This window comes from Hyalella azteca, unplaced genomic scaffold (assembly GCF_000764305.2).
Source record: "Hyalella azteca isolate HAZT.00-mixed unplaced genomic scaffold, Hazt_2.0.2 contig17332, whole genome shotgun sequence".
Taxonomy (NCBI): domain Eukaryota; kingdom Metazoa; phylum Arthropoda; class Malacostraca; order Amphipoda; family Hyalellidae; genus Hyalella; species Hyalella azteca.
In genome coordinates, this window is record NW_025947119.1 from 20,895 (window position 1) to 92,983 (window position 72,089).

Genomic DNA, 72,089 nt, shown 5'->3' on the forward strand with positions numbered 1-72,089 from the left:
CGCCTGTTCTGCGACATCTGTGACTGCTTTGACCTGCACGACACCGAGGACTGCCCCCAGCAGGAGGGCGGCGACCCTCCCGAGCCTCAGCGCCCCCACCGTGTAGCTGAGCGTAACGCTGCCCCCAGGCCGTATTGTGAAGTTTGTGAAGGTTTGTGCTGCCGTGTAACGTATTGTTAGCTGACAGTAACGCTGCTCCCAGGCCGTATTGTGAAGTTTGTGAAGGTTTGTACTGCCGTGTAACGTATTGTTGGCTGACCGCAACGCTGCGCCCAGGCCGTATTGTGAAGTTTGTGAAGGTTTGTGCTGCCGTGTAACGTATTGTTTGCTGACCGCAACGCTGTCCCCAGACCGTATTGTGAAGTTTGTGAAGGTTTGTACTGCCGTGTAGCGTATTGTTTTGCTCACCGTGTAGCTGACCATAACGCTGCGCCTAGGCCGTATTGTGAAGTTTGTGAAGGTTTGTGCTGCCGTATGACGTAGTATTGTTTTGCTCGCAAAATACCGTAAGTAGTGCATATCATATAATGAGTTTAGCTTTTCGTATGAGCAAAATTATTATGTTTATTATTATTGTTATTATTAATTATGATATATTGAAAATTATTATATAATGCCAAGCCTTGATATATATCAAGGCTTGGCTGCAAGAGAGGTACCCATAGGTACTAGTGGTAGTTTCAATTGGCAAAGAAGTTATCTACTGCCCTTAAATAACATGATAACGCTAAATGACGCGAATTCCCCGTTAGAAAATGATTTTAGTGGGAGCTGATTTTGGAAATATAATGAGTTGAATACACTGAAAATAATGGTGATTTGATGTTAGAAAATAGTTTAATACACTGCTAATTCGGTTAAGTTGATAGGGAATAAAAGCGAGTTGAATCCGTTGCAATTTGAGGAGAGTTTTTTTTTTTTTATTGGTAAGGTGAATCCACGACTCAGGATAAATAGTGTACCGATGCTGGAGTAATACTTTTTCAGTTTGAGAGTAGAGTAATGATTCTTATTACGTTTTAGTAATACGTTTTTAGTTTGAAAGTATAGTAATACTAGTTCCTATGAACTTTTAGTAATACATTTTCAGTTTTGAAGTAGAGTAATTGTTCCTAGGAATTTTTAGTAATACGTTTTCAGTTTGAAATTAGAGTAGGTAGTACGTTGATGCGGTTTGAAAAATTCTTCAAGTATGCAAATTGGCGCTGCGTGCTTCGATCTAATTTTGTTGTCCTAATTTTTTCCAGTGTTCGGCCACGACACGGACGATTGTGATGACAAGCAAACCTTCTAAAGACTCATCAACTGCATCAACTGCATCAACTTCGACATCAACTGCATCGAAGTTGGGTGTTCGGCTAACATGTGATGAATCAACTGATATTGTTTGAAAAAATTGTACATGATATTTTCATGACAATCGAGAGGGGGTATCTTAACCATTATACAGACAATCAGCTGATCATTACGTTCTGATGATCTTATTATTACCTTTTGGATTTAACCCGATACTTGAGGCTTGGTAACCGCGCAAAAAAATTAGGCGGTTTTTGACGCGTGTTTGGTTCATGGATGCATATGAATGAACCATGAAAGTTATGCTCGACTCGCGCTCAGTTCCTGTATAATGTTACAAGGCATAATTCAGAGTTACGTGTCGTTTAGTCCATTATTGCGAATTATCAACATCTGTTATGGTTCTCGATTGATTAAAGTTTGAATAGACACTTCGATTCGCGTCTTAAATATCTGATGAGAGTTTTCAGTTTTGGTGTCAAATATTGATTGATGTGTAAACTTATGTTCAACTTGAAATGAATACTCAAACGATGCAGCGCATGAGTGGCTTTATGTCTAGTGTAATATTTTTGCGCTGTTGCAGCCGTTATTTGTTATTTATGCTTAGATTGTTTTATCTTAGTTGTGAGTTTTTGTGTTCCTTTCACCGAGTGTCATGAGAGCTTCCTAAATGTGCAGTGAATTATGTATGTGGCTGCTCTCAATGCGTGTTGTTACTAAAGTTATTCTTCAATAAAAGAAAAATTTTTTTTGTTTTTTAATTTTTTTTAAGTAATATTTTAATTGAATATACTATCGAAATGTCTTCAAAAGCCTATAATTTCATTGTAGTGTGCATGATTTATTATTATTTTTTTTGAGACGTACGAAATATCGAAGACATGAAGATCTCCCACTGATGTATAATTTGATAATTCGAACTATCAAATTATTCGATGTTGTGAATGCGTATGATTTTACAGCCTAATTAAATATCCTTGCTTAACTGAAAGCCGTTCCTAAACTGAATATACATTGCTGACTATTTATATTAACTATTTATTTATGTCGCGTTCTAATACAACTTGAAATTCCATGGGTGACGCTATACTTTAGAAACTTTGAAGCATTAGCATAGTGAAGGTGTTCCTAACTACAGATGTCTTAAGTATCTAGACGCAAGCTATTCTGATGTCTTGCTTATTGTGTCAATTAAGGTTCCTCCCGTACTGTAGGGTACAATGTGCACTATTCTATAATGTGTGATGTAGGGTTCCAGTCGCTGAGTTATCACTGTTAAGTTACACTCCCTATGGGTTCGCTGTAGGGTTCCAGTCACTGGATTTGCTGTAAAGTTACAATCCCTGAGTTCGCTGTAGGGTTCCAGTCGCTGGATTTGCTGTAGGGTTCCAGTCGCTGGGTTTGCTGTAAAGTTACAGTCCCTGGGTTCGCTGTAGGGTTCCAGTCGCTGGGTTTGCTGTAAAGTTACAATCCCTGAGTTCACTGTAGGGTTCCAGTCACTGGATTTGCTGTAAAGTTACAATCCCTGGGTTCGCTGTAGGGTTCCAGTCACTGGATTTGCTGTAAAGTTACAATCCCTGGGTTCGCTGTAGGGTTCCAGTCACTGAATTTGCTGTAAAGTTACAATCCCTGAGTTCGCTGTAGGGTTCCAGTCGCTGGATTTGCTGTAGGGTTCCAGTCACTTGTTTTGATGTAAAGTTACAATCCCTGGGTTCGCTGTTGGGTTCCAGTCGCTGGGTTTGCTGTAGGGTTTCAGTCACTGCTCCGAGTCTTTTGCATGAAAGATTTTTGGCTGCGAATTCCGCGTGCGCGCCTGGAATTTTTTCTGTTTATACAGTTTCAGTTCTCGATATTATATAAATGTGTATAAATGTGTTCGTTATGCATGTCGTAATTAAAGCCCTGTTTTAGGCATCAGTTGAACGATGTTTAATTATACTTCCGTTCGTATTTATGCTCCACCGAATAATGTCTTCGTTGTTGATATTTTTGAGCCAAAATGTGTTCACGCCTTCAAGTTATATCTTGCCTTAAACTTGCTTAGTTTGTGATGCATCGGTTTGAAGACTACCTTATTGGTATGAAATTAATACAGTTCTCTCTATCTATTCATAAAGTTGAATGTGTAGTCTAACATGTGGTTCATGGAGCTCTTTTAAGTTATATATTTCTGCGCAATTTTTTCCGCAGCTGACTCTTAAATTAGAAGTATATGTGTGGGCTTGGTTATTGAATTTGATGTTTGATTGTTATCCTTACGGTTCTGAACAACGTCCCTTGTTATTACGAAATATCTGTGCCTTATCATAGTACCTTCGAACCTATATTTGATATGGCGTATAGTATATAATATATTTCGTTATTGATATGAAATAGAAACCATAGGTATCTATTGTTGTGCTCATTCTAAATTCTGGGACGGATTTATCCAGCCAACGAGAGTAGGATTAAGTACATATGTTATAAGCATGTTTAAATTACATGTAAAAAAATGTAAAAGCTAAGCAAATACCGGTACCTATTAAATTTACTAGAATTTGAATTAAAAATTGTTCAGTTTGTGATCAAATTATGGTGAAATAATATAGCATTTTCTTTACTCTAAATCATCGAGTAAAAATTTAATTTTTATTGTCATAGGCAGTGAGTATTGTTGCAGACTTGAATATGTTGCATGGTAATGTGAATTTATAGTTCTGTAGCGTGGCTATAGAAAGCGTTACAGAAATTGATGCTTAACTCAAGCATAAAAGTGATTTAAAATAAAGTTTTTTGCATAAGACACTATATTTTATTCGAATCCCTGTTTCTCAAACGCTAAGAAAATTCTTATCCGCAGAGTTAATTTAAAGGTGAGTACTGAGTACCTATAATAAAGCTCATTAATCTGAATGTTCCGGAAAAGGCAAAACTCCGAATTTACTTGCCTTTTTGCTTGTATTATTTAATTAAATATGTTGTATTAACGGTATTAATGTGAATATTGATATCAACTGGCATTATAGCAGTTTTTCTCTTTAAATACTCATCCATAAACAGTTAATCGAAATTACACCAAAGAGTTAAATTCAATATTTATAAACAAGAACAGCGTTTTTCGAACATTTTTAGTACCATTACAATTACTCAATTCAAGCAAACGAGATTTCGAAAATGCAATAAAAAATTATTATATCAGAAATTATTATATCAGAAAAATTATTATATCAGTTCGAAAAATACAATAAAAAATTATTATATCAGAAAATTAAATATATTAAAACTAGAGTATCTTCGATGCTTGCTTGCGTTTTTCAATCACGAGCGATTGAGGTTGCTTGATAAATCGAGAATCAAGGCCGTTCTGCGTGAATTTCAGGTCACCACTCACAACTTCTCTAAACAGAGACTGCTTCAATTGCGAAGAGTCAAAAAAAAAAAACTATTATATAGCTTGTAGGTTTACTGGGAGCTGTTTATTTACTCAACGATGTAGCAATATGAAAACACTGATCGTGTTCAGTTTTTGGACAAAAATTCTGTTTCTATTTGAGAGGAAAGTTTTTTTTTATGACTCCAAACTTTATTAATTTTCTGACTGTATTTGTGTTCTAGATTTATCGAATTGACGATGGAGCTGGTCTCCGAAACGTTTTCAATAGAGAAATGCTGAATTTTTGTGGAGTTTTCTTCGCTTTTAAATTGCTAGGAAAGATCTTTGATGGAAAAAGCTTCGGCTGTTTACTCCTTTTTTTCACTCGTAGAAGCCGGCTTTTGCGTTAAAATTGTCGTGTCAGAAAGCACAACAGTTGTCGAAGTGTAATTTGCCGTGTCTGTTTTCTTTGACAACTTCGAACAACCAAAGCCAAGTGTTTCAGTTTAAAATGAGCTCGTCTCTTGAGTCGTCACCGAGACCAGACACTTCAGAGGTCGAGGGAATTTTCTCCCACCGACATAGGCTCTTCATTTGAAAGCGAAAATTGCTCCTTGTCAAAATTGAGAAATTCGCAAAGAAGCTCACTTTGAGATCTTCCGCTCAGGGTTTGGTCGGACTTTGGGCAGTCTTCCGGAACATAAAAACGTTTGCAATAGTTGTGGAAAATGTCGTATAACAAAAAAAGTCTCATGTTATAAAAAACATTAAGGTTTAATTCAGGTTTCTATACTAGAGAAAGATTTTGAGGGAGTCAAGCACCGATCCCGCGACTTCTTTGAACAAAAATTGTGAAGGAAATTTTTTCATACAATGTTTAACATGAGACTTTGATATGATTTTGCCAGGGAAAGAAATTGTAGACTGTGGTTAGACGGTCTTCAATTGTCGTGTAATTATATTCGCTTCGCAGTCAACCCGAGGATAGAAATGGATATCTTGGATAATCACTGGGCTGGGTGTACCAAGTTCAGAGTACCAGGATTGACGCACTAGAGAGGCGCGGGTTCGATCCCAGCTCTGTGCGCCAGTTTCTGGTCAGAATCGGCGAGGAGGCCGGGCGGTTAAGCACAGCAGAACTGTAGCAGTGCGTTGCGAGTTCGAGACCTCAAAATGCTGTGAATGTTCTGCGATGTTAGGAATCGGCGACAGGCCTACGGCCTAATATACGCTGAAACCGCTATATATCTTCATTTGAAAGAAGCTCATGAGCGATACTAAAAAACGATCGTGCATGTTTTGAAAATCGCGAGTTATAAGTTAGTTCCAAACAGGCTTCGGTTCTTATAGACTGTTAAAGGACGTTGATCAAAGTCATGCAAAATTAGGAGGTTATCTTGAAAATTTTTGTTATTCCCCAACTTCTAAAATGTTTTTCAGCTCTGGAACCTGCTAACAGCGGAATTTTCGACTTTTAAAGACGTTAGAAAGCTTGCTTAATATGACGGAAAAATATATAGCGCCTGATTTTTTTTGGAACTGAATAGCAGCTTGTTTGAGTCGTCTACAGGCAAGTAAAAATATTACACGGGCGATGGAATTTCCTGTAGTTTTACTGCCGTAATATCTTTTTATGTGATTAAGAAATCATAAAATTTGGCGCACGCAAGACTCCTCGTGTTGACGTGGCTTGTTGACAAACATCAAACACCTTTGCTCCAGTGGCATTTTTTCATCGTATTATCTGGTCAAGGAAATTGGTAAGGCCGCGAGTTCTGAAAGGAGATGTTAACAGCAGCTTTGACGAAATAAATAAACACGACAAAAGTCATCAGAAAGAATATTGTTGTTTCAGAATATATCACTTCGTTCTATCACTTTTATGATACAAATCTGATACAAATCCTCTGAAAGAAAATAATTAAAAGACACTATGCTAATACAAACGTGATTATAATCAAGGGTTCGTAAATTTTCTCCGGTGTTGGATATTTTCGCTAAAAATAATTTGTTGTGTTAGCATTTCAGAGAATAACTTAAATTTACAATATAGTTCAATTTATTGAATTCTATCTCAGATTGAGTCATAATTCTAGTCTCTATTTTTGTACAATTCTCTATAGACACTTATGACAAAAAGAGAATTTAGTTAAAAAAACATAGGCGAAAACACTATTATAAGTGCTGTAACTCTGTGAAACAACTTTGTGCATTGGGAACCTCAACATTCTAATCTCTTCACAATCATGCCATGTTTGGCCCTTCATAATCATACTATTTGGCTTAAAACTCCCTCTAGAAAATAGCTTTCTCTGAAAAATGTTTATTTCGGAAATTGGATTCAAAATTAAATGCAACTAGTACAAAAGTAATCATGTATTTTCAAAGCCGACGTTTAAACGCCAAGCAGAGCGCCTCCCGCAATGATAGAATATTGTTTCGAACATCAATGATGTTTTTTACAACACCTTTCGTGTCATAACTTACATGACTTTATTTAATTTAATTATTGTGTCCAACCACAAAAGGCTCTGATTTATTTTTATTTCTGAATGAGACTTGTGTAGGCGAAGCGCTTGCATGTAGAAATCCTATTATAGTTCTTTCGGAACGGTGAACTCGAGTGATGTTTTTAAAGATATTGCGAAAGGTATTAAACAAACAAAATATACTTGAAAAATAATTGAAAGATCAAATATTTACCGACTGTATCATTCTTAGTTCATTTCAAGTTACAAAATCAAGATAGAATTTACTATTTCGTAAAATTAGAGAGTTATGACTAATGAATGGAAAAAAAATAATTTTTAAATATTATGACGTGATCAAAATGCCCCAATCAAGTGCACATTTATGTTTAATTTGCAACCTTTCCAGATACTATATATGAATTATAACTAAAATAATTTTGCTATCCATTTTGTATGTTAGTGTACGAGAAGTTAGTGAAAGGCCCAAAAGGTAAGCGAAGCAAAAAANGTTTAGTCGACAGTTTAGTCAGGACAGTTTAGTCAGTACAGTTTAGTCAGGACAGTTTAGTCAGGACAGTTTAGTCAGGACAGCTTAGTCAGGACAGTTTATTCATTACATTTTAGCAGGACAGTTTAGCAGGACAGTTTAATCAGGACAGTTTAGTCAAGACAGTTTAGTCGACAGTTTAGTCAGGACAGTTTATTCAGGATAATTTAGTCAGGTCAGTTTAGTCAGGGCAGTTTAGTCAGGAAAGTTTAATCAGGACAGTTTAGTCAGGACAGTTTAGTCAGTACAGTTTAGTCAGGACAGTTTAGTCAGGACAGTTTAATCAGGACAGTATAGTCAGGACAGTTCAGTCAAGACAGTTCAGTGAAGACAGTATAGTGAAGACAGTTTAGTCAATAGTTTCGTTACTACTGTTTCATCAGGCCAATTTCTTGGGCACAGCTTCATTACTACATTTTCGTGCGTCCAGTTTGGTCAGGCAAATGGTTTGAAACTCTCGCATCTACGACTGAGCATTGGAACCTCGCGGCCATTAGAGAAGGTTTAGCAGGTCGTTCGGTGGCTCTGTAATGGGATTGGAATCTGAAGGCCTAGGAGTTGTGGTGATGCTCCAAGTAAACCAGCTCACGTGATACAAACTCAACGTTTTTTAAATATATTCATGATAGATGTTAATGAATTTGTTTAAACAAACTAATCCTCGCGTTGTCGGACTTGTGTTAAAAAATTATTGGAGTTAACTAATTTTAATAAAAATATAGCAGAGATAGTTATCTGGATGAGCATGAGCGGATTATTTTTTTAGTTTTCTTACGTGGTATCGGGGCAATCGAAGTGATATTCATTAAAATTGGTGATGAAAATTGGCTTTCACTTGTATTTTTAGCGCATTTTCTCATTTATGGAAAAAATGCACTATTGTGCTCGCCATGTTCGTCTATCTGTTTGTCTGTCTGTCCGTCCGTTTGTGACTTCACGTTTTCCTCGACATGAAAATGCACTCTCTGCCACTCACTGCAGTCAGCACTGAGTTATATTTTTTTTAATTATTCTAGAAAAACCATATTGTACAAGTTATACGTTGATGCCGACTTGTGTAGTACACTTCGAGAAAAGGATGGAAACTTATCGTAGCAAATATAATTTTTTATTACAAAAGATACAAGGCATAAATGTATCTTTACATCTTTATACTAAAATCTTTATCGGGATAATACTCAACCAAATTCAAATAAAAATTTTGTTCAGTCTTGGATTTCATTCCTGTCTTTGTTGTTCACTGTATTTTTTCTTAATCGATTAATTCGCATTAAGTTATTTCTCTCTGAAATACATCCTCTGTACTCTTCTTCAACTTCATCATTTAATAAGCATTTCTAGGGCATTTCGATCTAGGTCTCTAGAACGCTTGTCGTCCACATAGAAGTTCCATGACCGCAATATCGATGGATGTAGTTCAAATATTTGCTGATGAATCTTTTATTCATGAAACTGGGGCATAAACAAGCCTTTGCTTGTGCGAACACATTTCTTAGTAGCAAAGCATTTGTCAATAAAATGTGGCAAGGTCAATATTTTTGCGACATGATATTTATGTCTATGTGTAAACCCGGCTGATGAGAAGATTGGAATGAAAGATTCGTTTTTACTTTTTTCTTGTGACCTTTATGCTTCAGTTATAACTTTTATGCTTCAGTTATTACCTTTATGCTTCAGTTATGTCCTGTTACTTTATGATCTTTATGCTTCATTTTCGACTATCTGCTTCAATTATGATCTTCATACTTCAATTATGACCTTCATACTTCAATTATGACCTTCATACTTCAATTATGACTTTTATGCTTCAATTATAACTTTTTCTTTGGCCTTTTTGCTTCAGTTATGACCTTTTTTGTGACATTAATGCGTCAGTTCTCATCTTTATGCTTCGGCTGTGACCTTTATGCTTCATTTATGACATTATGTGACTTTTATGCTTCAGTCAAATTGAAGCGTTCTAATTTTTATTTATTATAAGCATTATTGGAAAATTCCCAACTATTCAACCAACTTGTCATTTTATAATTTTGGAAAACATTAAAGTAATATACAGGTTGAAGTTTTATCACAGAAAATAATTTAATTCCATAAATAAAATTCTGCCTCGTTAACTAAAAATAATAAATCTCATTAAAAAAAATCAAAGATCGCCGCTCACAAACATGTGCGTAAAACCATTACCACATTTTGGCCTAATTAAATACTGTCTCTCATGGAAAATTGAAGTAAATTAAATAAATTATAATTGTACAGTTATTTACCATAAATGTTTACTCAGAAAATAAGAGGAGAAAATGCTGATAATGTTTTTATTNCCCTCCATGGTGTCTGCGCCTTCCACGGTGTCTGCGCCCTCCATGGTGTCTGCCTCCCTCCATGGTGTCTGCGCCCTCCATGGTGTCTGCGCTCTCCATGGAGCCTTATTCCTTGCATTATTATGCCGGAATTGTGAATTTGCTGGAATAATGATTTGGAAGAATGTTTGTCAGATACCGGGGCTACTCAAATGATCAAGTTGAATTTTTTAAAACGAATTTGGCGACGTGGAAGAAATGCATCCCAGTTGGTTGGTTCAGTGCAGCGTTATTTTTTTGAGAACTTACTTGAATTAATGATGATTTAAGAAATATTAGTTATATATCAATTATTTTTATCAGTATCAATAATTTTTATTTCTCAAAGAGGAATATAATTATTTCTTTAGTTTACATTGAGGACAGGAGAAAAACGAAAATATCAAACCATAATGTGCCAGGAGTATATTTCCTTACATGGATAAACATTTTGTTTCATTTCTACTGCAGGAACGTAACGAAATTTTGAGATTCAATCAGGGATTTTTTTTGTGTCCTTAGGCTTTGAGATTTTTTTTTGGTCAAACTGGAAACGATAAAATCGTGATTCTTTGACGATGTAGAAATTGCGCAGAACGCTGAAAATCCACGGATAGACAACAAATTCTGCGAAATTATTTTCCAGTAAATTCATTTCACAAGATAAATTCAACTTCAAGACTTTATAGAGTTGAATTTGTAATGATTTAGAACTCAAGCCAATGGTTAAATGATACTGATATAATCTTGGATACTCGCATGCATTCTTTCCACCACTGAAATGCCCTGAACACTTACCATTCTTTTTTTAGAAAGTACCTGTTTAGTCTCAGCCTTAGGCCTACTCTCATTTCCCGCGCTACGAGGCTCCGCCCCTCGAAGGTTGCCTGCATCGGCCGCTGGTGACGTCACGGCTACTGGCCTAGTGCCCCGCCCGCTCTACCTTATATCTGGCTTCCCGTGATACGGGGATTCTTTCAGAGAGTGACTTGCAACGAAGATGGTTGTGTCTTTGCTCTAGAATTATTACTTTTTAATCTTGCACTATAATCGGTGAGTAAGTATTCCAGGAAAATTAATCTTCAGTGAAATAGTGTGGATCTCAACCGGTGAATCTCAAGATTTGTCGTCGGGGAATTTGAAAAAAGAATTTCGTAACGTCGAGCAGCCGGCTACTTTGACACCCACAGGCCTCTTCAACTGATTCCCCATTTGTCATTAGGGAAATAATTTCGTGAGTCATTCTAATAATGTGAATCACAGAGTTATTTCCTTGATGACTACAATTTCGTCTGCGGAATGATGAACCTCATCGCAACTCATATTTCAACTGATGAATCTCAACGCAACTAAATTTGTCAGCAGCAACGGAAAATATTTTAACGTTTCGCCGTGGATACCACTTTGAATATCCTATTATTCGGTGAAATTAAAATAATGAAACAAAACCTAGTTATTTGCTCGGGCGGATCGGCAGCAGGATTTACCCCGTCCAAACTTCTCGCGTCTTTTGGTAAGCGAATATTTGTGTCGTCGCTGAGGATAAGAAAAGCTCGCGTTTCCGTGCATCTTCTTCAGCGAGTGCAGAATAAAATGGCATCATCGAGGAGCGAAATGTTGTTTACGCGTGATGTTTCTATTCCATGACTAGATGATATTTCGCTTCCTGGTGGTCCTTTTCACTTCTTTTCGTTCCAAGTAAAACTGTAGTCGTTTGGGACTCATTTTACCAAGCTACAGTTCCAAGTAAAACTGTAGTCGCTTGGGACTCATTTTACCAAGCTACAGTTCCAAGTAAAACTGTAGTCGTGTAGGACTCATTTTACCAAGCTACAGTTCCAAGTAAAACTGTAGTCGATTGGGACTCATTTTACCAAGCTACAGTTTCAAGTAAAACTGCAGTCGATTGGGACCCATTTTACCAAGCTACAGTTCCAAGTAAAACTGTAGTCGATTGGGACTCATTTTACCAAGCTACAGTTCCAAGTAAAACTGTAGTCGCCTGGGACTCATTTTACCAAGCTACAGTTCCAAGTAAAACTGTATTCGATTAACAGAGAATATTCGGGACTGATTTTAACGGAGTCAAATTTGTGGATTGTCTCAAAGATTATAATGAGTATAATAAAAAAATCATAACTGTAATCGATTAACAGAGAATATTTAGGACTCATTTTAACGGAGTCAAATTTGTGGATTATCTCAAAGATTCAAGTAGGGAATTCAATGTTAAGTTATATATAAATGTCCGTTTAAGTGACACCTGGCTAATAAGCTACGTGTCTACATTACTAAGAAGAGACGTGTTGCCATTACTTATAAGGTAAGATGTCAACATCACTAAGAAGATATGTGTGAACATTACTAATAAGATACGTGTCAGCACCACTACGAGGATATGCGGCGTCTATATCATTAATAAGAAAGAGAAGAGAACGTCACTGAATTTTTTTACATGCCAAAAATCTAATAAATAATTGCTCAATTAATTATTTGAATCAATCGAAACGTAATGGTATGAAAATTAAGCATATATGTTTCGAATTTACGAAACGTATTTTTCATATTTGTAGTTTCTTTACTGAATGTTCAAAACATTCAGCGCACAGAAATTTTAAAGAATACACAGAAATTTTGTTTCAGAAACCACTTTTAAAAAGTTTCACATTAGTAAATAAAAATTATTTACTTGTTCATTAGTCTGATTGACGCTTTTTTCACATATTTCAAGATGATAAATTACTATCTAAGTTCAGATGACGTTATCGATCAATTCATAAGTTTTAGGTCACTTGCAATGGGAATCCAAACTGTTTTTGTGCAATTGTGCAAAAAAATATTCCGAAATATCTCGATCTTATTATAGAAAAATAGAGCTGAACTATGTTAAAAAATTACGAAGCAGCATCATAAAATTTCGTAAAAATCAATTATAAGGTACGGGGTCCCGTATGTTTGTTTGCTTATTTTTCAATGGTATTCGCTTTGTAACTTTATTATTGCATTAAAATAAGTAACCTTCACAACAAAATAAAGAAAATGCAATTTCTATTGATTATTTTCGAATATGCTGAGTCGGCAGGCGAGATTTATTGTCGCAATTTCATTGCTATACAGTTCAGTAGGATTTAACTTGCTTAAATAATTGATGCCGTCTTGTTTCTTTATCTTATTTTATCGCTGAGATAATATGAGATGCTGCTCAATAATTTCGAAAAAATAATTATTCTGGTTATGAACATTTCCTCTGGAAAGGTGAAAATACCTTGTTGATGATCGTGCAAATTAATGTAAATTAAATTTTTCAGTAAAATGTGTGTCAATTATTTTTGGATTTCTAAGTTCATTTTATCAACCTTCATTGTGGGCAATTTTATCTGCTAAAATTCGCACTTTACTGATATTTGAGTCAAACAATTGCAATTACTTGTGATTAAAGCGTTAACTAATTGTTATTGCTTTGATCTTCAAATGCAGCGACCCATAAAATTTTGATTACATATTATATGACTGTTGATACAAAAAGTCATTTCCCGGCTTTAAAAATGTCCAGCCATAATATATTACCTATATTAAACCTTTATGTTTAGATTTGAAGGGTTTCCAAGATCTTTAAGTTCAGTCTCAAATTTCCATTTCAAATTTTTGTAGAATTTCGATGAACATATTTCCCTTTTCTGATTTTGCTGCGGATTTTGCGTTAATTTTGCAAAGACTACCGTCTTCAGTGAATATGTATTATAAAATATGTATTATAAATTTTAACAACTATAAAAAAATTTAGGTGTTCCACTGCCTCGGTTCTTCATTGAGGTTCTGTTTCATTTCTGAACAATATCGTTTACAGCGGCATATGTCAACAACGATTCAGCCCCGGCCATCAATTTTGCGTCGCAAGGTAATCTGCTAACATCGAGCACTGCAAACAAACGGAGTTACTATCACAAGAAGTATTATCAAGATGACACTCGGCCTCACAAACAGTAATTTATGGTCAAAGTTCGTTGTAAAATAATGCATTTCGGACGAGAGTACTTAATAAATTGCAGAAAAACTTTAATTCAAATTTGAATGTAAACGCTAAGTCAAATACATATCTACATATGTTATAATAACGATGCTAAAAAATATCCTTAACAAAACGTAATTTGTAACTAACTTTCTAGTAGGAATAGTTTCATCGTTGATGGGATGATAAAAAGGTGAAAAACAAAGAGGCACATAAAAAATTGTTCCAGCAGTCAACTTATGAATTCAAAAATGCACGACTTCATTATCGATAAGAACCATTCATTATTCACGATATTTGCCTTCACACCCTGTTTGAAAATGCGGAATAAACTAGTCGAAAATATAACTATAAGATTAGAATATTTAGATCTAATCTAACAAAAATTAATTGTTACTTTCTATAATAATTATCAAAACTAATGAGCGTAATTTGCACACAAGCTTGCAATACAGCATGATTATAATGAACGTTAACTTTCAGATTAGAGTATTTAGATCTAATCTAAACAAAATTTACTTTCTGTAATAATTATCAAATCTAATGAGCGTAATTTTGGCACTAGCTCCCAATACAGTATGATTATAATGAACGTTAAGCATGATATTGTTTACAATCTACAATACAAGAGATTACAGTAGAGAGTTTGGGATCAACCGCAACCGTCTCGGGACAGTTTGATGACAAATTCAGCGACATGTTACCTGAAATTTGGCTTTTATATGCCCCGGCTGAATAAGCCTGGGCAGGTTAAGGTGAATAATTCAGTTGCATTGCAGTGGGATTGTCGCATAGCCATAGTTGCACTATGAAATTGTCAAATCAAGAAGCGAGAGAAAGCTTTTCGGTATTCCTAGACAATGAAAACCCGGTTTATTTTTATAATTAGGTATGTTTGTGCAATTAAATCAATGTATTTAATGCCCAAATAAGTTTATATCTTAAATGTCATACGTATTAAAGACATGAATGACATTTGTTATTTGCTCCGCGAGGTGATCAGATGTAAGCCAATTAGAGTGAGCATTATGAGATTTATGATACTAATTATTTATAGAGTTTGATTCTAATCATTGGATTCAAAGGATTCGAATTATATTCAGAGGAGTAATCCGCAGTTTGGATCTTAATTATACATCTCCATAATTCTCATTCAGGGGGCAATGTGACCCCAGCATGAAGAACTACATACACACAAGATAACTTCTACCCAAAAGAGCTTCTTGAGAGAGCATTGAAGTTCTCCATCCACGTTATGGGTCATTTTGGCTTAATCGCGTGCAAGGCTGAGTGCGGTCACGGCATTATATACAGGATCCGAGTCTAAACTTCTCGCATGGACTCAAGAAGATTCTATATTTGATCCTTTATCAGCTGCTAACTGGTGATTTCAAAACGTAACAAGAGATCACGGCCATGTTAATGTCAATTACTTGAGATGTAAGCGTAAGCTGATAATATTTCTTTCAAAATTCAAACGAAGTTTCTTTCGCTAAAAACCGATTAATCTTTTCGGTAAATGGAGACAAAATGAATGAAAGAATGGAGACTAAATTAAATAAAAGATTTGTCACGTGTAGATAAATATAACATGGCGCCTATACATATATGTATAGGCGCCATGCTATATGTATAAATATAGCATGGCGCCACTATATATATGTATAGTGGCGGTATATAGGAGTATCAGTGAGGCGAAATTAATGAAGAAAGTATCGTTATGATGAAAATAATTTCTATGACGAATTTAAACCTAAAACTTGGTTATGATTGCATTGAAGATCCACCCGAAATTTATCAAATACGAGCGTCAGCAACACACGTGCAGAGTGAAGTATATCAAAATAATTCAAGTTACGGCAGTAATTTATATTTAAGTTTCTAACATCGCAATCTAACTAATACTTATAAAAATTCCAATTAAAACAGGAATAGATCAAGTCTTTGAAACTCCCACGAATTGATCCAACTTTACAAGAGAAAGCGAGCACTGAAGGAGCAGCGCGCAAAGTTACCTGCATTGCTAATCCAAACTTCAAAGCGTCGTCGAAACTTTAACGATGATGTGCATGATGAGATCTTGCATGATACACTGATAACGGCCTTTGGTTTATCTGTGTAGAAGATGATTTAATCTATAATATGTTTTTATTAAACTTTACACGAGTCTTTTTCTTTTTAGAATTAATTTGGTTAGCCAGCGTTGGCCAGCATTTTGTTGGCAAGCAATAAGTAACCTAATTGTTGTCTGACGTTGAAAAAATGTTTTTTTTTTAAATAAACTCGTGACCAACGTTGTTTCAACCTCGTTTGCCTGGAGGGAAGAAGCCTGTTACGATTAGCAACTTTTGGCATCTTTTTAGACTGGGAAGATTAAATGAGAAGCTATAGGGAACCATCGGCTGAAATTGGAGATAAGAGATTAAAAACAGAAAGCAAAGAGACGAGATAATCTGCTGTCAAAGGGCGCTTATGGTGAGATAAACTTCGAGTGTCGTGAGCCTTTTTTCGATGACGGGTTGTGATAGTTATCTTCATTGCCTAAAGAAAACATTGATGCTGCATAAAAACAATGATAAATAAATAACAATTAATTAAAAAAATAAGCAGTAAGCTCTGATATTTTCATTAATATTTTCTCGAAGCAGTAAATTCCGAGGGCTAAAAACAGTCCACCGTTGCATTACTTAATTTCCAATTATATAAATCTGACAACCTGCTACGAATATTTCTTATGGGAGAATGAGGTCTGGTTCAATACTGGAAATTTGTTGCACTAATAGATCGTATTTGTTATTTGCAACGGAAAATCATCGAATTATTTGTCAAATTTTCCGGAATATAAAAAAGAGATGCGCGTGATTATGCCTTTCGCACGTCATGCGCAAGACATCATCTCTGACGGTGCCATTCAACCCTAAAATCTATATGATCCTGTTTTTCTTTGTTCATATTTTGTTTTTCAACTGCTAGAACAAAGAGTTGTTTTACGATAAATTCTAGGGAATTAAGGCAACCACACAATATTCGGGAACCAACAGCCAATGGGTGAAAGCCATGCAAACACCAATAAAGGTAATTACTTTACTGCAGCTGACGACCATTGTGATGTCAGTGAGTAAACTGTGTGTGTAAATGAGTACGATGAAATCGTTTCTGTTATTAACCAGGAAAATGCATTCGTAGGATGAACGACACATCGACCCAGAAACCGCGAAGATACCGAAAAATACAGAATTTGTAGAAAAATCTACGAGTATGCGAAGAAGAAAAATATTACTATAGTTTAATGATGAATTATAGATGTTCAATACAACATTGAATTAATATGATAATGATTGTAGTGCGTTGAACTTGTATATTCATATATTTCAAACGCAATACGTGAAAAATGCTCCTGGAATCAAGTCTCACAGCCAAGAAGGAGATTGTGCCCAAAGCAGACGGGATTATCCACGGCGGTCAGTTACTGCCGGACCCAAAATGTCTGGGACCATTTCGGACGGCCACTCTGGACGCTGATTTATTGCTTAGACTTTCAATGAATACATTTCTATTGTTTCAATAGAAACTCACTGCTAAATTATTTTATCTTTGTTCAGTACATTTTTGAAAATTGTGTGTTCAATTTTAATTACATGTAACAGTTTAAAACTCATTAGGTTCAAACGAAATTGTCCAGGTTTCTCCCCCTATAACATCTCCCCCTTCATCTTACCCACCTACTTCCTCTCCTCAGTTCCTCCCAGCCGGCGAATAGCTTCGACGAGGGACCGTCGCTTCTCCTGAAATTCTAATTTGGTTAAACAAAGGCTTTAGTGACGCCCAGGATACACTGCATGGACTGTCTGGAACGAACCTTATTCCTCACCATACAGCCGTTATGTTTTTCGCTGGGTATGAGCTAATTTTGGTGTTTTTGGGTATTGTGTAACAAATATTTTGGTATTGAAATTATGTCATAATACAATTTTTTCGGTTATGAGCTAATTTTGGTTTCATGTTCCATTCATTTAATTTAATTCCATATAATTTTGGTTTCATGTTCTGGCTATGAGCTAATTTTGATATTTTTGGGTATTGTGTAAAAAATATTTGGGTATTGAAATTATGTCATAATACAATTTTTTTCGGTTATGTGCTAATTTTTGTTTCATGTTCCAGTATTGGTCTGTTTGAAATTCGTAGTCTAACACATCCAATAAAAAGTCATTACGTTATCTATTTAATACTGGCTCTTTTTTCAAAAAATTACAACTGCAAGGCCAAGAGATTGATAACAAAAAATTATGCCTATTAAATTTTTTTATTTTCAATTAGGATGAAACAATTCCAGTATTTAAAATTCCAGTATTTTAAAGACTTTTGCGTCTTTGAATCGCTTTTAAATTGGTTTTCAGATTAATAAAGTGAAATAACTGAACCTCGCATTTACCGACTTTTTTACTGTTCGATCATGCTAGGTCAGGTAAATTGGTGTCATACTGAAAAATTTAATAGTTGCAACCGAGATGCAGTGATCCGCGGAGCAATGTATGCTCGGTTCGTCATCTTGCCAAAAATACCACAAAACGTGAAGTAAAATTTAAAACATGAACAAGCATTCGATTTCCCTTAAGAATAAAGGAAAATATCTTAAAATAAGACTCAGTCAAGCATTTGCTCATCAGCATTTGCCAAATGAATCAAGCATTTGCCGTCAGCGTCAAGCATTTGCCAAATGAATCTAGAATTCATTTGGTTTTCTAGCACTTAGGGACCAGACGTATTTTGTGGCTCTTTTCAGAGACAATGCTTAATGGATAGTAAGTCTTAGGTGCCCAGAAACTTCAACTTTCGTCATGAAGCCGGCATTGGCTTTGTGGTTTAACTTTTTTTGCAGTGACCGCAACGTTTCTCACAGCGAGCGATTCTTTCTCAGTTTGCTAATGAAAGAATAATTTTTTGCTCCGAGTGTAGAGCCTCGCACTTAAAAACTCACGCTCTTTCCATTATGTTTCCTGAGAGGAAATAGAACGAGTAAGAAAGAGGGTCAAATGATTCTCTAGAGCCCTTGAAGAGAAAAACCAATCTAGAAATGCATGAGCAAAACACATTCCTGTTTTAAATAGTGACAATCGTCGGATTGTGGCCATGACTTATTCCTCAAAAAGTTCTTAAAGTCATCGTGTTTTAATGGAAATAAAAACAAGATACGCTGAAAGCCAACGCCGCTGGGGAAAGAACCCCTGAGGATTTCTGAGGTCAAAAGTTGCATTTTGGAAGCCGGGATTGTCGGAGTCGAAGTTTAAATCCAAAATCTGACGAAAACCTATCGAAAAGTTTTCTAAGAGATAAAGAAAATTTGCGTTCCCTCATTTAACATTCAACTATGTTAAATTTTGGAATAATCGCCATGGGCGCTAAAGTTAAAGATAAAATAGATAAAGATAAAATAGCTCGATATGTCGAAAACAATCATAGCGCTCCCAGTTACGACCAGCAGATTCCAATAATCGTGAATTAAATAAATCCCCGTAGACATGTACACTTTTTGTTTAAATAAAGTTTTTCAGCGAAAAGAACCTTTAAAATGAAGTGTTATTCGCCAGATGTATGACATTCTGATGAAGTATTCGCTTGTCGTAAAGTAAACGTCTTGTTGCGACCCGTTAATTCGACCCCCGCTGACGCTAATGCGAATAGTAAACATATCCAACAACTGGGCGTGATATTGCTTACCATTGATGATATATGGTATTGTTTATTGTTATTGGAGTAAATACACGACATGGTATTGTTAAACGCACGTGTTGAATTATGTTTTAATTTGTACATTTATCCATCTTTTTTGCTTATATCAGGGTCTAAGTTAAAAAGGTCTGGCTTATGATTAAAAATGATATATAAATCGCCTTTAAAAAAGGAAGCTGGCTTAATGCAGTATTTTTTCTCGAAATTAGCAGAAAGTTTTTGTGAACGATTTACAAGTTCCAATTAGTAAATTCTTCTAATCAAAGTGCGGTCGTCAAACAGATGACTTTTATTTGATCTTTCCATAGTATTTAAAATACTGAAATATTATTTATTGAAAATAATCTTAAATACTTATTGACGAGTAGTTCCGAACTTCCGAAAGAATTGACAACAATGAATTCGTTCAGTTTAAAATTAGAATACGTTCCCAAATAAAATTATAGAGTTAGTGCTCAATAATATTGTAGAAAACGTAAAAAGTCTACGGATATTGCTAAATAAAGTTACACACAAGGCATCAATTCCTTAAAAAAAAAATAATAATAATAAATAAATAAATAAAAAATCAATTCCTTCGGTCAAAAAGAATATACCATATTCATGAAGCGGTCTCGGCTGATTAATAAATAAACTTTACTTTTCAAACTGAACAGCAAGAGATTATTAGTTACACCTCAAGTCTCTATTAATGACGAGGAGTGGATTAATTTTTAAAATATATTTCGACAAGATAGCAATACAATAATATCCAAGATTGTTACTTAGCCTCGACATTTGGTTATCCTGATAGATATTTAAAAACAGAATAGCGTTCAAAATAAGGCCAAGTCAATGATTACTTGATGTACTCGGTATTTGTCGGTTAACAATCGAAGACACAAATAATAAGAAAATTTAAAGATTTATTAATGAAAATCTATTCCAGATGCAGTTACTCAACCACGCTGTCGTGAAATCTTTTAGCGGAAAATTCATAACTACACAAATATACAAAATATTCAAATACTGCGAATTACCATATTGAGCACGAATAATATTACTTATCAAAGCACTTGCTAAAGGCAGAAACTGTACATCAGCTCTCAAAATACATGAAATTTTATATTATTTGATCTTTCCATAGTATTTAAAATACTGAAATATTATTTATTGAAAATAATCTTAAATACTTATTGACGAGTAGTTCCGAACTTCCGAATTGACAACAATGAATTCGTTCAGTTTAAAATTAGAATACGTTCCAAATAAAACTATAGAGTTAGTGCTCAACAATATTGTAGAAAACGTAATAAGTCTACGGATATTGATAACTAAATTTACACACAGGTTGTCAATTTCTTCGCTCAAAAAGAATATGCCATATTTATAACGCGGTCTTAGCTGATTAATAAATAAACTTCACTTGTCAAACTGAGCAGCAAGAGATTATTAGTTACACCACAAGTCTTGATGAATGACGAGGAGTGAATTAATTATTTATAATATTTCGGCATGATGGCTAAAAAAACAGCGTTGGAACACATCCATGCGACAACATTTCTTCTCGCTTCGAGTCACCGACATGTGGAACAGCCTCCCTGATAGTATCGTTGACGCTCCGAGTATGAACATCTTCAAAAATAGACTAGACGAAGCTATGAAGGAGCATATGTTCAGTCTTAAAATGCCTTGCAAATTACGGACCTGGCAATAAGTCCAGCAGCTATCTCAATCAATCGTCAGCTATGGAAAGATCGGGTTCCAAAGGCCGGATCCCTTGTGAATCAAGTCACGAAAAGTTCAAGAATCGGCAACAGGCCTTGGGCCTATTTCTTCAACGCCGATACTTCTATTCTATAGCAATACAATAATATGCAAGATCGTTACTTAGCCTCGACATTTGGTTATTCCGCTATTATTAAAAAACAGAATAGCGTTCCAAAAAATGCCACATCAGTGAGTACTTGACGATACTCGGTATTTTCTGGTTAACAATCGATCGAATACACAAATAACAAGAAAATGTACCGATTTATAAATGAAAATCCATTTTAGGTGCAACGACTCAACCAAGTTTTCGTGAAAACTAATGGCAAAAATTTCACAACCATACAAATATACAAAACAGTCAAATACTGTGAATTACTATTTTAAACACGAATAATATTACTAATCAAAGCACTTGCTAAAAGCAGAAACTGTACATCAGCTCTCAAAATACTTGAAATTTGAGTTTATTTGATCTTTCCACTTCAAAGGCACATGCAACACACTGCCAAAGCCTGCAATTTCTTTGTGGCTTTATTCAACCGGCCATAAAAATTTGAGGCCGAGCGGAGCAATATCCCCTGCAAAGTTACACGTAATTATTGCATAACTCGTTGCGTCATATAAGTAATTTCGCGAGTTTGGAGATGCCGTGAAGCCTCGGAAATGTTGCCCGTGAATACAACAAACTTTGCGTTGAGCGAGACTGTTGCGATCGTTGGGTAGCGATGCTACTGCTGGTTTGCGCGGTGAATGCTGACTCGTGCATTCGCGTAATGAATGTAGAAAATTGTAGGTATGATATAATAATTAATGAAAATTCTGTTGTGAGCTTTAGGAGTTTGGTTTGGTACTATAGTGATAGCTTTCTTTATTGCTCGGTACTGATACGTGATGTAAATATTTAACGTTGGAGCTTGAGAAAGTGGGTTACGTGCTGTGATGAGTTAAAGTTTTATGAAGTTGAAAAAATCGACATATATGAAACATGTGTTATGTACATTGGTAAAAAGTCAAGAAACATTACAATTATTATCAGTGGTAAATATAAAAATAATTGCAGTAGGAAAATTTACCTTCTTAAATTTTCCGTATGCTGCAAAGTAGAACGAAATTGTATGTTAAATCGCATGTACTCGAGAATCTATTATACAGTATATGAAATAACCGGCAGCTTTTGTACATTCAATGTAATATTTTACAGCCTCAGAAAAATTCATTGTAACATGAAAAAGTTCAAAATATGTTGATAAATATCAATGAGACAGAAGTTGGATTCCCATTAGTCATGATGCTGCTAGCTTGTCTTTAGCGTATACGCGACTGTCTGGAAGCAATATCCTGGAGTACGATTTGATTTCGTCGACATTTAAGCTTAGGATCAAAGGTAATATAACTTCTTACCACCTCTTCACGCTGATTATTGCCAATACTGAGCCTGCTGCAGCGCAATAGTACACTGCACTGTGATCGGCAGAACCGGGGCTGATATGATTTCTCTGAAAATGAGTTGAATGCGTCAAACCTTTCTGGATTTCATTCATGACACTCAATGCATTACAGTGCCAGCTCTGAATTATTGAATGCTTTCTGCAGATAAAAAATTTAATTTGAGATTTTATGTTTCTATTCGGAAAATTATAAAAATTGATCCGTGGAATTGACGTTCTTTCAACCAGCTTGATGCTGCGTTAATTAAGGTTGCCTATATTGATAGGATGAGTTTTTTTTATTCTAAACTGAGCGGCTGAAAATTTTGATCATGCAGATAGATTAATTAAATTAGCGAGATTCAAATGATTACATCAACATTGGTGTAAATAAATCATATTGGGAAATCTGTACCCATTATCCGAAATTTCTGGAAAGCAATTTCGTCTCAAAGTCTGGACAGACAGCATTGCTCGAAATAATATGAACAAATAATTTGAAAAATATTGAAGAGAATAACGAATGAAGAGAATAAAGAATTTGAAAAATATTAAGTTAGAATAACGGAATGTATGAAAAATGTATACTCACGCAAAAAAGGCCCTTATTAATTAAAGGGATGAAACAATCGCTCATCCATTTTTTATAGGACAATATTTACTCAACAGAATTAATACTATGGTACAATGTAGCCTCAATTTTAGGCTGCTAATTAAAATAATTAATAAAGTGTTCTTAAAACTATAAGTCACATGAGTCCCAAGTTAAAGCGTGTGAGAGAAAAAATTTAAGATTTTACGACTTCGTAGCAAAACTTAATTTAATTGTTGGCAACGGTAAGATAGATAATTCAAGAAAAACTACGACCATATATGCTAAAAATGTAAAAACGTTTGCGAAATTATCTCGATAAGGCGAAAACCGAGTTCATGAATATTCCTGGGAACATTTTTGAATAAAACTGTACGTGAAGACAATTCTTTCCTATCTAGTTTTAAATGTATTTTACATAACCAACGGCATTACGAAAATTCCTTGAAAATTTCCCAATTAGATTAAAATCATTTTTGCGATAAGAAAGTCAAATTGAATATGATTTAAAAAACTGGTTTGAAATATGCCAATTGGATGTTTGAAATGACTCATAATTTGCTTCTATATGCAGATAAATCCGGTTAAAATTTAAAGTATAAGTGGAATGATGTGAAATGTTTCTAAGCAGTTCCTAAAAATTTAAGCGAATTCATCAGAAACACAAACGCTCAGAAATAATCGAGAATCTAATGTAAAATTTGAAAGATGAATTCGGGATTAGATAAAAACAACTTAATTAAGTAAATTTACACTTATAAACTAGTATCAAGTATTGAGGTCAAGAAGCTTATTTGAATATGATTTGCCAGCTCCCATGTGAATTCATTCGTACATAAATAACTTTATGCAAGTTTGATTGAAGACCAGAGCATGCTTTTCATTAACAATCTTCTTCTTCGTCTTTTCAGTGAGTCGAACCAAATTTCTAACTGGAGCCGGGAGATCGAAAAGCAGGTTTCCGAATGACATTTTAATAGATTGCGGCGTTTCGAAAGTACAATTTTTCGTTATCAAGCAGGTGAAGACGAACAAGAAGATTGTTAATAAAAAGCATTCTCTGGTCTTCAATCAAACTTGCATAAAAGAGAAACTTCTGCCGAACTACACCAAATAACTTTATATGTATAGTTGTCAGAGTTCAAGCGTGTGTTGGAAGCCTGGCACTACATTTCTATAGGGGGCGGTTCGGCCGCGTATGTGATACTTATCATGTTTTGATATTGTCTGCACCTAAAAACACAAAACACATGCCCAGGGCCTATACTTTCGAAAAAAGTTAAGTGATCATAAGTTCATCAGCCATTCATTGACGGCCTTTCAAGCAAAATCCACCAATCATAGACAAGAAAATAGAGCGTAACTACTTACTTACGTTCACTTAGCGAGTTTTGGAAGTATGGCCCCGCAGGTGAGAATAGTGATGCACCGCAAAACTTGGAAGAAAGATTAGACCAAAAAAGGAAATTTAGCTTCTAAATTGGTGTGAATACATTTCAATCAGGACACAAAATAATTTTTACATTTTGAAACGGGAGTTGAATGGAATGTATACGAGTACGCTGTATTTTAAAATTATTCATTGTATTGGTTTTTCTGTCATTAGCATTCATAAGCTTTGTTATTGTTAATTGCATTCGAAATAAAGTGATTCTATGGATTATTGATGTCATTTATTATGAGGATTATCGAGCTTTAATTCATCGCTACTATTACCTGCTATATATAGTTATTACCTACAACTACTAACTATATGTTAATCTGAATTAGAATTTCATTATAACGCGATTTTCAAATTTACAAGCTTTTGAATGTACCGTATTCAAGTTTATTTTTAATCTTCTCCCAATACGATAATTGAATGTGAAATTTTCTTCCAGTAACTTAATGCTCGCGTATAATTTGATACAAGAGATTAAAAAAATTGTGTAAGGGATATTCCGGATAAGTAGCAAATTATAGTAGGTGTTCCGCTCTAGCCAACTTAAAAATGCGACTAAAAGAGATAAAAAATTCAAAGAACCATATACTCGAAATTTTCTGTTAATATATAATGAATAATTTTGCTTCAAATTTTACGATAGGATCAGAAAATACTACTTTTACTAATGTGTCACACTCTAATTAAGTCAAACAGCGTCAACAGTGATTAGAAACAATGACTATAAAGTAAGCAATCGTTGAAAATTCATTTCTGCCTCTTAATTGCTAACGGTCTCACACATAAATTTTTTTACATTGTTTGGGTAACGCCGAGCAATACATCTTTTGATTAACAGTTAGGTTATGAATATTTTTATCTAGGTTTAACTGTGCTTATTCAGTTGTCCCGTAATCCATCACTGAGAAAAGCTCCGAACTTGAGACTTGATCAGTGATCACGGTTTAAATAGACAAGGGCTAAGAAGATACACGGTTTATATTATCGTATTCTTGTTTCTATCGTTTATTTTTATTATAATTTTCAAGTCTCATTTGTATATTTACACACTGAATGAATCATAACAACATGAGACACGAGTACCTTGAGATTCAAAGGACGAGTTGAAGTAATAAATATGTTATCTAATCTCTTCAACGATAATCACAATAAATACAAAAATTCATGAATGACACACGCGCGAATGACTTAAAACAGGACAGGAACAAATAACACAAGGAATATAATAAACGTGAACATATGATCGATGTTCAATTATTACAGCAACAGGCAGGGAAGCTCGCGTGTCTAGGACCTGTAAAGGTAACGTGTAATGGTCGCTCAAGAGTTCGAGGCCAGCGGCGGTCGACTGAAGAAATTCAAGCACTTCAATCGAGGTAATGACAGCGGTTGTAGATTCGTTGGTTGCACGAATTGTATAAAATTTAGATATTTGAAGAAATTTAAGCACTTTAATCGAGGTAACGACAGCGGTTGTAGATTCGTTGTTTGAACGAATTGCATAAAATTTAGATATTTGAAGAAATTCAAGCACTTCAATCGAGGTAATGACAGCGGTTGTAGATTCGTTGGTTGCACGAATTGCATAAAATTAGATATTTGAAGAAATTCAAGCACTTCAATCGAAGTGATGACAGCGGTAGTAGATTCGTAGGTTGCACGAATTGCATTAAATTAAGTTATTTGAAGAAATTCAAGCACTTCAATCTAGGTAATGACAGCGGTTGTACATTCGTTGGTTGAACGAATTGCATAAAATTTAGATATTTGAAGAAATTCCAGCACTTCAATCGAAGTAATGACAGCGGTTGAAGATTCGTTGGTTGCACGAATTGCATAAAATTAAGATATTTGAAGAAATTCAAGCACTTCAATCGAGGTAATGACAGCGGTTGTAGATTCGTTGGTTGCACGAATTGTATAAAATTTAGATATTTGAAGAAATTCAAGCACTTTAATCGAGGTAATGACAGCGGTTGTAGATTCGTTGGTTGCACGAATTGTATAAAATTTAGATATTTGAAGAAATTCAAGCACTTTAATCGAGGTAACGGCAACGGAAATTGATTTTTGGGTTGCAAGAATTTTATAAAGTAAAGTAATCCATTGTGAATCATTCATGGTGAATGAAATGCGAAATAATATTTTGAGATCTAAGTTGAAAATATTGTGATCATTTAATAAATACTTCATAAATTAATATTGATCTATAACAATCTTTAAAATTCAGTTTACTATGACACCGTTCGTTTTAATTTAGGAAGAATATGAAAAGCGGTTGGCTGAGACGATACCATAGGAAATTTGAATTATTAATGTTGGAAAATTACCCATTTGATTATATAATTCAGCATTGTTAAGCAATTCATTATTTACATTGGCTGGCCTAAAAATTTTAAGAGAGGAGCGTCCAAGTTTTCTAAAACGCTAAAACTAATTTATTGCTGGCAAAAAAAAAAGCAATATCTGGGCAAAGGGTGCTCAAAAAGGGTAAAACCAAAACAAATTAGATCAGTACTCACTGCAGTGAGTGACAGAGAGCGCATTTTCTCGTCCGTCCGTATCGTGAAGTCACGGACGGACATGACGAGCACAATAGCGCCTTTTTTCCATAGATGATAAAATGCGCTAAAAATATAACTTTTGTTCGAAATTTAATGTCATGGTCGTCCTAGCACGTGCACCATTATTTCTCAACTTAATGTTAATTAAGGAAGAATGGTGGCATGAGCTCCTTTCAGGCAATTCTACGTAAACATAGCCTAAAACATTATTATGTATTTTATTCTTCTATATTTACATCAAAGGGTTAAAAATATTCAATTTTGTGTTCTTAAGTTTAATACCACATTTAGCATTTTTTAAAATATTTTTTCGTTCTAAAATAAAAAAAATATATTTTTGAAAATATTTTTTCGTGTTTAAATTCTATTAAATCCCAACGCAGGTTACTCAGTCATATATATGTAGCGCTATGGAAGCCTTAACACGTACGATTTTTTTCTTTACATTTAATGCGCAGTCAAACACTCAATGCTCTTCGCACTTGCAAATTTTAGATGCTGGCAAAGCAGCTAATTAAAGCCACGACCAGAATTGCGTGGCGAAGAGGCCTTTTGGCTCCCTAATTAGCGCGATGAACTTATTTTTATTATTCCCAGACTTCAACTTTTCCCTCTGATCCTCAACACTCTCGCGCCCGCGAGGAGAAAATGATCCCTACAAAGTCCAGGCATTACATAGAAGAAGAGTAACACTTGGGAATTAAAATGAACGGTCAAACTTGCATGCCAATAAGCTGAACTAAATAAGACTCGCAGACAATTTCATATAGATCCTGGGACGACTTAATGAACTTGATAATTGTAAATGCACATCATCGAGACTAGTATTTGAGGTAACTTCAGACGCACATTATTTTGACGACTTTTGGTTTTATATTCCCGTGCATGTTGCGTAAACCGCATAAATCATTTTGTTAAAGTATCGAGAAAAACAGAGCTAAAATAAAAAATGTGGTCCAAAAAAACCGCGAAACGGTATGTTATTTAAAGTCAACAAACTGTCGCCGTCGCCTGCATCTCAATAGATAAGATTTTTAAAAGTTCATACCCGTTTAAAAACGCTCAAAGGAACGCTCAATATGTAAACGTGCTTTGACCGTACGCGAGTTGAAGAAAAACATACGTCTTTTCCATTGCTTGTAATGCGTTTTTGATGACCCTTGGAACGCGTTTTTTAATATTTTTTTCAGCCGCACTTTACCAAAGCTCCAGTGCCCCCAAAAACCTGCATATCTTGTGTCGGGAAATTAAGGGGGCACTTCTTCACAAACTGATCTACAGGCGAAACTAGAGTCGCGGCTTCTAGCAGGACGCAAGATTCACAGCCTGGGGCCATACTTTCAAAACTCGCTAAGTGAACGTAAGTACTTACGCTCTATTTTATTGTCTATGATTGGTGGATTTTGCTTGAACGGCCGTCAATGATTGGCTGATGAACTTACGATCTCTTAACTTTTTTTGTGTGCGGCATTTTCCCCAGTAAAGTTTTAAGACAATCCAACTTGTACGATTACTGCAATGCAAACTATATCAGAGTTGATGCATATTCATTTTAAAAAATAATGGGGAGCGGTATTTATATTCCGATTCCATGTCCGAAATTGTTATAAATGTTTACCGTCGATCATCAATTCAATCTAGTATTCATATAGCAGACTTGAGGAGACAGGAGTATCAATGAATTGTTCGGAATATTATTTATTTGAGGAATAGAATATGGATTAATTTATTTTTCTTAGAGTTCATGAGCTAATTAATTAATTGAAAAGACCCAATGATCAAGTATAGTTTACTGGCTGTCCCGAGACAGAGAAACTGCATGCCAACTTGCAGGCCGAAGTTTGCCAAAAAATGAGAAAACGTACATGTAAGAATTCATATTGAGCTATAAGCGCATAATAAATGCAATAAATTAAAGGAAATTGAAAAAATGTAATTCGTATCAACAATATACTTGTGTAAAATTAACAACTCAGTCCTGCCTTCTACTAGCGTAGCTCCGCGACTATGACCTTGCACCGAAAGTGAACGAAAATTTGTGATAAAATGTAGGCACACTCAATGAAAGAGAGAAATTCATTTTTGATCCATCGCATAACGCAGCAAACTTGTAAAAATATTTTTAAATTTTCGAAGTAAAGACTGAAAATTTACAAGAAATTTCGATCCTAAAATTTTAATATCATGGAGTATTTTCCAGATTAATACATGTGAGGTCATCGAGACGTTACTCCCTAAAATAAATTTACATTACCACTTTATTAAAAATTTTAAATGCACTCCGCAAGTTTGTCAGTAATTACTTGGACAGCTCAAATGAAACAGCGCCAGCGAGTCATGCAATTATTCAACAAAAAAACCATCACCACCACTACCACTCGCGCTGTCACTACTCCGTCCCCTCAATCTCGCAGCTGCTGCCGCAACTACGGTGGCGAAAAATTGATCGTAAAACGCTTTGCAGGCGAGAAACTGATCGCGACTGAAGACGAGACGGCCGCTCGCGCGGCAGAGTGGACAGCATTCACTGTGGTGAAAAGTTGACATAAATATCGGTTTATAACATAACTTGTAAATAAAATGTTATAATTTTGGCTTAGGTGAGATATAGTACGAGAATATGTTAATATAATACCATTGGAAAACGATAAATAACATTAACCTTGCATTTATACACTTCTATTTGTTGCACAACCGTTGGTTTGCTACATTCTACCTTGAAAAGTAATCTTATGTTTTGGTGTAGCTGTAAAATAATAGTAAAACATATATGCAAAAGTTTTTTTTGCAAAGTGACTTCAATAAAATCAAAATAAAATAAAAGTACTTCAAATAATCAAATTAAATGTAAAAGTTTTATTAATTAAATTTCAACCGACACACAGGAGTGAACATCATAATAATGAAACCGCGCCATTTAAATCAATAGCTTGGCTCCTGATCATTACTGATTGTAGGACACTTCATCATTACCTGAAGCTTGTACCATCTTCGTCATTACCTGGAGGCACCATCTCCATCATTACCTGAAGGCACCATCTTCGTCATTACCTGAAGCTTGTACCATCTCCATCATTACCTGAAGGCACCATCTCCATCATTACCTGAAGGCACCATCTTCATCATTACCTGAAGGCATCATCTCCATCATTACCTGAAGCCACCATCTTCATAATTACCTGAAGCCACCATCTTCATAATTACCTGATGGCACCATCTTCATCATTACCTGATAGCACCATCTTCATCATTACCTGAAGTCACCATCTCCATCATTACCTGAAGGCACCATCTTCATCATTACCTGACAGCTCGCCACTTCATCAAGCACTGGTAGCAGAAGATGTGGATGCAGTCGCTCAGGCATCCAAAGTTCACATTCTCGTCCAATTTCACATTAATGCATATACTGCAATATTCCGGGTCACTTCTCAACAAATCTTTGACGTCATTTGCCTTCTTGAACTCGCGGATGAAGCAAAAAGGATACGTTGCTGAAGAAATACCGGCTTGGTCCATTTCAAGCATAATTTGCATCAGTAATGCCGTTGTTAACGTATGACGCAAGGTGCACCTAGTGGAGACCTGAATATTGTTCGCCGTCATTCGTTCGAATAATTTGCTCACGGAGGAGTTAAGAGAACGTAAGGCATAATCAATTGCCACGTCAAAGTAGTTGAACGATATCTTGCGTACAGCACATTCTATAGCGTAATATGTAAGAAAATGCGCGATAACAGCAACTTGAGGTGTAATCCATCTATGTAGCTTTGTTGTCCCGGCAGTGGGACGTTCTAGGTATGACAGAGTCAAAGCGAGATCGCCCAAAGTCTGTGCACTCGATATCTTCTTATGCTTGGCCCACAGCGAGACGCGGTAGACTTCATAAATAAATCGTTCGTTGAAGCACTTGTAACAAGGCATATTCAACAGGTACCGAAAATAAGCTCGGCCCCCGCGAAGCTTCATTTGCCGAAGAGAAAATTTACTGTATAATATACCAGGCGGATCATTGATCATGGTTTCACCATCAGGCAGGAGAAAATGTCGACGGAATTTGCCAAAATAAAACTGAGTCAGAAATTTCTGGTCAGTGCGTTCGTAATCTGATAAGTCAATCATTTGAGTAAAACCGCATAGGTCTTCGTGTACAGGACAGTATAAATTCTTCGCGTGGGATAAATATCGGACGAGTTTAGCTTTGTATGCAACAGGAACCTTAACGTCAGGGAAGTTAAAATAAATTGGAGAGACCTCGATGGCATAAATAGGACGAGTCGATGCTAATGTTGAAGTTGAGCTGGTTGGCTGAAAAGCATTTGTATTTAAAGAAGCTTGAGCAAATGTTGAAGCTGTTGAGACTGAAGAAATGGTTGAGATAATTGTAGTGACTGGAGACGAATTAATAGAATTATTAAATGGATATGTAGAGGAAAGATTCATATGAAAAGTAATCTTATGTTTTGGTGTAGCTGTAAAATAATAGTAAAACATATATACAAAAGTTTTTTTTTTTTTGCAAAGTGACAGATAAACAAATCTATTTCAAGAATTATGTAAGGGAACATAGCAAGAGATTTAAAGTTTTCATGCCTATTATTTGAAGTATTGACCGATAAGGATTTAAATTTATGTTGTATTGGGAAATGCAACTGATTGACGAAAAGAAAAAGGAAAATTTTTCAAACTTGGATGCCTCTTCACAAAATCTGAGAGCTGTTTAGTATAATTTATCATAAATAAAATAAAAGTCACTTCAAATAATCAAATTAAATGTAAAAGTTTTATTAATTAAATTTCAACCGACACACAGGAGTGATACGCTCTATTTTCTTGTCCATGATTGGTGGATTTTGCTTGAAAGGCTGTCAATGATTGGCTGATGAACTTACGATCTCTTAACTTTTTTTTTTAAAGTATAGGCCCTGTGGTTCATTTATTTTACAGGCAATGTTCCATGAACTCAATGACTTAGAACGCGCAACGAGGCACTGGTCCCACGTTGGTGTTTGAACGACAAGAACATTAAGCCGTGATGCTTTCCCTACGCGAGTCTCATTAAACGAGAGCATTGTCTTGCTCGTAATGAGTAGGCCTTGTGCTCTAATGAGTCTAATGAGACGAGACTCCGAGTGGTAAATTAATAAATATCGGTATAATATCACTTCCATGCAATAGAGATTTCCGTAAATGTCATTAATTCCGTTGGTCGGAATGGGATTTTAATGAGTTGAGAAATTGACGTCAATAGTCTGCGTACTGAACAATTTAAGTGGCTACTGAATCAAATCCCTCAATTTTTGGATTGGGTTAAACACAAATTTTTATCCGATTCTGCTAAGGTTTATATTTATAAGAGATGAAAAATCTCTCGCATATCATCCTCGAAAATGTTAACTCGAATTTTAAAACAGCAATAATTCATAATTCGAATTCCCATTGCAGGGCAGCACAACCTGCCAAATACAGACTTATGTTCAATATATTTTAACGGTAACTTATTCATGGATTTGCTATAAGTATTTTGTTTAGAATCTTGCCTGTGGCTGCTGATACCAGTCCCTCATTATGCAGTGCAAGACTCGTAGCCTAGCAAATTGCGGGAAAACTTTGGTCTAACAATGCCGTCTGTGGAACTAAATTCCTTCCAGGCACAGAACTGTATGAAACTTTTCAGAATTCCCGTCAAAATTATGATATGGGGACATGAAATTCAAAAAATTTTTAGATATTAAAAGTAAATGACAACGATTTTATCAAATAGATTGTGCAATATCTTGCTCACAATCTCAAATAATAATAAATAATAATACTATGATATATAATATAATACATGAAATTCGAAAAATTTTAGATATTAAAAGTAAATGACAACGATTTTCTCAAATTGATTGTGCAGTATCTTGCTCTCAATCTCAACTACAATTTTCAATGAGCTTTACTTTATGGTTTTAAAACTACAAGTTTTAATGTAATTATATGTTATGCGATATCACAGCGAACTCGAGCATGAGTCGGATTCCGGAATTCAAAAACTTAATGAATTTTTAATCGATCTTGCAGTAATTGTAACATTTATACATAGGACATTCTTATCAACCGATCGCAAGAATTTTTAATAACCAGTGGCATAAAGATTTATATTTTTCTTACATTCTTCCCAGAAAAGTAGAATTAATTTTTAAACGCAATAATGCTTTACGATGATGTACCGCATTTAGGGAGCTTGAATCACTTTGTAACAGATCTGCCCTGTACGGAGTTGTTTATAAGGCCTTATTATTCTGACCAGCTGATGATCTTTTGTTGACATTTAATTCATGATCGAGTTAGTGCTTAAGCTCCTACAATAGAGCGTGAATCATCTTCTAAAAAATCTATCAATTGAAAGCAAGTACATATATGAAGTCAAATCTATCAATTGAAAGTAACACATTTAAGTCTTTCCTTTAGGTCTTTCCTCATTATTAACTATCTAAAGGCAGTAAATATCGACTTATGGGCGTTTTTAGGCAAAACAATCACATTCAACGAGACTGCAAAACTTAAGTTACTATTCGCAAATATCGACTTATGGCGTTTTTAAGCTCCGGCAAAACAATCACATTCAACGAGACTGCAAAGTTACTATTCGCACACTCATAACGACGATGCTGAATCTCCCCCGAGTTCACTGAATGTTCCAGGGTAGCTTTCATTTTAACTTGCGCGCGTCGCAAATCGTACAAATGAGCAAAGTTACGCGAGCTTCACTCAAATTTTGACCATTTAATGCGGCCGCCACTATTTTCTGACTCAAAAGTTTGCAATTTGCAAATTAATAATTTCCAAATTTGTTGATTGACTGTTATTCTGCAAATAAATTAAGCAGCGCGGAACTTCGTTAGTTGCAAAAATGCAATTAGATAAACCCAACTTGATTAATATAGCAATAATTATCGATAAACTTCTCACAAAGAGTTTAAACTTGAGTTTTTAAATTATATGATTGAAAATCGTTTGTAGAAGTACACTAAAAAATTGAATCTACATGAAAGTTTCATTTCAATACAAGGAAACATTTAATAACCACAAAACCTAAAGTTTATTCTTGTGTGAAGATATTTGCGAAAAGAAACCGCATCATATAATTCGTAACATTGCAAAAAAATAATATTTAATTCTGTATTTAAAATATACATTTCCTCAAACGTGAACAGCTTGAGAAAATGCAATTGCCGAAGTGACATAAAATAAAACAAATTTTTACTTGGCATAACAGCTAAATACTTCATGAATGAATAAATACTTCACAACAGCTAAATATTTCACGCTTCATTCAACCAACATGTATACGCTTCATTCAACCAACATGTATACGCTTCATTCAACCAACATGTATACGCTTCATTCAACCAAGCCCTCGCCATTTCCGATGACCTTCAAAAAGCCAAGGAAAACACGTTAAAAAGCCCGTTATTTATGACGGTTAACCAAGTGCAACCGTAATAAAGAATACTAGGAATGTTTGCTTATATTTTATGTATATTGCGACCACCGCTTGTGCGCGCCCTCCAAATGCTGCGCTATGGATGCTAATTTTGCATGGTTAATCTGGAGTTTATATTACCATATTTATCGTATATATTCTATATCATCACTTATTATTATTATTATATAATGCAAACTAAACTAAATCATTGCGAATGTGGCGCTCGATGGGGCTTTGCAGTATTCAGTTTTATTCGATATTTTGCTACCTAAAACACAACGGACGCCAAATTGATATTCTGACAAAGCATTGTTGACCAGAGTTCTGCCGGGGAGCTTCAGTAAATATGAAAGCAAATAAAACCAAAGAGAGTCATGCCTTTGAAAAACTAGGCTTAATATTGCCAAATCCAGCGTGCACAAATATCATGTAATTGAGATATGCTCAGAAGTGGCTTCGCTTGGAAAAAGAGTTAATGGAAAAACTCCATTACATGCGAGAATAATTAAACCTATGAATTGTACTGAATAAAATAAATAGATATTGAGTTTCAAAAAAAAAATAATCTAGATTTATATGAAGAACTTTTGCAAAAATGTTGTTTAGACGATGTTCTTAAAAATGTATCAAAAATAGTTTTTTGAATAAAAATTATTCATATCAGATTCCTGTCTGCTGGTTAGTAGATATACCTTTCTTAAAACATTTACAATACTCACAAGGTAAAAAAAAGCATTTACCTCTCCAGTTTTTAGAACAATATATTTAAACTTCTTGACTGAATTTTTTGAATCAACATCACATCTTAAGGAAAGTTCAATAAGTAGTCCATTAGTAATTCAGTTCCATACGGGACTGAAGGTTATTTCAGAGTAAAACGCTTACATTTCAGACATACATATATACCGTGCAATTTTCATGTTTACCTGAAGAGTATGTACTTATATATAAGGGTATGATACGCATAGGTGAAGCAATGGTCTTTCAGAAGCATATATAATACAGTTTCCCTATCGGCTCATAAGTTATTTCATTTTATGGTAAGATAAAGTACCAATCTTCACTCGGGGTAATAGAATGATAGTTCAAAGCGTGCTATAGAGGAACCACCACCTCTTGGTTCATGAGGGACATAAAACGCATTGTTCACATAGCAGTGAATTGAATCAGAATGAATGACTTACGAACATACGTTACCTCGTAGAAGAAGAATGTCGACTTTAAGAAGACCGAATTATGGGATATTTTATTTAATTACAAACGATCTGTTTATTTCCACTAGGCCACCATCTGTATGCTAGCTAGTTCACCATCAGACGCACGAATTTGATGATGACTTACAAAGTTATAAATCTTACTAATCACGCGCTAGAGCCACAAATATGGCAGCTAAGCGGATACTTATCGCAAACTACAAAAAAAAAGACATTTTATTTTGCCGTAAACGTGGATAAATAATTTTTCCCAAGCTCGGTCTCTCACAAAGCCTTCGATGCAAGTTCATCCAACAAAGTCATGATACTCTCAAAGCTCGGCTTTGTCCACTATTTTAATTTGATCATTCAACGGGCTGTAAAAAATACACTCTTTATTCTACTTGATCTTTCCGCTATCGGTCAAAAAGAAATGCGAACCAAAGCAGCTTCAAATTAAAACTAAATTGTCATTCGAATGACTCTGAGGATGGAAAAAGTTGATTTTTTCACAACTCGCAAAATGGAACGTGGAAAATCGTGTTAAAAAAAGGACTTTCAACGTATTATTATTCGCTCTTTATTATTCGCTCTCTTTATTATTCGCTCTTCGGACTACTTACTAGTCTGAATTAACAATACGAGAAACTAATACTAAATACTCAGGGCTAAGCTTTAACGGACTTGAAGCTGCCATCGGAAATTGGAAGCTCTTCGTCTCACGCTTCATGGGGCTCGTCTGGCTTCTGAATCAATGCAGTTATTCCAGTAGGCACAGGAGTAGAGTTAGAAGTGAGCAGAGAAGCGAAAGTAGAATCAAACAGAGAAGAAGAAGCAGAAGTGCGTAGAGAAGCATAATTGAAAATAGGCAGTGGAATAAAAGTTGGAGTAGAGGTAGGAAAAAGCAGAGAATTTGCAAAATTTAATCCGAAAATAAGCAGAGAAGCGGACGTTGAAATAGGCTGAGAAATACCGTCATGAGTGTGCAGAGAAGTAGAGGTATAAGTTCGGAGGGAATTTTGGAAAAAATTAAACAGAGAAGGAATGGTGGAAAGAGGAGTGGTGGAAAGAGGAGTGGTGGAAAGAGGAGTGGTGGAAAGAGGAGTGGTGGAAAGAGGAGTGGNTTGTAGATTTGAATTCTAAAGGCTTTTAAATAAATATGGCAACAGTTTGTGACATTTCATCATTGCTGGCACATAGTGTGGTGTTTTGAGAGTGACGTAAACCAATCAGAACTCGAGTTGTGCATAAGGTGATCTATTTATAGCCATTTATTTCTTGCTACATCCTTAAGGTGTTGGAATATGTTGTGTTTACCCTATACAATTTTTTCAACATTTTGACAAAATAAATTAGACACGAGCCATGAAATTAGGTGAAATTCGTAATACTTTAGATTAAGTGCATCCAAAAAAAAAAGGGTGTTTTTTTTAGTTATATGTTTTTTGGGGTGTAGATTAAGAATCTGAAATCTATTTTTGGCGGTCTGCATCAGAAATTTTTAACAGAACCTGTTCCTAACTGGTCCTAACCTGCGAGGTTTTCGTTGATTGGCTAGGTTTTTCCGGCCGCCGGACGGACTCCAAACATAGAAAAAACCTATTGGCTAGGGTTTTTCGGCCGCCGGACGGACTCCAAACATAGAAAAAACCTAGCCGACCAACGAAAACCTCGCAGGTTAGGTCCAGTTAGGAACAGGTTCCATTAAACAGGTTCCGACCGCCAAAAACGGATTTCAGATTCTTAATCTACACCCCAAAAAACATATAATTAAAAAACACCCTTTTTTTGGATGCACTTAATCTAATGTAATACCAAAATTTCTTCGGTGGTGTCCGAACCCACATGGTGTAGAATGCTTAGAATATATTTAACCTAACCAATTAAAACGTATTTTTTAACCTAACCTATGCCCAACGTGTTCAAGACGGCGCAGCGGCCTAAACATTCTAGAACTTCCAAACTTTACCGCAATTCCTAGAATGATTTCGAGCCGATAAGGACATCCATGCACTTGTTGCATATTATTCACTATTTATACTCGGCTACCGACTAAACTTTATAGCTTATTATGTAAATGCAGCCAGAAGCATTACTTTAACACGTCAATAAATCCTAGTGTGATCTATGGGAGTTATAGTTCGACGGATGAATTGACAAAGAATGACGATAAATAGTAGATTTCATCGATCAGAGAAGATAAAATTCATTTGGATTATCGATGTATATGTTTGGCTTGTTCGTATAGAAATTCGACTGAAATAATTTCTCAGAAACTGGATTAACAAACCACGATATTGCACGTCTGTGCATTTTCTGTAATATGCAAGCATTTGACAAGATAATGAAGGAAGAACGAAAAAAATACATTTGGGATAGAAGTAGGAAATAAATTATACTCACCTTTTACGTTGGGCCGAATAACTAGAAGATGATTAGGCCTATACTGTGTGATCCATGGGTGTGGCCGTGGAATTAACATAAAAATGTTAATTTTCAGCCAGTCACATTCATCCTACTACGTACTTTACGTTCAAAGATTAGTCTCGCACTCCTGTTCGATTGTAAGCGCTCAAGGTTTAGGTGTGACGCTTCTAAATTAAAGTTCTGCAAAAATATAACTTTTCAGGGGATCCATTTATTATTTGTGTGAAATGAATTTCACAATGAAAATTTAGTAAATGTGGAGATGAAACACCATTTCACGGGTAACGTATAAAAAAGGAAGTGAGAGATTTTCAGGAATTATTGCAGCGCATTCCAATGCTTAAAACCCAAAAGACAAGTATGCAAAATTAGTCGAGGACTTCAGGTTTTAAATACATGGAAATTTTTCAAAAGTTCAAGATAGTCGACTAGAAATAAGAAGAGAAATCGTCCACAATATAGGCTTCCTCAATACCAGGCTATATAGTGCACGGGAATTTCTCTAGTTTAGGGCAGCGAGATACGTTCCAGAATAAACCTTTTTAAATAATTATTAATTATTTATTTATTTATAATAATAATAAATAATAAAAAATAAAATTAATAATAAATAATGGGAGTGGTAATTTATGAACATGTGCAGATGTCATATTGAATCTAAAAATTTGTTATTAAATTTTACTTTATATTTAGCTAATATTTTTAGCAACTAGGCTGTATCGATTTTGAATATATGAACCTAGCAATCCCAGAATTCCACCCTGCTTTTTATTAATACTTAGTGAGTTAAGAATATCAATTACTTGCCGCGAGCAGAATCTCGATTCATTTGGAAATTTTCTCACCATGCGAATTATTCACACAGAATGAATGCCATGAACACCATTGACCGGTGGTCTTCATACTAAAGTCATAGCTTTGAATTGACTTTCTCTCCTAGAATTGTGAGCGGACAGTACTTTCTTTTGTCCACTTTCTGAGGACTTCGTTCTTCACCACTGAGAAGCCAGCATGTGGAGCAGATTGTTCATGCTGGCTTCTCAAGTTCTCATTCACAAGTTCAATAGTTTCCCTATGAACAAAAAAAAGTTACCCCATAACCCCGACTCAGAATTCGAACTTGGGACTAAGTGGTCTTCACGTTACCAACTGTACCGTTAGGTGTGGAATGACCCGCATTCAATGGTTTTTAAAGTCATTGCCAAGTACACCATTACCATGAACTTCAAATGTTCATACAATTGGTATGTTTTTCGTGTTATTTTTATATTGGCTTGCCCAGGCCCAAGTTGTCGAAGGGAAAGGGATACTTTCTCTTTACTCTTTCGATGAAAATTAATGACAAGTTAACCAATTTATGTTACATTTCAAAAATTAGTTTAAGAGTAGCGTTAGTAATGATAAAATAGAGTGAAAAGCAATGAACACGAATTTTGAATCATAATAAAAAGTTAATTTATATAAGTACTCGCGACAATGTTGATTTAACTGATGCCCAGCAAAATGCTTATAACATTATTCCTGCCAAACATTAATGGATATTGATATCTTCAAAATTAACAATTTTTAATAACCTTTTTTTTCTTCTACGCATTTATATTATATTAGTTAAATTAAATTATTAGTTAAATTTATATTAGTTAAAGATATCAATGCCGTTCCCGTATTCCAACTATTTTCTTTCTAAAATTTTACCTAAAAATTAAAATTTCTGCCACAGGAATATCCCAGAAGAAATATTTACTTTAGGCGCTCTGATCTGATTTCAAAAGTCAAGCTTAAAAGACTACACGAAGGGGACACAGTGATGAAATTCAATAACTACTAACACTTTGTCATAAGATAAGGAAGTTTTGATTGAAAGCCAGTTCTCTAAAAAGAAATTAAGCAGAAATTAGGCTCAAATTTTGTTTCATACACCTAATTCGATGAGGAAAGTAACTGAAATTTAATTTATTTCCATAAAATTACATAGTTTACTGTTGATTTATTAATTTTAACTCTTACACTTTTATACGATAATTCAGAATACTGGACACAAAGGGCTTGTAATCTGGAACATGACGAAGCATGCGGTAGCTGAAGCTGGGTTTGATAATTCCTGAGATCTAAAATTTATATCCACTTAAATCAATTTATTTCAAATCCTGTCGTCCCATTGTTTTTTTTTCAAATTAAATTAACATTAATACGAGAAAGGCTTCGCCAAACTCATCTCTAACAGTATACGAAAATTCAAAATTTTCATCAGTTTAGCTGAAGGTAAACATATATGAATAAATTTGCTTTAAAATCTCTCCAACCTTTGAATTTGTGGCATGAAACAACTTTTAATCGAATTTCAAATAAGGATAATATTTTGATGCGATAGACATTATATAGTTGGGCGCTCGATAAGGGCCTGCATATGAATGTTTCAGCAATAGGCATCTAACGAAAATACAAACATACATTATAAATGCTAGCAAAAATATTATAGACGAATAAAAATCCTAATTTTTTTCAACATAATGCCTAACAATATTATTAGCATTTTCTGCAATTGAAATGAAGGTTTATATTTTGCCTATTAGAAAGCAACTTAATTAGATTATTATTACTTTATATTAGATAACATCAGTGAGTTTGTGTTTGTTTGAGTCCTGATATTAGCTAAATAAATTTTTCCGATTTTCCGAGCCCGTATCAAAGATACCGATCATTTCGCAATATCACGTGGCTCTGTAATTTTACATTTTATGGACAGAAGTAAAATAAATAAGCTTGTTAGTAAGGTAATAATCTAAAATAAATACCTTGTCTCAATTTTCCGTCTGCTGGTCCCTAGAGAAAAAGAATAGCGGAGCACACGCTTGTCCCCAGCAACGTCCACTTACATGCTTTTACCAAATAAATTTAATATAAATAAATAAATTCAATTAGAGCTCTTAGATTATTTAATTAAAGTCCTAAGCACACCCTATGCACCGGATGTTTAGAATGCTTCTCCCTAATGGTTTCTAATACGCTCACTGACTTTAAATGAAGAATGAACTGTTCGCGTCTACTTCTAGTCTAAAGAGCAAACATTTTTTTCAAATTAATCTCTTCTAAATTATGTCCGGCTATTAATAATTCCTTGCATGCTTCTTTCTTCTGAGACTCGACAATTTTATAGCAAAATTATTCATAATCTAAAAAGAAACGTGTCTGAAAAACCTTTATTCTTGTTTAGTGCTTTTGACAACAGAAAAGCAAATGTTCCAAGTATTGCAAATTGTTGAGAATTTTAATATCAGTTCAGTGACAAACCTTTCCCTCGCAATATTATTGCCTCTGACCGTTTATTAATTAATGTATATTGCAAAGTCTAACCGAAAAACAACAATTGTAAACGTTGAGAGATATATTCTCACAAAATTGCAATATTATAGGCAACATAAACTTTGAAAAAAACTCTTAACTAAATTTCTCAATCTGTTTATCTTCAAGAGAATTTGGAATTATGATATATCGAGAGTTTCATTTTGTATCAGAAGCTTTGACAGAACCCTTTCATGATGAGATTTATTATATTGTATTAGGTATATTATTATTAGGTATAATTAATTATATTAGGTATAATTATAATTATTAGGTATAATATTATATTAGGTATATTATTTTGTAGGTATATTATGAGATCTTCGACCTCGGAAATTTTTGTTAAACTTTACCTATAGTACCTTTACCTATAGTGTCACTGCACGCAGATTTGATTTTTGAAAGGTTGCAAATGTATTTTTGCAGTGTTTTCATTACGATTTAATTTTACATTTTTGATTCCCTGATAATAGAATAATCAAGGATGCGTTTTTGGACTAAGAGAAATTTGGGGAGCGCGTTGATTAAATTTACCTGTATATTGAACTGCCGTCATCTGAAATAGCGAAATAGCATGAGTGCCATTAAACTTAGTGTCATTATAATGATTTAATCAAATTTGGGATTGTTTCGAATAGAGAGATTTTCGCAAATATCCGTTTCCGCGTGCTGGTTAGCCGTTTGATATCCGGATCATCTCCAAGTGATCTCCTCGTTCGATTTTGAGACAAAGACAAAAGAAGAGAACTTGTCGAGTCGTTTAATTCATTTGAGATAAAAAAATTCTAATCTTACCTGAAACGGTGAGCAGAAATCTCGTTCATTTGCGAATCGCTTTATATTTTCGGTTTTTGGTTCAATTAAATTACAAATTCGTTAGCGAAATAATCGATGGCGTTTGCTGAATAATTAGCACTTGAACATAATTGAATTTTCGCTCTTTAAAAGTAGTCTAATTTTACGTTCTAATTTGGCTGGAATGCAACGGTTAGAGAAAATGACTCGAAATACAATTATATTTGGAAAAATTAATTTCAAGTTCCGTAATTACGAATAAGCATGCAAAAACCCTTTATGCAGTTCAATCAACATGTGAAGAATAATTTTTTTACATGCATGAAATGTTATTCAAGATGCAGCTCCTTCACGGCACGATCAAAGCCATTAATTATATCGACAGCCTCTCCAACTTATGCCCGTCTCATCAATAACTTGATTTAACAAATATTAATGCATGTCCTTGTAAATCAATATCTGCTGGCATCAAATGGCACTTGACTTGCCAAAATTAAAACATTAATGCAGGGCCCAGAGACAGCCATTTAGCGCTCTTAATGAAGTTGCGTTAGAGATCATAAGACTGCATCCAGTAGCTCTCTGCAGCACATCCCGCGCACTCTAATTGAATTTGCTGATTGTAAATGGAATTTCCTTTGGCGAATTTGAAAGTTCGGCGAATGTAGTGCCAAATTATTAGTAAATTGGAGGCAGAGTGATGCAATTGACCAAGTTATAAAATGGCTTGATAACAATGAATGAAATGACGGGCGATCTACTGCCCTAATGAATCTATTCTACCGTCGGTAGACTTCGAGCTTTAATGAAGCTATTCTACCTTCCCAGATTTTGGAAGTCGCGTGATGTACTGCATTAGTGCGAGAGGTCAGAGAGTTCAGCAGGGTCCATCATTATGCAACTTAAGAGTGGTTTATTAAGAGGATATTTTCTAGACTTTTGGAGTAATTTGCTATTCATCTTGTAAAATTAAAGAAAATTCATGATTTATTCATGCCGTGTGCAAAACTTGAAAGGCTTCTTATGAGCCGTTTCAGTAAAACTTTCGTTTCAAGCATGAAGTTGAAATGTCACATCTCATGAGGCTCAAATTCTGAACTCTGGAGTTTTGTAGGAAATCAAAAGGGAAGTTTGCTTGGAAATTAAGGTTATCATTTCTTGCGACTCAAAAGCCATTTTCCAATCCACGATCACATGACGAAACTTTCAGGAAAAGCTTTCATACTTCAAGCAGAGCGTTGGAAAATCGTCTTCTCGCTTGGTCGACTCCACTCAAGAGTGGGCTAAAAAACCAACCTGTAGGTATAACAAATCGTGCAGCTTCATCTTGGGATGTTCGAACTCAAGGTTTCTTAAGCATTTTCGATGACCTTCCATGATATCGGACTTCTGCCTCAAGAAATCAGAAGCTGAAAGATGACTGCTTTCTGAAGTGAAATTGAACGTCAGGTACAATTCGGTCTTCAATGAAGAGACTGAGCAGATGAACAGAGATTTATTTTTTTTGTAGTAAAATAATTTTATACAGAATTCAACTAAGAATTACTGAGGTAAATTAATTGAATAACTGTAAATAAATGTAGTAAAAAAATTCCATGATATCGGACTTCTGCCTCAAGAAATCAGAAGCTGAAAGATGACTGCTTTCTGAAGTGAAATTGAACGTCAGGTACAATTCGGTCTTCAATGAAGAGACTGAGCAGATGAACAGAGATTTATTTTTTTTGTAGTAAAATAATTTTATACAGAATTCAACTAAGAATTACTGAGGTAAATTAATTGAATAACTGTAAATAAATGTAGTAAAAAAATTCTTTACAGTATTCAACTGAATAATTTCTGATGTAAATTAACGGAAAATTGATAGTTCGTCGATGATAAGTTGTAAATAATTGTATCATATCAGCTGGCGGTATGAAATCATTAAATGTGTTGTCGGGGATTTTTTTAACCAATATAATAGTGTTTCTAATAACTAGGTTTTATGGGGGGAAATAACAACCCCCTGCTTGCACCATAAAAATTCCGCGAGTTACTAAAATCATTTAGATGCATTTTTAATGCTAGGATCGATCCTTTCTCCTATTTGCTCAGTAATTCAATTGAGTATCAAGAATGAGATAAGTGAAAAGTTGAGCATTCCGATTTTTTTTCCGAGCTGGACATTTCCGAGCATTGGGTCATTGAAGTCCATAAGGTGTTCATGCATAGACCGCAAGGCCGAGTGATATGAACGGCTGAGAGATGTTCATAAAATTGAGTTTCCTGACTCTGGAGGATGAGAAATTGCTCACTCAACGCCATGAATCTGACAGATCGATTTATTACGTAGAAATTCAAAGCTCAGATGAAGACCAGCCGAAGTTCAGGACTCCATCAATACATTAGATCTATCGAGAATGAACGCTATAGAGAAGTTTTTGATGACACTGAAAGTAAGTTTATACGTATATTGCTTGACAGATTTAACTGTCCACTTCGTCACTCCATATATATGTCAACGGCGAATAATAGCTGATTTTCTCATGTTTTTAAACGTTTGATGATTAAGATTGTTTATGGGCTGTACTATCGCAAATTGTTATCAGTTTGTAATTAAACCAGCCAATTACTGACGCTTTTTCAAGCCGAATTCCTTTCTTTCTGGCCATACTTTGACAGTATATTCACGATGAATATTAATTTGTGAATTATCAAGTCAAAAAACTTTGGAACAATATTCCATTTTGATATTAAATCTTACCAAAACGACAATTTATTAAATACTTGATAAATCTGGGAGATCCACAGAAATTAGATGCTCAATACGCGTATTTTATTAAAAATTCAGATAAAAATCAAATTCAATTACAGCTGCATACTCCTTTTCACCTTTTCACCCCCGACTTTAATAGGGCAAATCTTTCATCAGAAATATAAAATGTTGTTATTTTATTAATAGATTTCAATGGATCAACGATTTTCTACTCGTGTCACTTCTTTTATGAAGAGCTGCTCGCTCAAACAAACGAAGATCGCAAAAAGTCAAAGTCAGGCTTTGAAATCCATCATGAATTGTGCAGTCAGTTTGCATTTGAGAGACGTTACGATAACCTAGTCAATTTATTTGAAGGAACCATCAAGGCAAGTTTCTGCAGCAAAGTTTGCTCGAGCATCACAAGAAAGTGACCGTAACTTTTCACAAAAATCTGTAGTCTACTCGGGGGCAGTGCGGCATGATGCTTCGTGGCTGCCGAAGACGCTTACCAAATGCAAATCCACGTGCTTTCTGAAGACGTTCTTGGAGAAGCAGCATCTCGCTCGGGGCATTTAGCGCTACTATTGTGCTTGATATTATTTAGGGTAAGTGCAGGTTTGTGTTACCAGTTTCAATTCCAACAACAACAGGACTTGCGGTTTGTGGAAGAGAAAATTAAAATGAAATTAGAAGCCTGGTCGCTTCCTTCTCGATAACGAAAGGATCTCGAGGTATATTGGTTATCTTGGAGTGGTTCAAAGTTTCTACTAGTTTCCTGAACAACATCTCGGGTTACTATAATCATTAGAAGTTTTGTTTTCATGAAATCTGCCATTTGAAATGATTTAATTCTCGGTTAGACATGCATTTTCTGAGTTTCGAGCTTATTTAGTTTTCCAGCGTATACAATACAAGTATGTCTTTTGTCATAGTAAAAATGACCTGGCACATGTTTTTTTCTCTCATCTAGACTACATCGCTCACATCAGAAATTTTAACTAAATGACTACAATTTTTTTATCGACTGAAGTCATTGATCATCTAACGATAGCCATCATCGTTCTGAAGACCGATGAAACATGGCGGGCACTCAATAACTCGGCTTATACTGAGCATGATTAAATATCCTTTTGCCATCTGAGAAATAAACCGTCGTCAATGCTTATCGTAATTGAAGGTCTGGTAACGGGAGTTGAGGTCAGTCGATGAGGACTTGAAATGTCCCAGAAAAATGCCTGGAGTGGAGTTGCCCAACAAAAAGACCCTGTTAACCTGTTGACTGGAAAGTTAACTTCCGTAGCTCAGGCGAGTCATATGACGGCTTGGCGTGGTTCACATCAAGAAACTGAAGCACATAAGGTAATATTTTAAGTAGGTTTATCAAACCAACCTTTGACAATCGGTTAATTTTGAGCGAAAAATTATGTTAATATAGATGGCGCACCGATTTTGATAGATATCACTCACCTAGAGCGCTTAATTATTGGAGATGCTAATAGTAGCGTAAATTTTTCATATGAAAAGTAATGCATTCCCTCGCAAATGCAAATTCCTCGCAAAAGTTCCCTCGCAAATCTTAGAAATTTACCCAAAACATTTTCACATACCAATCCTGTTGAATAACTGGATGATAACGGTGCTAGTATGCTAACAAAATTCGGATACATCTAGAATTCTGCCGAGGGGTCGCTACACTCGGCTTAAAGTTATTTTGGGTCTGTTTGACCGCCCGAAGCAGTTTCTGGTATCTGGTATCCTCATTTCGACATTTTAGCCGCCTGAGAGTATGAGGAGGTTCGGTCAAGCTGGGTCATACAGAGCTTGCTGCATGAGTTATACAAAAACTGCCCTACAAACCCTGTGCCAAAGCGGGCAAAGAGCGGCTGATTTAGGTGCTCCCAGAAGCCTAGGCGGCACCTATATAATGCAGAGTCGGGCCTGCATATGAACTCTATTAGGGATAGAGCTCATAATTCAATAGTGGAAATACTTTGATTTTGTAATAATGTTGAATACCTCGCTGATAACGTTGCAACTTTGGAACTCTTGGTTCGATAATCAAAATATTTTTATTTTGTATTCCTATATTGGACACCTCGATGATATCGGTGCTATAATAGAGCTCTTTCTTCAATCATTTAAACGTCCTTGATATTGCCAGCCTGATATAAAATCCCGATTTGAAAATTATAATACCTATATATTGTGATCATTTTTAATTACTTGTTGATCATGTTGAATACCGTATACAGCTGCTAGTGCTACTAATAAAATACTTTGATATAGTAATACGGTTTACAGCCTGAATGAAAACTGTGCCGTTTTCGAGCTCCCGCTTCAATAATGAAATATTTTTGTTTTACAGCCCCGCTGAATTCCTCAATAATATCATTGCTACCAGAGAGCTCAGGGGCCATACTTTCAAAACTCGCTAAGTTAACGTAAAGACTTACGCTCTATTTTCTTGTCCATGATTGGTGGATTTTGCTTGAAAGGCTGTCAATGATTGGCTGATGAACTTACGATCTCTTAACTTTTTTTTTTAACCGATCGCAAGAATTTTTAATAACCAGTGGCATAAAGATTTATATTTTTCTTACATTCTTCCCCTAATCGAAAACCATTTTGATTGATAAATTGAGATTTCTTCTCTATTTCATCTCTTCGATATTTGCACCTCTGAAATCACACTGTTAGAAAAAACGGTGAAAAAACGGTCCCACTGGCATCCTAGTGGCCGGTCGACCCGTGAAAATAAACTGTTTCGCCATTTTTATCAGATGTTTTACGGATTTCTGGTGTTAAATTGGAATGAAAACGGTGAAACGGTGTTTCTTTTCATGTGCCGACCGGCCACTGAAACGCTGGTATTACCGTTAACGGTCATTTTTCTAACAGTGCACGTACATGACCTGCGCTGAACAATGCACACTGTTACAGCAAGACAGGTTGAAAACAAACTGTTAATTTCTGTCACGTTATCAACCATTCAATTAGAGAAAAGTAGAATTAATTTTTAAACGCAATAATGCTTAACGATGATGTATCGCATTTAGAGAGCTTGAATCACTTTGTAACAGATCTGCCATACTTTGAAAACTCGCTAAGTGAACGTAAGTACTTATACGCTCTATTTTCTTGACTATGATTGGTGGATTTTGCTTGAAAGGCCGTCAATGATTGGCTGATGAACTTACGATCTCTTAACTTTTTTTGAAAGTATAGTGAACGTAAGTACTTACGCTCTATTTTCTTGTCTATGATTGGTGGATTTTGCTTGAAAGGCCGTCAATGATTGGCTGATGAACTTACGATCTCTTAACTTTTTTTGAAAGCATAGGCCCTGCCCTGTACGGAGTTGTTTATAGGGCCTTATTAATTATTCTGACCAGCTGATGATTTTTTGGTGACATTTAATTCATGATCGAGTTAGTGCTTAATTGAAAGATGGTGCTAGAGGAATATTGGTGCAGAGTGTAGTAGCACATAAGTGGTTTGCTAATTACTTAGAGTTATTTTTAGATTTAGAATAGAATGATGGCAAATGGGCTTCAAATCCTATCTTAAAAACAATATTCGAAAATCAAAATTAAATTAAAAAAATCAGCCTACCTCCTCGCTGATGGTCAGTGACGTGCCAAATCGCTGAAATTGTGGCTAACAGACATATTTTTAATTGTGTTTATATAGACATATTTTTCTTCGGCTGAAACAATAATACTTATATCAATTGATCGAGTATCGGTTTTGCATGTTAGCTACATTTTCGCCAAACCGACTGATGCACGAGCTTTGATGTTATAATTCTGTTGTTATTTAAGTTATATTTTTATATTTTTCATGATATTTCTTTCAGAAATCGAATATGTTTTTATATATTGAACTAATATTCAGTGTTTCATTTTGTGATGTTTTTGATATAGAGAGGTAAACAATATTATGATGTAAGTTATTAACATATTATAATACGTTGTAAGTCCTTTTTTCACCACGACTTTCCACGTTCCACTTTGCGAGTTGTAAAAAAATAAACTTTTTTCATCCCTCAGAGTTATTCGAATGACAATTTAGTTTTAATTTGAAGCTGCTTTGGTTCACATTTCTTTTTGACCGATAGCAGAAAGATCAAGTAGAATAAAGAGTGTATTTTTTACAGCCCGTTGAATGATCAAATTAAAATAGTGGACAAAGCCGAGCTTTGAGAGTATCATGACTTTGTTGGATGAACTTGCATCGAAGGCTTTGTGAGAGACCGAGCTTGGGAAAAATTATTTATCCACGTTTACGGCAAAATAAAATGTCTTTTTTTTTGTAGTTTGCGATAAGTATCCGCTTAGCTGCCATATTTGTGGCTCTAGCGCGTGATTAGTAAGATTTATAACTTTGTAAGTCATCATCAAATTCGTGCGTCTGATGGTGAACTAGCTAGCATACAGATGGTGGCCTAGTGGAAATAAACAGATCGTTTGTAATTAAATAAAATATCCCATAATTCGGTCTTCTTAAAGTCGACATTCTTCTTCTACGAGGTAACGTATGTTCGTAAGTCATTCATTCTGATTCAATTCCCTGCTATGTGAACATCGCGTTTTATGTCCCTCATGAACCATGAGGTCGTAGATGGGTATTTTATCTTACCATAAAATGAAGTAACTTAAGGGCAGCTGTAGGAAAACTGTATTATTTATGCTTTTGAAAGACCATTGCTTCACCTATGCGTATCATACCCATAGAAGTGCATACTCTTCAGGTAAACATGAAAAGTACACGGTATATACGTGTGTCTGAAATAAAAGCGTTTCACTCTGAAATAACTTTCATTCCCGTCTGGAACTGAATTACTAATGAACTAATTATTGAACTTTCCTTAAGATATGATGTTGATTCAAAAAATGTAGTCAAGAAATTTAAAAACTGTTCTAGAAACTGGAGAGGTAATCCATTTTTTTACCTTATGAGTATTGTAAATGTTTCAATAAAGGTAAATCTACTAACCAGCAGACAGGAATCTAGCTGATATGAAGAGTTTTGATTCAAAAAAACTATTTTTGATAACATTTTTAAATTAAACAACATGTTTGCAACCATCGTCTAAACATCGTCATCGTAACATCGTAACAACATCGTCTAAACAACATGTTTGCAAAAGTTCTTCATATAAATCTAGATTATTTTTTAATCTACTAACCAGCAGACAGGAATCTGATATGAATAATTTTTATTCAAAAAACTATTTTTGATACATTTTTAAGAACATCGTCTAAACAACATTTTTGCAAAAGTTCTTCATATAAATCTAGATTATTTTTTTTTTGAAACTCAATATCTATTTATTTTATTCAGTACAATTCATAGGTTTAATTATTCTCGCATGTAATGGAGTTTTTCCATTAACTCTTTTTCCAAGCGAAGCCACTTCTGAGCATATCTCAATTACATGATATTTGTGCACGCTGGATTTGGCAATATTAAGCCTAGTTTTTCAAAGGCATGTCTATCTTTGGTTTTATTTGCTTTCATATTTACTGAAGCTCCCCGGCAGAACTCTGGTCAACAATGCTTTGTCAGAATATCAATTTGGCGTCCGTTGTGTTTTAGGTAGCAAAATATCGAATAAAACTGAATACTGCAAAGCCCCATCGAGCGCCACATTCGCAATGATTTAGTTTAGTTTGCATTATATAATAATAATAATAAGTGATGATATAGAATATATACGATAAATATGGTAATATAAACTCCAGATTAACCATGCAAAATTAGCATCCATAGCGCAGCATTTGGAGGGCGCGCACAAGCGGTGGTCGCAATATACATAAAATATAAGCAAACATTCCTAGTATTCTTTATTACGGTTGCACTTGGTTAACCGTCATAAATAACGGGCTTTTTAACGTGTTTTCCTTGGCTTTTTGAAGGTCATCGGAAATGGCGAGGGCTTGGTTGAATGAAGCGTATACATGTTGGTTGAATGAAGCGTATACATGTTGGTTGAATGAAGCGTATACATGTTGGTTGAATGAAGCGTGAAATATTTAGCTGTTGTGAAGTATTTATTCATTCATGAAGTATTTAGTTGTTATGCAAATGAAAAAATTTGTTATATATTATGTTACTTCGGCAATATCATTTTCTCAAGCTGTTCACGTTTAAGGAAATGAACATTTTAAATTCAGAATTTATTGATATTTTTTTTGCAATTTTACGAACTATATGATGCGGTTTCTTTTCGCAAATATCTTCACACAAGAATAAACTTTAGGTTTTGTGGTTATTAAATGTTTCCTTGTATTGAAATGAAACTTTCATGTAGATTCAATTTTTTAGTGTACTTCTACAAACGATTTTCAATCATATAATTTAAAAACTCAAGTTTAAACTCTTTGTGAGAAGTTTATCGATAATTATTGCTATATTAATCAAGTTGGGTTTATCTAATTGCATTTTTGCAACTAACGAAGTTCCGCGCTGCTTAATTTATTTGCAGAATAACAGTCAATCAACAAATTTGGAAATTATTAATTTGCAAATTGCAAACTTTTGAGTCAGAAAATAGTGGCGGCCGCATTAAATGGTCAAAATTTGAGTGAAGCTCGCGTAACTTTGCTCATTTGTACGATTTGCGACGCGCGCAAGTTAAAATGAAAGCTACCCTGGAACATTCAGTGAACTCGGGGGAGATTCAGCATCGTCGTTATGAGTGTGCGAATAGTAACTTTGCAGTCTCGTTGAATGTGATTGTTTTGCCGGAGCTTAAAAACGCCATAAGTCGATATTTGCGAATAGTAACTTAAGTTTTGCAGTCTCGTTGAATGTGATTGTTTTGCCTAAAAACGCCCATAAGTCGATATTTACTGCCTTTAGATAGTTAATAATGAGGAAAGACCTAAAGGAAAGACTTAAATGTGTTACTTTCAATTGATAGATTTGACTTCATATATGTACTTGCTTTCAATTGATAGATTTTTTAGAAGATGATTCACGCTCTATTGTAAAAGCTTAATGCTCAAACAATGGTTGATATATATTACGAATAAAGCAATAATATTTCGAAACCACGAACTGCTATTCCATGAACAAATTTTTTCATTGGTAAAATGAGTCTTAACGAAAATTTGCTTGGAAATGTGCACATTCTTCAACGGGACGTTTTGTATTATTGAACGTATGCTTCATAGAAAACAACACTCGTTTCGTTGCTAAACTTTCTTTCAATAATTATAATAACATTTCAATTGTAACATTTTTAAAGCTAACTTTTATGAGTCATTTAAACTTTTCGGCAGATGAATAGTTTACCTTCTCTTTAGTATCCACTTTTCGGACTACTTACTAGTCTGAATTAACAATACGAGAAACTAATACTAAATACTCAGGGCTAAGCTTTAACGGACTTGAAGCTGCCATCGGAAATTGGAAGCTCTTCGTCTCACGCTTCATGGGGCTCGTCTGGCTTCTGAATCAATGCAGTTATTCCTGTTGAAGATCTGGGGTCACTAAACGTTAGTGAAATAACTGGATTCTAAATCAATTTATATTATATTTGGAGAACTATAATTTAAATTTGGTTAGATTTGAATTTGTTTCAGTTGATGACACAATTAGATATTGAGAAGAAAGTAAAATAAAAGAATGTTTCTTAAAACTCTTCATCTTGGTTAATAATTAAAAAATGGCTGCATCTTGTTTGTTTTTAATTTTGCTTTCTCTTTATTGAACCGCATTTTCATTCTTCCAGCAGGGTTCAAATTTGGCGGAATCCTAAAACTGAAGCTTTCGACTTCAGTTTTTTGTAGCTTCGTTAGTTTTTCTTTCTTAAAAATAGAAGAAAGAAAGAAATTAGAAAAAAATTATCATTCGACTTTAGTTTTCAGCGGTCACTGCAACGTTTGTTTGCGGTTATTTTTTACTGATCGCGCTGCCATTTCATTTTGAATTTCATTTTGAAATGGCAGCGCATTCAAGTTTCATTTTGAAATTTACCAAACCAATTACCATTGAATTAAAAACTAATCTAGATAATCTAGAGCTTCTCAAACACATTTCATAGCTACGTGAAATACTTTCATCACGAGATGCATACCATTTTCTGCCAGTTGAAGAGTGTTTCAAGTCCACAGTTTGAATTGTCCGGTTATATTGACGTTTTTCCTAAAACGTATTTTTTCATACTGTGGTTTTCATAAATAAATGCTACAAACATTATACTAATTGAAGAACCACAAGTACCAAAGTACTATGCGAGAAAGGAAAAACTGCTCAAGTTGTAGGAATGTTGGCAATATCTTAAATTTTTGAGCGTATATATTGAAATTATTATCAGTGATGTTCTGACAAAGAGTAACCAAGTCGGAAAATTGATGACCAAATCATTTTATTATGACATTATGATGTCATAATAATGTCATTATTGATGGCATTATGATGTCATCAATGGTACTATAGTTGATCAGGCAAACGCGGTGTTTTCTCTGATAATATTTTAATTGACCTGGAGGCTATTATCCAAAAACTATTGAAAAAATATGGTAAATTAAAATTTAGTGTCATATTATGAGGACTTGCTATCTATTTGAATAAGTGTGGAGATTGTTTGCTTGAGTATAGAAAATCGGGGTTCTTCTTTATCAGCGATGATTATTAACGCTGAGAACTATAAACCATGATAAATGGCCTGCCTTCAAAGCCTACGTGAGATGATTTATAAACACTCTTATGTGCCTTTCAATCAATAGTAAGTCTTCAGTATAAATCTCATTCAAGACTTTTGAACTTTGGAAATATCAGGGTCCACACTGATATCACATCATATCATGGTCCAGACTGATATCACATCATATTAAGGTCCAGACTGTTACCACATCATATCATGGTCCACACTGTTATCACATCATAAAATATTCCTAACGCACCCACAACTGAAAAACAACTCCGACTTTCTCAGGCGGGCAACATTTTCGTTTAAAAACTACTTGTCCATTGAACTCTCCCCTGTAGCGCAGCAGAGCTGTATAGTGGCCCGCACCTTAAATGTTGCTTGCTACGTCTCCAGTTTTATGGAACGGAAAATCGAGCGTCAGTGCTCGAGATTGACGACACGGAGTTCCTCGAGTTTGGTGTTGCAGTTTCAGGTTTCGGTGAATAACGTGACTCTAACGCATTGCCTTTACGTTAGTTCTTGAACAAGATTGACTTCGCTAACGCGATGTAAAGTCAAGTCGAATTTCCAATCCGATTTTGGGCATTGTTTCCTTAGCAACCATTGTACCGCATTCGCAGTTATTGACATGTTAGGTTGTTGTTACTATGGTATTTGTTAATTTTTTTGCAAAGTTGCATCATTTTGCAAAGTCGCATCTTTTTTGAAAAGTCGCACTTCATAATGTAAAATCCTTGAACTTGATGATGAATTTATAGTTTATCGATAACAAATAAAATATAGGCATCAAATAATTGAAATTAAATCAATTTATGCACTTAAAATTTAAAATTTTCAGCGCTTAGGAATTCAACACAATTTATACAGTATTATAAAACATCGAAAAGAGACGTATTAAACTTTATGATCCGAGAGTATTGAAATATTTTAACGACTTGTATTCAGTAGGTAATTCACAAAGACATGCAAATAATTTCTTCAAGTTCATGTCACAAAAGAACTTATTTATCAGAACCATTAGAGAATACTGCTCACAGACGCTTTCCCTTTCACGGGATTCTAGAGGCCAATTTTGAGACTCTCTTCAGCTTCTTCTTTGCTCTGCAAACAAATGACGGTTGGGCGCAGCTTCTAGTATAAGGTGCAGGAGTGTCAGTGGGCCAACACTGGCAAGCATCGCAGTCCCTGAACGTAATTCTGTCTCTGAAGTCCAACTTTGCTCCTTCATGCATGATTTTTAGGCGTTGAATTTTAAATTACTGTCAAAAAGACCATGCTCTAGTTTCAGTAGTAATGACATGCTGACTTTGAAACGGGCGTTTCAGGTCATGGAATTCTGACACTGAAGTTAGGCTTTGCCTCTTCAAGCTTGACGTTCTTGTAAAGACTGATGTTTTCTCTAATACATTAATTCTGTTTCAAAGACCAATCAATATTGTGAGATATCAATTAGCCGTGTAGTTTGGCGATCGCGTATCCAGTTGAAAGGTTGACGGGACAGTACATGAAGATAATTTGCTCTAATATAGATGGTGTTTTAAATTTTAAAGCAAAATACCTTAATATTCACACTACCCTTTTCAATTTCAAAGACTGACGGACGACATGGGTTTCAGTACCTGAACGTAGTTAGTATGACTGGTGTCTTTGTCGCAACGGTCATCAAATTTCGATTAATATTTTACTGATTAGTTAAGTAGTTTCGGTGTAGGCTGCACGATTATATGAGCTTACGTTTGTCATCAGAAATGTGCACTCTATTAAAATAGGCTCAACGACTATGAGATTAGTCATTCCTTATATTGAATTTTATTTCCCTTCCAAATCGTAATCCAAATCCAGGAGTCGTAAAGACCATGATGGAACCAAGAATTAAAGTTATTTTTTGAACGATGTCTATGTAGTTTTAAATTTCTGAGACGAATGCCAGTCAATAACATCTGTCTTATCATTTCTGGAATTTGGCTCTATTTTCTACACTGATGGAACCTTCTACCGGATCATGTGCCTTCTACATTGAATTAATATTCTAGATACAGAAAAGTATTAATTTAGCAACATAATTTGACGCTAAACGCCACGTGCTTTCATCGCTAGCTTCTAAATTCAGCTACTAAAGGTTGTACTGGAAATCCAAATTGCACTGAGAAGGTCAGTTGTTGCAGGACTTACAAGCGAGGAGTGAAGACTGTCTTGCTTGCATGATGAGTCCTTAAGGGACTTGGGCAGAAAAGTAAAAAGTACAAAGAACGAAGCCAAGAGACCAAACCGGACGTGAGGTTGAGGAAGAAGCTGAGCAAAAAATTGTTTGACATCAAAGACCCTCGACCTTACAAAGAAAAAATGAAGGCAAGTCACTGCAAAGTGACTATAATTTGAATGATGAGCGAAAAAATAGGAAAAAATTATAAATATTGTTATGTATGAGGAGCGAAAAAATAGGTAACAATAATTATAAACATTGTTAAACTGTTGAAATAGTAAAAGAACAGATGCTTTACTAATAACGAATAAAGAATTTGGCCGTGATTACTCTCAAAGTCGTGTTTTCCCGATTAAGTCGATACCAGCGTCAGGTTCAGGTTGTGTCACACAAAATTCCTCAATAAATAATAATAATATCTCTCCGGTCTCAAATTCGAGTTTCACTGCGGAAAATGCTGATGTTAAACTGAATGCAGCCATAATCATGCAGTAGTGTTTTATATTTTATAACATATTACCTTTCAAAATCGTCATGGACCAATTGACATCGTGGAGTTGTGACATTTGAAACTGTACCTATCCTGCATTGCTACGCCATTTTTTGTGCAAGGTTAGTCAAAGCTGCTGGCCTCTAAACTATTTCGAACACTATAAAGAACCGTAAAATAATTTCAATTCATAACACTCTTTGATTTATTGTTTTGTTTTACGTAGGAACAATTTCTTTAGCACCTTATAGAACATGGCATCGAAAAACTCTTTCAATAGAGCTTTGATGCTTCCGCTAGCCTAAAGCCAGCTAAAGATATTATTTTGCATCACAGGTAATCTCTGAACTATGATGGAACCATCACAGCATTAAAAGTAAGGCATTATTCATCTCAAATATTTTCAGGTTTTGAAACTACCAGAAATTTTTTTTAGATATTAGAAGATATTCGAATTATGACGCATTACGCAAAACAAAATTTCACTCATGCAGTTCAATAAAAATTTCTGAAGTGGGAAAATACAGAAGGATCATGAGCCGAATTTCTTAGTTAAGATTAAAGTAAACATAAGTCACTGCTAACTGATTCCTACAAACGAAAAGACTCGTTAGTTTGATTGCTGTCGAAAATGGGAAAAACACTCGGTACACACAGTCTTTAAGCTCGATAGTAAGCTTAAAATCGGAATAATAATATTTAAATAATAAAAATAACCATAAATTAAAAATATTTCTCGCTATAAATTAAGGTGAGAATGTCCTCACACGGGACTCGACCAACCAATTTTACGTGCGCTCGTCCCGCTTAATTCAGTTAGCTGCACAAAAAGGCTAAAAATTGACTTCGAAGCCGGAGCTTACGATCCTGATTCATTGACTTATAAACAACGAATAATTGAAGGATTTATAAGAGCTCACACTTTGCCAAAAGGCGAAGGAATTTTGATCGGATAACGAGTTAGAAGATATCTAAAGATTAATTTGTTTTTGAGTCATATAATAGCATTAGGATGCAAAGCTTTACACCGTACTCATGATCATACCGTAGAAATTCTCAAGTGTACAAACTTATTGATTTGTAGGTAAATAACAACGGAAAAGTTAACTAATTTTGAGGCTCATTTTAGCGTCAATTGAGTTAGCTTTTATAGCTGTCTGCAATGGTTTATTCAAGTCGAATACCAGATTTTTAAAATGCTCGATTTTAATTCGGCGTTTTGATTCAAGGCTTTAATGTCGAGAAAATTGAGAAAAAATTTGGTAGAATAACATCGTGAAAATTTTCCTATTTAGGCAATCGACGAGAGCGTGAAAATTTTTCGTGAGAACAAACACCATCCATGCAAAAAATAATGCTAGTAAAATTACCTGGACTGTACTATATTGACTAAAATTCATCTGATGGTGACTAAATCCGCAAATTTATTTGGTAAATTGTTCCATGATTGGTGTGATACATTCATAATTTATCTTATATACTACTTATATCATGGTATATCATAGTTAAGATTATAATGCCTCTAATTTAAAATGAAACACTGCATCAATACTCATAATTATGTACTTGATATAGTCATATAATAAATTGAATAGTTACCTTAAAATAATCGAATAAAAGATTTCCCAACCGAATAAAGAATTACAGCGTCCAGGTTAGAAAATAATCACCAATTTACATAGGCTTGGCTCTTTGATCTGTGATGCGTGAAGAGCGCGGGCGGATTTTAATCTGATTTACTACATACAAAACACCTCAACGAGATTTAACTTGGATTTAAATCGGCACCAGCGTTAAAAATAATTGAGGTGGATAAATATTTGTTTGTTTGCAGTTCAACTGTTGGCTGGAAAATATCATAACGATAAATAACACGCAAACATTGATTGCAAAGTCTGAATTCTTTCTGTTCATTCGGAATATGTTAAAAAACAAATAAGTTGTGGAGAAATGAGATATTCATTTAAACTATTCTGCCTTTGAATTTTTTCAATCTAAATTGAAAAAATTATGGTATCCATCCCCTTGATTCATTACGTTCTCATACAACTAAGGCTATTAAATGTGACTACGCTTTGATTTCGCTTAAATGAAAAATTTCTAATTTCGTACACAGTTTAAGTACTTATTATGAAATTATTATCGATGACCTGTAGTCGCTGAGACTACAATGGTGTATTCTGTGGCATCGATAACTAAAATGGAATTGGGTACTGCTGAGAACGTTATACTTAATTAACGAACTTGTGCTGCCCGACATTATTAAAGAACCCGTGGCCCCGTAATCCCTCTTCAATCGAACACTCTACTAAACCAACGATTTTTCAAAGAATAAACAGTTAAAAGTAAATATAATTAACGAATAATAAGTTAAGATACAAAACAACAAACATAACACCCTAAACCCTATCACTCGAACTAGCCAAACCGTAAGAATCTAACCCTAACCGTGCGTTTCAATCCACCTCCAATTTAATCTATATGGTACAAGTCCAAAAATCGAGGCCTTCCTCCAAGTAAGAAGCCCTACTGGAGGTCACGGCTAAGGTGATTGAAATCGTAAATGACAAATTTCGTGAAGCCTAATAAATTGCCACCTGCAAATTAAATATACAGTAATAAACTAAACTTATTTCCTAGACATTGTCTGTTCGACCAGGAAAACACTTCACAAATTTGATCTTACGTACAGGAAATACTTGAAGCAGCTTCGCTTTCTCTCTTTTGATAAGCTTTTCATGAACAGAATCTCATCGCCGTAGCCAGTGCAATCGAGTGAATACCTTAAATATTTCCTTGAATTACAATCAGAAATTTACTGGTGTCCAGAAAACATCTTAATAATGGACATAAGAAATTTCCATGCCTAATTTCATAAAAGTTCTTCACTTTTTACCTGTTCAAATGAGAATAATGTAAATGCACGAACCCTCAAGTCATTCATATATAATATCGATAACTTAAAGAGTTAAGAACAACATGATTCTGCTTGTGCATGTATCAACAGGACTCACTGGCAAGCTAGTAGGTCCTAGAAAAATGCCGTAATTTTTCAATTCACACATATTAATGCACGCTTAATTTTTTATAAAATTGTAAATCGAGTAAAAAAATATGCTGTCATAAATTATTCAAAAATTAGGTTTCAGGGCGAAAATCTCGAAAGAAAGCGACGATATCAAGTGACCGATTCAAGTACCCATATATCAAGTTGTCTGCTCACTCTTATGCGTCGGCACTCTAATGCGGAGAGATGGCACCGCGTCGCAGGGTCGGAACAAACCGAGTGTCAGGCGACCATGCCACCACATTCATTCCACTCCAACTGGGCCCTATTTAGCATTTCTCATGCCGTGCTCGTGGCCTTGTTCCAGAATTTTGCAGAGTTCATTCTCTTAGACGCTATTTTCACTTGAGTTTTTATAATTTTAACGTTGCATTTTTTTAGTTTTTGCTGGGTCTGTTGTTGGATTTTAAATTTTTCCATTTTTATGTTCGCCTACGTTGTAGATTTTTTTGAATAGAATTTTTCAAGTCGTTTTACCGCAGTAGCAAGGTGTTCGTAAAATATACAGTTGGTGCACTTCATTAAGTTCACTGGACATTTAGTTTTTCAACAGCAATATCATATTTGTAAAAAATCTCAGCCGCTTTTCAATTTTAGGCGCCGTCTGTAACCGTTTATATTGTTGAAATCACGAAATATATCGAGTAAATAATCGGAAAATTTTATTCCAGTTATAATATTTAAAGGTTCTCGTATATAACCTCCCGTTTCCCTACCGGGTATCGCGCAGTCATTATTATCCTCTTTTCATTTATTACTTTCAACTTTATTAATTTCTTCTTTGTAACTTGTAACTTGTAACTTTCTAACTCACGAATTACTCTCAACCTAATTTCCAAGTACAATTATTTCTGGCTTCATGACTTTCTACCTTACCAGTTCTTATTTGATAGCTTTTACCTCATTACTGTCTATCGCATTACTGTCTACCTCATTACTTCCCACCTCATTACTTCCCACCTCATTACTTCTCACCTCAGTACTTCCCATCTCATTACTTCCCATCTCATTACTTCCCACCTCATTACTTCCCATCTCATTACTTTCCACCTCATTACTGTTTACCTCATTGCTTCCCACCTCATTAATTCCCACCTCATTACTTCCCACCTCATTACAATTTACCTCATTACTTCCTACCTCATTACTTCCCACCTCATTACTGCTTACCTCATTACTTCCCACCTCATTACTTCCCATCTCATTACTTCCCACCTCATTACTTCCCACCTCATTACTTCCCACCTCATTGCTTCCCATCTCATTAATTCCCACCTCATTACTTCCCACCTCATTACTTCCTACCTCATTGCTTCCCACCTCATTACTTCACACCACATTACTTTCCACCTCATTACTTCCTACCTCATTGCTTCCCACCTCATTACTTCACACCACATTACTTTCCACCTCATTACTTCCTACCTCATTACATCCTACCTCGCTACTTCCCATCTTATTACTGTTTACCTCATTACTTCCCACCTCATTACTTCCCATCTCATTACTTCCCACCTCATTAGTTCCATGGATCTTATATTATTCCCGTCGTTCACGTAGATATACCGCCGAGTATTACAGACGAGATCTTCTCAACGTTTCCCCTAATAAAAAGTACGATTGATCCCTTCTGCGCAAACTGACGACTGTCTCTTCTCCTAATGAGGTTTGCTCAAATGAAGATAAAATTTCTCAGCGGTATAATATCGTGCAAAGATTTTCGCACAAACGAATGTTTAATAAATTTTTGCGTTAAATTTATTTCCTCGGGAGAGACTCAAAATGGTTAAAATTTTCAGCGATAATTTAATGAAAGTAATATAATGATTGCCAAAAGAGAATAAAATCAAATTGTTGCGTCAATTACGTATTGGTAATTCGTGGTTTCGGTCTATTGTTAGCGTATTTTCTCATTTATGGAAAAAATGTACTATTGTGCTCGCCATGTCCGTACGTCCGTCTGTCTGTTTGTCTGTCTGTCTGTCTGTCTGTCCGTCCGTCTGTCCGTGACCTCAAGTTTTCGTCGACGAGAAAATGCGCTTTCTGTCACTCACTACAGTGAGTACTGAGTTATATTTTTTTAATTCATTGTGCATGTGAAGGTTCTAAGCGAAATTCATGAATTGAACCTAAGCCTGAATTCCTTGCTAAAAATGACTCCAAAGCCACTGTCAGTTGAAATATTACTTAAAAAAAATACAGTACTGAATTTGGAGTGAAAAAATAAATTTTTGCTCAGTAGAGCAAAATTTTATACCTAGAAGCTTAAGGTTATTAATATCACAAGGTGAAATATTATTTTGGAAAAATTACCCTGAATTTGGAGTGAAATAAATAAATTTTTGATCAATTATTATTTAGAGCTTTTAGGTTATTAATATCACAAGATGAAATGTTATTTTGGAAAAATTACCCTGAATTTGGAGTGAAAAAATAATTTTTTATGCTCAATTATTACCTAGAACCTTAAGGTTATTAATATCACAAGATGAAATATTATTTCGGAAAAATTACCCTGAATTTGGAGTGAAAAAAATAAATTTTTGCTCAATTATTACTTAGAACCTCAAAGTTATTAATATCACAAGATGAAATATTATTTTGGAAAAATTACCCTGAATTTGGAGTGAAAAAATAAATTTGTTGCTTAATTATTACTTAGAACTTTAAGATTATTAATATCACAAGATGAAATATTATTTTCTAAAAATTGCCCTGAATTTGGAGTGAAAAAAAAAATTTTTTGCTCAATATTACTTAGAACCTTTAGGTTAATAATATCGCAAGATGTTCCGGAAGCATTTCGACTGAGATTAAAACGATCTTACCATTGAAGCAGAGCCTAATTTTGCAGTCGCTTCCGCTCCAGCTCCCGATTACCTCGATCAAGAGAGCTCTAAAGGAGACTTGGGTCCAAGTCTAATTTACTTCTCAGTCATACACTTCAATCGCTTCGTAAATCCGCTCTAAGGAACACTGTTTGCTCTACCAGGGGGAAGCTCCTGAAGGCGATTTCTTTCATTCAATTCGGATTTTGGCATCAATACATATTTTATTATAGACTTCAGTTTGAATTATTGAACTCGTAGACTTGGCGTTGAATTTCTGACCTCATTGCAGATTGTTTAAGCTTTTTTTAATTGTATTCTTAGTCTGATTCTAGACATAATTTCCGAAATTTATGACTGATTTGAATTTAAATTTAACATTGGATTTTTCTTCTTTGTAACCTTCTAAATATACGTACATATTCACTAAAAATAATCTTTGACCGTATTTCTGCATTAATCTATATTTCCATAGATAGTCCGTAACTTAGTTTTTGGACACATTTCCAAGAACTGGCCATATTTCAGCCATCTACAATATTTTCACCAGTAGGCCAAATTTCAGCATTTAACTAAATTATCTGTAATTGGACATTTGCCAGCATTTACCTCCACAACCTGTTATATAAATATGCGTTTAAAGAGAACTTTTTAAAGACAACACTTCTAAAGAATACAGTGTCTCCGATGTTACACGTCTACAACATATTTCTAATTTTGTTTTCATATATTAAGAAAATTATTTTTAATTTTTTTAATGTATAAAAAAAAATTTTAAATGTTATTTATTGTGTCAATTGATTCAAGCTTTGTCTACGACTTTATGCAAGTGTGCAAAATTTCAGATCGATTGGACAGGTGGAATGTGTAGAATATCGATTATAAGATTTGTAGAAGACAAAATTATTTATTCAATTTTTTAAATTATTTTTTTTTTTCAAATGTTTAAAATTGTTTATTCTGTCAATTGATTCATGAATTGTCTCCGACTTTTCGCAAGTGTGCAAAATATCGGATCGATTGGAGAGGTAGAAGTGTGTTAAATATCAATTATATGATTTGTAGCAGACAAACAAGCAACAAGAAGTGAAGTTAAAGAGAAGTGTTGTAAAGATGATAATAGCCTCATATATTTACTAGGTGTATATGTATTAAACAAAAAGTTTACTAAAATATCATACTGCCATGATCACAAAACTTGCACAAGAAGGTTTATTTTTAGCAAAGTGATTCTTAGGTCTCACGTTGTTATGTGGTTATTTTTCTTTCCTATTTTATTTAGCACGTTTGTAATGCTGCGTTCCTCCTTATCCTACGAATTATCCACTATCATCAATTTACACTAGCCTTAGCATTCAAGTATTGAATTTATATTTTAATTACTAGATTATTTTGTCTACTAATGTGTTACTGTGTCTACTATTACTAGAGCTAAATCTTCACGGCTCCTGCTTTAGCATTCAAGTATTGAATTTATGTTTTAATTCTTAGATTATTTTGTCTACTAGTCTGTAGACAGTATCTACTAGAGCTAAGTGAGCTCTATTACTGCCGCTTCCATCCCTTGCCCTGCCATAGGATTTTTCATAGGATTTTCTTCTCATGTCGCTCTTTCTTGCCATAGGATAGGAACGACATGAGCCATAGGATTTCTTTGCCCTGCTCATAAGATTTTCTGCCATAGGATTTTCTTTTAACACTGTCTCTACGATGTCGCTCGTCTCTGCCGTGCCAACACGGCGATGCCGTTATCTACAGAGCTTTATCAAGAAGATCACTTCGCATTGTCTCTCAAATATTTTTTTAAAGTTAATACACGAGGAGCAGTCATCAAACCCCGGGACAATGTTTATCTTTGGCCTCATCTCTGGCCTCACGCCTGGCCTGACTTTGATAGTACGGAACGACAGGATTCATGTGTTCCTACCTTTAAATTTGAGCTCAATTTGGATTTAAAATAGATCGCTATTTATGTGCATGATTGTTCCAGAAGAGGTTTTGCCCAGTACCGCCTGGAAATTATCGCGAGTGATGAAACAGTGAGACGAAAAAATTGAAGAATTATTTCGAAATTATTGAGGAGCATTTAGATATTAGCGTAAACCAGATTTTAGATAAATTCACTTCATTTAAACGTATGAAGATAGCCCAAGCACCTGATGATGAATAAGACTGAAGATCCCTTTTGTTTGAGGTCACTATAGAGTGATGAGATAATTATTTTGAAACGTTTTTACTGAAATAAAGTAGTAATGAGGTTCACCAATATCTACAAGCTTAAACTGCTTATTATTCATTCATCTCAACAGACACAAACAATAGAATGTTTTAAATAAGTTCGCGAAGCTTGAATCAAATTTTGCTTACACGTATAATTATAATATCAAAGTCTCTGCGAAAAAATGTTTAAATACTTACCATGAACCGCTCTCTTCGATTTTTTTGTTTCACTGTCGGAAACTGTGCACATTGACTTTTTGGTTGATATTTGTATCATGGTTACAAGCCTTGCTTATCCAATTCATGCCTATGTGGACGACTACGATTTGCGAATTGAATTTACACTAGCATCTGATGCATTCGCGTTCGTCGTGAGGGGACTGCAATTCGTTGTAGGAAGACAAGGAGACAAACAATATTTTCATTTCGAGATTATTGATTTTTAGAAACTAGGTCACATACTTACTTGAAATTTGCTTAATTTTATAACACAATGCTTTGAAATCAAGTTTCAGCTTAAGCTTATTTTTATGGATGTCTCAATAAAGTTGCCCGAATTAGTTACACTGTATTCTGTATACGGCGATTGAAGCCATGACCTAGAATTAAGCATAAAATGCAAAAGAGCCCATCCCATGTGTCTAAAAGGTCAAATTGGATTTTGTGGCGGAATCTTTTCGCCTTAATCGCCAGAAATCATGAGCACCATGAGCTGCCTCCAAGTTCTCTGCTCGGAACTTGAAATTCCATCGTCATCGCTTAAGCTATGTAATCGCCTAGGATCCGGGTCTCACGGTCAAACCTTCGTCGTGCAGTACAATGGCCAGCTATACTGTGCTAAAATCTACAAAGAAATATTAAATATGGCTCAGGAAGTCAAGATGCTGAAAGCCACAGAAAGCTGTTCGTACAGTCCCAATCTGATTGGAATCTGCTCAAGTCTCATGCTCGTAGTCATGGATTTGGCTCCTGGACAAACCCTGCAGTCTCTTCTTAGGTCCCGCCCATGTAAGCTCTACATTCACAGGGTAATGCTCGCCTTATGTCAGGCAATTGAGAGCCTGCATGCGTGTCAAGTGATCCACAACGATCTCAAGTTCGACAACATCATGGTTTCGGAAGACAACTGGGATCCACGTATTACGTTGATTGATTTCGGCTTTGCGACGTTCAGACACAACTCTCCGTACGCTCACATCTCGCCCGAAGTCATGGCGAGCTACCGGCACGTGAGCCCAAAACTGGCGTCTGGAGGCAAGTGCGATTACAACACGGATAACTATTCCTTCGGAGTCCTGCTGCGCGCCGTCTCATCCGACACCAAGTGCCCGCTTTTTTCCGTGCTTGCCGACATTCTTACAAAGAAGAAAGGGGTCATGTATAGCCTAGTGAAACTGCATGCGTACATGAAAGAAAACAACTGCGACAGTTGCAGGGAGTCGTGCTGGTGCGCACAGTGCATCTCTGGAGGCGTGATGTGTTAAAAGAGTTTCGAGACAAAATATTATGGTGTAGAGACGCCAATTGTGCCAGTTCATCGGGGCATTTAATCCAACATGTAACGCACGAAATTTCTCAAGCTGAAAGAAAAATTGAAAATGAAAAAAGACAGGGATAATGAGGCATTCTGAAAATTCTTCGCGTCATTGGAAGTCCCCGGCAGTTTTGTGTATCACTTCGGCTTAAAATCTTATCCTTTGTCATTTAAATTGATTTAAAATCACCAAATTTCACTAGGCGTGTTGCCACGCTAATATCCAGCTCTCAGTTTGACATCGTTGAAGGAATATCGCTTGGCAAGTTCATCAACGTTATTCAAGGCCTCGAAGGGAATAATGAATTGATAAGAATTTAAGATAGTTTTACATACGCTTCGAATGTTATGGTCAACTTAGTAAAATCAAGTTAAAGGACTTATGGAGAGAAAAAGCCTGGCATCATGATTTTAATAATTTACAGGACGTGAACCGTTTGAAGTTCATTTACATGTCGTTGAAAATATTTACTGTTGAATACGTCCAAGCCTTAAAATTGGATCTTATGGATATAGTGATAAAACATTCAGTTTAATATTTTGATTCTGTAATTATGTTAGATATCAGCATATAAACAATATTGATATTGAAGTTCATTATGCGGTGCACAAATTTATAATTTCTAGCATTTGTCTCCCAGAAACGATTTAACAAGATGCAATTATTTTGGGCCTGTAAAAGTGTATCACCCACTTTACGTTGAATTAACGTCATTATTACGATGAATTAACGTTATTAATTCATATGGTAGATTCAATCGCATTTGTGCAAATTTTTATACAAGGAATGGGACATTTTGCCATCGACGGAACTTTTTTTTAATTGATTTTGCTGATATATAAATCATTTAAAGGCTTTTGCTATGCAGTATATTCTATTAAGTGCACTTTTAATAAGTTTATGTTATATGTATTTGAAATGTCTTCGTTGTATTGAGTTCGAAGTTATTGAAAGATAATGTTATTATTATCCATCTTGGTTCTTCGAAGAGCTTAGGTATTAGCTTGTATGTATTGAACTCGTATCAAACATACATAAGCTGAAGTTAAAATTTTGACTAAATAGACGGCAGCCATATTAAATATGATACGTTATTCCTTCCTTGTAAAAAAAAAACTGGTGACAATATGCCGAACAGCTCTTCGAACATATATATCTTCGATACGTGTCGACTAACATTGATTTAAGTTTCTGTACAAAATGCAAAACACATTTAAAGGAAGAACACTTTTTTATGTTCAGAGAGCTTGTTTATTGTGTTCAAGGCGTATAACGAACACAACTTTGTGTGGTTCAAGAGAGACAAACACTGAAACAGTTTTTGATCTATGTAATGCACAATGTTACCAAGAGCAAAGTAATCGTCACACGGCACTTTATGGCACCTAGAATAAAAAAATCTTCGGCAACTTGAATGCGGCATCAGAATCCTAACTGCTTTGAAGAAGGATATTTCAATACCAAAAGTATTAGGGAAATATTCAGGGCTTTACTATTTCGTTGCTAAATCCGGTCGAATTGTTACTGGTTAATTAAAATAAAAAAGAAGTCCCAACACGTTACTTACTGTAGGCACTCTGGCCTGGGCATAATAAATAGACTTTGTTATTTTCTCCTAATTTTTCTGTTATAGGCAAATATGAGTAATGCCTGTCAAAATTATCGTTTTTCAACCGTCAAAATTATCTTAGATCATTAATTTAGTAGGATTATCGTGCATCACCCATCATATTGATCGTTCATCACCAGCAGGATTATTGTGTGTCACCCATTATATTGATCGTTCATCACTCAGCAGGTCTATCGTGTGTCACCCATCATGTTGATCGTTCATCACTCAGCAGGTCTATTGTGTGTCACCCATCATGTTGATCGTTCATCACTCAGCAGGTCTATTGTGTGTCTCCCATCATGTTGATCATTCATCACCTAGCTGGATTATCGCGGGCACCACCAAGAAGGATTATCGCGCATCATCAATTATTATTATCGTACGTTGCCAGTTGGGTTATCGTGCATCATCAGTTATTATAATCGTACGTACGTTGCCAGTAAGGCTATCGCGCATCATCAATTATTATTATCGTACGTTACCAAGCAGGATTATCGGATATCATCAGTTATTATAATCGTACGTACGTTGCCAGTAAGGCTATCGCGCATCATCAATTATTATTATCGTACGTTGCCAGTCGGTTTATCGTGCATCATCAATCATTATTATCGTACATCGCCATGCAGGGTAATCGTGCATCATTTGTAGGGATGATCAAAGATCCTCAAAGCAATCAGAAGTTTTTACGTGTCCACTTTGCACCGGCAAGTCGATGCCATCTTGCTTTAGTATTCCACGCTGGAGTCTGCGAGGCTATTGGCTCTATTTGTTGCAATGAACGGCAATGATGGCAAGCTGATGGCAAGCCAAACACTATTTTTTACGCCACTATAAAGGATTTTCTATAGTTTACGCCACTATAGAAGAGGTTTTTCTATAGTTTACGCCACTATAGAAGGCACTAGAAGAATGCTTCTATAGTTTACACTTCTATAGTTTACGCCACTATAGAAGGCACTAAAAGAATACGCCACTATAGAAGAGGTTTTTTTCGCTGTTCAGTTTTTCGACTTAGCTCGATGCATCGAAAAGACTTGGCCGACGGCATGAATCATGACGAGATGATGCTATTTCTCTTCTAATTTAAAGCATTGAGTTGGTTGAACAGTTGAGTTTTGAAAGTCTGGTTTGGTTACCTTCAAGTGCTTTGTTTATTAAATTTAACCAAATTTTACCTAAAAAAGGGGGTAATGCTGGGATGATTTCTATCTCATTTAGGTTAGTTCTATCCTTGCAGATTACATTGGCTTACGCTAGAAATAAATTTAATGCATTTCTGTTTATAATGCATTTTGAAATCGTGATTCACAACTAATTTTCAGATGAACAATTTTTGGAAGGTATTCGCATATTATTTTTTCTTAAAAATGTAAACTTTGCGAAAAATTTCCCCTGCAAGCAGAGCTCTCTCTGCGCGCTCAAGGTGGCCTGCCTCCTTGTGCTTCAGCGTGGAAGTAACAGTGTTTCGTTGATAGATACGACGGGTTCCCTACATGATATTTAAATGTTATGGTAAGGAAATATGCGCTGTGGTGTCTTCACAGTAAACTGAGTCCTGAACTTGTGTCTGGTTTCATGGATATTACCTGAAGACGGCAGCTAGTTTATTCAAACGCGTTGGTCTTAACATGGAGTTCTCTCTGAGGTAGCTACTGCCAGCTCAGAACCTAGGTTTGTAGCAGTCTCGTTCGGGATTTTGAATTGATGTAATAAAATATTTTGAAATTTAGAATTAGAAAGATAAGATTTTGGTTATATATGAACGTCACCTCGATGAATACAACAGTAGTTAACTTAATTCCAACTTTTGGTATTAAGATTCATTTCACCGGAATCTCTTATTAGAGTAAGTACCAAGTGTTGCCACTGTAAAATAGTGTTGCCACTGCCAAATAAACCCACATTCAACTCCATGGCAATCATGATTTAATCATATCTCTGGTAGTGGAAAAATTTTCTTAAAAATGTATATTATTTTGAGAAAAATTTTTAGGCCGTTCAGCTATTTTAATTCATGATAATTTTTATCATTATATTTTATCATTATTATATTATTATCATTCAAATTCAAATCAGAAATTTTTAATTGACAACATTTACAAACAAGGATCGTGCTCATAGCAAAGCTTGCATCGAAAACTATTTAAACTTTTAACTTTACCCAAGCGAGAAGAAATAAACAGCCTACCGATACTGTCAATTGCAGACAACGCGGCCTCTGACGTACGACTTCCTCTTTTGTAGATCCAGTTGTGTGGATCCAGTTTGTTTGAAGTGACTTTGTAGAAACAATCAAGCGTAAACTGAATAAAAAATTCTCAGTCATTTTGAACCTCCCACGGATAAGGGATGACCGAAGGTTTGTCACCCTTAACCGAAATATTTAGGTTTCGTTTAAAAATTATTTTGAATTTCTAATTCAAATCAGCAGCCCAAGTGAGAGAATCCCCTTAAGCGAAATTTTAAGGTTTCCTTTAAAAATTATTTCGAATTTTTATTTCAAAGTAGCATCCTAAGTAAGAGAATCGTACTAAAATTTATTCTCATATCGAATTGGACCAGAATGATGTTTAAAGTCTCGAGCTCATATGTCGCCCAATTTCTAAACCAATATCACGCTTTTCATGTCACATATAAGGCCTTCCCAAGTCTCCTAGCATGACGCCAAAGCAGACTTTGTAGTGGCCTTTTGAGGCATAGTCCTTATGAAGTTCTCCGTTGATCGGAACCACGTCTTCTATATTCAGTGCCTGCAAAAGTTTGAGATTGCACTCGCACATGTCAAGCATACGTGAAGAAAAGATGCATATTAAAATTTGTGCAGGAGCCCGAAGGATACTAAGGACAGCATAGCGACCGATGATGCTTTAGAAATTTAGTAAGAGGTGCAAATTAATATCAGGAGCATCTTTTACACATTTCTGGAGTATTCAACGACGAAGAATTTTACTAGTTTAAGTTTTGTAATTTTTCTGTATTATTATCATTTTGTTTAAAACTCACAAGGAATTAGTGAAACTACTTATCGCATGGCGCTGGTTTCACAGTTACGTGTAGCTTCAATCAGAGCTGTAAGGCAGTTGGACATTTGATATAAAGCTGCCGGGCATTCATATCACAATTCATTTAAAAATTTCTTATCATTAAAAATAGAACTGTCGGTGGTCTTTCCCACTAGATTTGCGTGTAAAAGCTAATAATAAAAAAGCTTGTTCAAGAATATTTCTCATAAAATATTTCAGTGCCTAAATATGGATACTGCCAAAAACGAGAAAATATTTTATAGTGCTGAGCTCAAGGTGCTTTAATTAAAAATACCCAGCAGTTCGACACTAATACTTTAGACAATTTATTTTGGTGTATTATAATATCCCCACCTTTAGTGAATAAAAGAGTCTGATTAAGTAACTGTAATACTATATTATTTTAGATTAAAATTGAGGATTTAAATATGACTTATTAAAAAATTGCACTAAATACGTTCAGAATTAGAGAAGGATTATTTACAAAAATTTTTGAGCGAATCTCAAAGCGGCACTACGTAGAATTTGCAGCGTCCAAGAAGATTTAAAAGCTTGCACTCTTATGTACGACGACTATCTAAACATACATACATACACTACACTAAACATACATACATTACATACACTTTAATTCTTGTCTATACAGAATGATTCACATCATTTGTACAGGCTTCATGTAAAAATTAACAGATTAACGCATGAATATCAAAGGTGGTCAATGTTCAGCAACAACAAAAATAACAATTCGATGTTTTATTATTGCTGACGTATAACATTCACTTAAAGCTCCACTTGAGCGTTGCATGTAAGATTTAACTTATGAATATCAAGGTTTACAATGTTCAGTCACAACAAAAACAATTCGATGTTTTATTATTGCTGACGTATAACATTCACTCAAAGCTCCACTTGAACGCTGCGTGTAAGATGTAACTTATGAATATCAAGGTTTACAATGTTC

The 72,089-nt window shown here is 35.0% G+C and overlaps 3 protein-coding genes across 3 annotated transcripts; 2 read left to right on the forward strand and 1 right to left on the reverse strand.

Annotated features, from left to right (window-relative positions):
- LOC108669305 (CAP-Gly domain-containing linker protein 1) lies at window positions 1-4,139 on the forward strand (the record flags this gene model as incomplete). The annotated part of the gene is given in 2 exon segments (XM_018156611.2): window positions 1-151; window positions 1,248-4,139. Coding segments are annotated over 2 exon segments (198 nt in total), but the record flags the coding sequence as incomplete, so codon positions are not given.
- A 25,727-nt stretch (window positions 4,140-29,866) lies between these two features.
- Window positions 29,867-31,961, reverse strand: LOC108669308. Its single transcript, XM_018156613.2, has 2 exons — window positions 30,828-31,961; window positions 29,867-30,050 (listed from the first exon to the last, which is right to left on the reverse strand). The coding sequence occupies exons 1-2, from the start codon at window positions 31,643-31,645 to the stop codon at window positions 29,867-29,869; spliced, it is 1,002 nt and encodes a 333-aa protein (XP_018012102.1). The 5' UTR covers window positions 31,646-31,961.
- Window positions 31,962-65,593: 33,632 nt separating this feature from the next.
- On the forward strand, window positions 65,594-67,372 carry LOC108669309 (probable serine/threonine-protein kinase CPE1738). Its single transcript, XM_018156614.2, has one exon. It carries the CDS (start codon window positions 65,654-65,656, stop codon window positions 66,437-66,439), a length of 786 nt encoding a protein of 261 aa, XP_018012103.1. The 5' UTR covers window positions 65,594-65,653; the 3' UTR covers window positions 66,440-67,372.
- Window positions 67,373-72,089: the final 4,717 nt, after the last annotated feature.

Coding starts and splice junctions, on each gene's coding strand:
- LOC108669308 (XM_018156613.2), bottom strand. CDS start 31,645: ATGATTGACTTATCAGATTACGAACGCACTGACCAGAAATTTCTGACT. Junction 30,051..30,827: donor ATGAAGTGGCGAGCTGTCAG/GTAATGATGAAG, acceptor TTTTCACCACAG/TGAATGCTGTCCACTCTGCC.
- LOC108669309 (XM_018156614.2), top strand. CDS start 65,654: ATGAGCACCATGAGCTGCCTCCAAGTTCTCTGCTCGGAACTTGAAATT.